A 71,347-nucleotide genomic window follows, 5' to 3' on the forward strand; every position below is an offset into this window, starting at 1 on the left:
AAGACTTCTGTTGTCAATATACAACTGAGGGCCTTGATCGCTTGAAGACGATTTGTTGAATCTTGAAGAGAACCAGTTGAAAATGGGAATTGCTTGAGCGCCGAATAGAAAATGACAAAATCTTTGAGCCCTATTGATTTGAACCCGCAATCAAGAGACTTCTCGCTTCAATATACGATGATGATCTTTGATCAATTGAAGAGCGTCGTTTAAAAACGGACGTGAATCATTTGAGAACTGCTTTGGCACGAGTAATCGATTGGAAAACGACAAAACCTTTGAGACCAACACTCACTGGATCAATGCCATCGTCTCTTGTTATTTTGTCGTCGTTTCTTGTTTCTCAATATCCGATGATAGCAGAATCTGACGTCCTGTTTTCAAGGCCTAATGCAATCAGCCGCAAAGCGATTGCGTGATGAACAAAAATAGGGGGGAAAAGAAATACAAAAATCCTAATTTAGTTAAAGGAGTTGTGGCCAAAGGTGCTCTTTCAATTAGACGAGAGGGCGTTCACGGATAGCGCCTCCTGCTGTCAACGCGCAGGACGCTTGTGTTACTTTCGCCCTTTCTTGGGTAACGAGGATTCTTGTTTTTCCGAGAACAGTCGGCCTCGTGCGACCCGACAGGTTTCCACGGAAATACGAATAAGTCTCCGGAGCTCATTAAGTCCGACCGCTTGAAACCTGAGCACGCGGACGTGCGCGCACGCACGCACACCTGCATATAAAACACACACACACACACAAATGAAAAGCTCGTAACTATTCATCTTCATATTATTATTATTATTATAGAATAATTTCCAAAACTTTAAATGCCGCACCTATTCATACTGTATCAATGTATTACTATTATTAATATGGTCATGATTATAATGATCGTTGTAGAAAAAGTTAAGAGGGAAATGCTTAGTTGGACTGAAACGCTGAAATTTTTTTGCAAAAATGAAAATACAGTATCTATTCATACATCAATGTAATATTATTATAGTTATTGTTATTTATTCAACTATTTTCCATACTCCTTCTCGTCACTAGGGTCGCGGGGCGAGAGGCGGGGTACGCGCTGAACCGGTCGCCAGCCAATCACAGGGCACGCATAGACCTCGACACTCACGGGGAGAACATGCAAAGTCCACACAGGTCAGGCCGGATTTGAACCGGGTTCTCAGAACTGTGATGCAGATGTGCTAACCGGTCGTCCGCTGTTCCGCCCAAACTGCAATATTTTGCTCAATGAAATACAGCAGCTATTCATATATCAATGTACATATCTTCTTTTCCTTTCGGTTTGTCCCTTCAGGGGTCGCCACAGCGCGTCGTCCTTTTCCATGTAAGCCTCTCTCCTGCATCCTCCTCTCGAACACCAACTGCCCTCATGTCTTCCCTCACGACATCCATCAACCTTCTCTTTGGTCTTCCTCTCGCTCTCTTGCCTGGCAGCTCCATCCTCATCATCCTTCTCCCAATATACTCACTATTTCTCCTCTGGACGTGACCAAACCATCGAAGTCTGCTCTCGCTAACTTTGTCTCCAAAACATCGAACCTCGGTTGTCCCTCTGATGAGCTCTTTTCTAATTTTATCCAACCCGGTCACTCCGAGAGCGAACCTCAACATCTTCATTTCCGCCACCTCCAGCTCTGCTTCCTGTTGTCTCTTCATTGCCACTGTCTCTAATCCGTGCATCATGGCTGGCCTCACCACTGTTTTATAAACTTTGCCCTTCATCCTAGCAGACACTCTTCTGTCACATAACACACTTGACACCCTTCCTCCACCCGTTCCAACCTGCTTGGACCTGTTTCTTCACTTCCTGACCACACTCACCATTGCTCTGGACGGTTGACCCCAAATATTTAAAGTCCTCCACCCTTGCTATCTCTTCTCCCTGTAGCCTCACTCTTCCCCCACCACCCCTCTTATTCATGCACATATAATTCTGTCTTACTTCGGCTAATCTTCATTCCTCTGCTTTCCAGTGCATGCCTCCATCTTTCTCACTGTTCCTCCACCTGCTCCCTGCTTTCACTGCTGATCACAATGTCATCTGCAAACTTCATGGTCCATGGGGATTCCAGTCTAACCTCATCTGTAAGCCTATCCATCACCACTGCAAAAAGGAAGGGGCTCAGGGCTGATCCCTGATGCAGTCCCACCTCCACCTTAATTTCGTCACACCTACAGCACACCTCACGGCTGTTCTGCTGCCCTCATACATGTCCTGTATTATTCGAACATACTTCTCTGCCACTCCAGACTTCCGCATGCAGTACCACAGTTCCTCTCTGGGTACTCTGTCATGGGCTTTCTCTTGATCTACAAAGACACAGCTCCTTCTGATCTTCTGTTCTTTTCCATCAACATCCTCAAGGCAAATAATGCATCTTGGCATGAAAGCATACTGTTGCTCGCAAATACTCATTTCTGTCCTGAGTCTAGCCTCCACTACGCTTTCCCACAACTTCATTGTGTGGCTCGTCAACTTTATTCCTCTATAGTTCCCACAGCTCCGCACATCACCCTTGTTCTTAAAAATGGGCACCAGCACATTTCCGCCATTCCTCAGGCATCTGCTCACGCGCTAGAATTCTAGCAAGCTGGTCAAAAACTCCACAGCCACCTCTCCTAGATGCTTCCATACCTCCACAGGAATATCATCAGGACCAAGCGCCTTTCCATTTTTCATCCTCTTTAATGCCTTTCTAACTTCCCCCTTACTAATCATTGCCACTTCCTGGTCCACCACACTTGCCTCTTCTACTCTCCCTTCTCTCTCATTTTCCTCATTCATTAACTCCTCGAAGTATTCTTTCCATCTATCGAGCACACTACTTGCACCAGTCAACATATTTCCATCTCTATCCTTAATCACCCTAACCTGCTGCACATCCATCTCCATCCCCCTGTCTGGCCAGGCTGTTTAGATCCTTTTCTCCTTCTTTAGTGTCCAACCTGCCACACATGTCATCATATGCCTCTTGTTTGGCCTTTGCCACCTCTACCTTTGCCCTGTGTCACATCTCAATGTATTCCTTTCTCCTCTCCTCGGTCCTCTCAGTGTCCCACTTCTTCTTAGCTAACCTTTTTCCTTGTATGATTTCCTGTACTGTGTGGTTCCACCACCAAGTCTCCTTCTCTCCTTTCCTGCCAGAATATACACCAAGTACTCTCCTGCCTGCCTCTCTGATCACCTTGGCTGTAGTGGTCCAGTCTTCTGGAAGCTCCTCCTGTCCACCGAGAGCCTGTCTCACCTCCTCCCAAAAAGCTGCAGAACACTCGTCCTGTCTCAGCTTCCACCACAGGGTTCTCTGCTCTGCCTTTGTCTTCTAATTTTCCTCTCCACCACCAGAGTCATCTTACACACCCCCATCCTATGCTGTCTAGCCACACTCTCCCCTACCACTACCTTACAGTCGGTAACCTCTTTCAGATTACATCGTCTGCACAAGGTGTAATCCACCTGCGTGCTTCTACCGCCGCTCTTGTAGGTCACCCTATGTTCCTGCCTCTTCTGGAAAAAAGTGTTCACTACAGCCATTTGCATCCTTGTTGCAAGGTCTACCACCATCTGTCCCTCCAAGTTCCTTTCCTGGATGCCGTACTTATTCATCACCCCTATTTCCTTCACCAACATGTCCATTACAATCTGCACCAATTACGACTCTCTCTCTGTCTGGGACGCTCTGTCTGGGACGCTCAGAACTACTAGCTCCTTCCAGAATTTCTCTTTCACCTCTACGTCACATCCTACCTGCGGAGCATAGCCACTAATCACATTGCACATAACACCGTCAATTTCAAGTTTCAGCCTCATCACTCGATCTGATACTCTTTTCACCTCCAAGACATTCTGCCCCTAAACTTCTAGCCTTACTGCCTTTCCACCTGGTCTCACAAAATATCAACCTTTCTCCTAATCATCATGTCAACCAACTCCGAGATTTTCCTGTCATAGTCCCAACATTCAAAGTCCCCACATTCAGCTCTAGGCTCTGTGCTTTCCTCTTCTCTTTCTGACGAAGAACCCGCTTTCCACCTCTTCTTCTTCTTCGAATTCGACCCACTGTAGCTGAATTTCCAACGACGCCCTGCAGGTTGACTGTGGTGGCGGCGGACGTTGTTAACCCGGGCCACGACCGATCCGGTATGGAATTCTTTGGATGAACGCTCATATTTGTTTGGCAAAGTTTTAAGCCGGATGCCCTTCCTGACGCAACCCTCTGCATTTATCCGGGCTTGGGACCGGCCTACAGTTTGCACCTCCCCATAGGGCTGCATTATATCAATGTGCATTATTAATTATTGTTATAAACATAATATTAATTTGTATTATAATTATTATTATTTTTGTTATGTTTTTATTATTGTAGAGAAACGTACACAATTGGACTGCACGTTTTTATATTTTGCAAATATTGTAAGTACAAAGTATTCATTTTTATGTGTTCTAAAAATATGTATACTTTTTTTATTTTTAATGATTGATTTTATATATATATATATATATATATATATATATATATATTATTATTTTTTTTTAAATTGTAATACTACCCTTTAGGTGCAAGGAAACAAAAGGCAACAAGAATTACAGTAAAAGTAAACAAGAAATCCATAAATATAAAAACAAAAACAAGAAAATGCCGATAACATATAAAATATAATTTCATTTGAAAGTCTGCCTTTGCAAAGAAAATATAGGAGCACTAGTTCCAGTTTGTACATAAATCTGCATATTTGTTCAATGAGGTCACCAGAATATGAGAAATGCTCAACAATAAACATTACGCAATACATCAGTACATCTCTGACAGTGCCACTTATTTCCTTTTGTGAGTATAGGTTCCATATAAAACGTAAGGTATTAAAAATATAATAAAAAACTTTATGATGCCTGTATAATTAAACTCAAAAAAGCTCACGGTAAAAATCGATATTTTCTCCATCAACCTTCAGTTTGTTGCCGTGCTCCCACCGTTCCTTCCCTCATGAATTGACTGGACAAGCAGAACTTTACGAACAAACAGTTAGCTTGTTTTTTGTTGTTGTCGTCCCCGTCCCCCCTCACCCCCTCTTCTTTTTTTCCCCCCAAATAAACTGTTGGAGGCCTTCTTTCATTAGACGCAGCCCTGATGCTGGCAAGGGACCCGGGTTCATGCGAGGACATCCCAGAATAGGAAAAGCAGGCTGGAAAGAGCCTGCAGCAAAGCACAAAGTGTGGCAGGGATCCAGCTCAAACCATTAGTAAGTATGACTGGATTGTCATTGACTGCTACACGTGTTGAAGGTGGGACACAGACACACACACACCCACACACACACACACACTATATACTGAGGCGGTCAAGTCACTGACATGGTACATATATTCTCACAGTGTGTGTGTGTGATCTAGTGCCATGATTACGGCTGAGTCGAGTCTGCGACTTGTGCCTATTCATGGGCCGTCTGCTCGCCAGGCAGAGTTTGAGTGGGTTTGTAGTTGCTCGGCAACCGCCGCGTACTCCCCTCTCGGCCTAATCCGTCTGGACCGCTGCGGATGCATCCCCCCCCGCCTCACCCCGCTGACGGACACCGTGCTACAGTGCAGGTCATACAATTAAGACAAATAAATGCAGTGAGTAGTAAGATTTACAGTTTATAGTAGAGAGAGGTTGTAATGTCTTTTTCAGGGCCGATACAGATTCGTAGTGGTCAACATAACCAATATTTGGAGTCGGTATTCATTTGAAGAAAAAGGGAAAATATCAAAATACAGACTCGAACACTTAATTTGAAATGTCTTTAAACATATGGTTATTAAACAGCTTCTCAGATTTGTAAAATCTTTTTTTTAATCTCACACAATAGGCGTCTTTTTAATTTTATTTATTTATTTATTTATTTATTTTTTGTAGAAGTGCAGGGAGCCACCAGGTTCAGCAGCAGGTTTCATAAACTTAAAAGAAAACTTAAAACAAATAAATAGCTCCCTAAAGTTTTCTATAGTAGATTTTATCCCAATAATTCAGTATAACTTGAAATGTTAATTTTTCACTTATCTTTGTTTTATGTTCAAACAAAACATGAAGAGTTCCCAGTATCAGCAGCATTTCTTATAAAGTGAAATACAAATTTAAATAAATAAATAGTGCCCCTGAAGTTTATCCAGTTTTTCAGTCAGATTAATAATAATAATTAAAAAAATGACGATAATCGGCATGCTCCTAGTTCATAGACACAGTTGTTGACACGCGCATTAAAGATTGAACTGCTGTGCCCTCTGTGCCTTACCGAAACAGGAGGACCAACCAAAGAACCTAAACAGTTTCGCAGTGTGGATAATTACTGTACGGTATGTTTTATTGAGTTCCCTCCACAGTATTAAAGATGATCTTAAATGATATTAAGATGGCGTCTTGAACAATAATTAGTGTTTCAGTAGAAGTATATTCGGTGACAGAAGCGGGCATTCAAAATGCATCATGTTGTAAACAAATAAATAACGTGGAAATTGTTGGTGTGTGTTTAGGGTGCCTTTTCTTTATCGGTGGCGGTCATTAAGGCCTTAAAAGAGTCTGCTGTGCGGCTGATAAAGTTGGGTGGCCAAAACAAAATGGATAAAGTGCGTCAACTGAAGTCCGATACTTGACATTAATGCCGACGTGATAATCTCAGTCACAATTTAGATTAGTGGCAAGGTTGTGCAATCTAATGAGATCCAAAGCAAGAGCTGCATCAACAATCCTGGCGATATCACAGATGATAATACTCGGTTTTGACAGATGACGTGGCAGAAATCAACATTTCTAAACCAGAGGTTTCTTTTTTTTTTTAAACGGGCAAATGGGCCAGATCATTCATAGATGAGGTTGGGAAAAAACCTTAAAATATTTAAAGTAGTTTACATTTTTTTTAAAAAAAGCTCATTTTGTCTAATTTCAAACCAATTATTTTCCTAAAATAAATAAAAATATAAATGTATGTCGTCAAAATTGGGCAGAAACTTTGTAAATCCAAATATGTTCAATTTAATATGTTTTTTCACAGATCAATGCTATTGGACTGTCCCCACACCATCTGTTTTGTACGCATTAGTAACCAATTTAAAGTGTTTAAAATAGCTCAACTTTCGCTGGTGTTGTAAAGCTCCGCCTCTTCCCTTTTTGTGGGAGCCGTGCGGCATTATGTCGCCTCAAGATTGAAAGTCTGGATGTTTTTCAGACAATAATGAGTGAAAATAGTTAGTTTAAATACATTTAAATAAACCTGCTGTGTTAAAAAAGGATAGCCGAATTCTTCGATGTAAAAGAAACTGGTTAGCCACGAAGGCAAGTGTGTGTGCACCAACTTGAATGATGCAGTGTTTGGTAACTCTTCTAAAGTCATGATTTTGGAGACAATTTGTACAATGTTATTTTACAAATATCTTTATTTTGTGTAATGTCCAATAAATGAATGAACCAATTTTTAAATTAGTTAAAAAAAAAAATCTATTTATATATATATATATATATAGATAGATATATATATATAGAGATAGATATCCAATGAAAAAATTTAACAACTGATTTTAGGGGGGGAAAAAAGACCAAATTAATGGTACAAATATTACAGGACCCTTGATAATGTCAACGTACAGTGGGCCAGATTAAACAAGACACGGTTCGTGTTTGGCACAAGCCTATTCTAAAACCTAAACGCTATGAACTGATGGAGAAATGTAACTTCTTGGAAACTTTAAAAAGTGATTTTTTTGGGGGTGGAGGAGGACAGCTGAGAAATGTTTTTTGCATTATTTAGCATCCACTTTTTTCCCCCTCCTCCTGTTCCTTGTTCTCTCCTGAGCTGCCGTCGCCTCAAATGCACCGTTCACGGAACACACACACAGCACGCACATGCATGCCCATTCATAACGTGCAGGATGATGCGGTTCCACTCCAGTCCTAAAGGTGGCAGTAATGTGCTTTACAAAGTTGGTTGCGATCTTTTTTTAATTTTTTTTTTTTAGTTTATTAAATGTGTTTTTACACGAAACTTGCTATAATGCCCTGGTAGCACAGTGGTACATTGAATACACGTTCAATTCTCAGCTCCCCAAAATGCAGCTGTTGCCGATCTAAAGCTCATTTTAAAAAACAAAAAAACCAAAAAAAAGGTGGGTTGTGTCATAAACAGGGCTTTACTGTAACTAACAAACTAACGCCGTATTCAAGAAAACTACAACACAGGGAAATATTACATTTAAAAGCTTGCAAGGTCGGGCCTTGGTGCATTCTTTTCCAACATAAACAAAAAACATGGCTGGTGACCGAAATAAGCGCGACATCTGTGATTAGACATTATCGCAGTTATGCTGATAGCTAGCGGCTTTGTTGATTGGCTTGTTAACCTTTTTGTTTTACCAATTAAGCTCATGAAGAGAGGTAAATAGCTTTCAATCTCTGACCTCAAGTGGCATTCCATTAGACTCTTCCTAGAAGGAAATTTCACAACTTTATTAAATCCGCCACCAGAAATGTCCCAATTTTTTTTTTAAAGGAGCATGCGATGTTAGATCTTGGCATCTCAGGGGTACATTCGTTTAAAACTCCAAGCTTAAGTAGAATTCGTTTGCACTTTTCTAATGGCTGATGAGAGATTTCCTAGTTTGAATGCAACATTATTTATATTCACGATGAGCGCCGCCTTTGTTGTGTGATGTCAGATTTGGCATTTGGTGTATGTACGTTTCAAACTCCAACCTGAAGTGGTATTTTATTGCACTTTTCCTTGTGGGAGTTTGGAGCTTTGCTGAACGCAATATAGGAAATTTCCTATTTTTATTGAATGCAGCATGGCCAAAATTCACAATGGGCATCGCCATTGTTTTGTGGTGTCAGATTGAGCATCTCCGGTCCATCTGTGTCTTTCCATTGCACCTTTCCAAGTGAGAGACTGGAAATGTCCCTGTTTTATTGAATGTATCTTAAGTTATGTTGACAAGGGGCACCATCAGACATGTTAGGTACATCACGTTCAAAATAATTTTCTTACTGGCGGCTTGGAAATTTCCCAGTTTTATGAAAGCAGCATTGTTAATTTCCTAGTGCTCTTCAATGCAGCACGCCTTACATTTGCAATAGGTGCTGCTTCTGTAGATTATATACTCTGTTTAACCTTTATTTATTAAGGTAAGGCAATTGAGAAAAGATTCTGACTGATTGTAAATTCCCGACCTTAATTGACTGCAACCTGGCAATTTGTTACTGAGTGTTAGTGAATGCAGCATTGATTGGAAATGTCCCAATTTTCTTGACTGCAACTTTTGAATTTATTTATTTATTTATTTTTGGAAAAAGCTCTCGCGTTGGATCACATTGATCTCTTTGTTAGGTGCTTTTCGAGCTTTCCACCTCGTTACTGGGGGTTCAAACAGAGGGTAATGTGTAAATAACCCACGGGTGAGTTATCAGGTTCATATGGGGTTAAAGTGTTGCTCAGTACTGCTTTAATGGTTGACTCATGGTATCATTGCGGACATCAACAGCCAGTGGAGAGGCTTAAAAGATGAACCGTGAGTCACAGTGAGCGCGGTCTCGGTGTGGTTCAAAGCACCTGACGGGAATACACAAGGGTTGGGGTGAACTGGTGAATTTGGGATGGAGATTGCGAGGGGGAGCGAGGTGGCAGTCCCAGATCTTATCACAGGGAAAGTTCCAGCCTCGGCTGCCAATGACGCACACTCTGACCGATGACATTTTAGAGTGGATCCATTCACAGAAGGTGTGACGGAATTACGGGGATTTAAACTCTACCGTTTACGCTCACTGAACATAACATTAGGTACACCCACGCTAGCCAATGAGAAACGAGTTCAAAGATTCTACCTTTAGAAAAATGCTAATGTTGACTTTTGAGCTTTTGAGCAAACAGTATTTTTTATTTTTGTCCAGCACACCAACCAAATTCATGAATAGAAATGCGAAAGTTTAGAAATGATAGAACTTAAAATAACTTATTCCATTGTCAAATATAAACAGTTTTTGAAGTAACATTTTGAAATTAGGAAGGCAGTTCGAGGGTCAGCGTATGACTCCAAAACCTTAAAAATCATAAACAAAATCAGATGATGATATATTTGTGAAAATATTAATTTTTAATTTCCTATTTATTAATTTTGTATTGTATTTTGTATCCCTATTATTTTGTTTTTAAAATATCTGTTACCTTTATTTTATATATATATTTTTAAAAAAAGTATTTTATTTAAATTCAAAAATTAACATTTTAAAAATATTCTTTAATTTGTTTCATTTTATTTTTTTACCTTGTTTACATATTTTTAAAATTTTAATTTGTAAAATATGTCCTATCTTTATTTTTTTTTTCAAAATGTATTTCCTATTCATTGATTAAAAAAAAAAAAAAAAAAAGCTTTCTTATCAATGTGTATTGGTCGGCATGCAACAACATTGGGCATCGGTGTCAATCAAAAGTTTGTCATTATAATCTTTTTAAGGGCACAATTTTTAGTATTGGATCTCATTACAGTAAGTAGCACTGGTGTACACTATATCATAAGATTAGCCTTGAAGTAGCGATTGAGAAGCTTTTGTTTGTTACTATGTTTGTGAACTACTGTTCACTTGAATGTCCTCCTAACACACTTTAGCGGAACAATAAAAGATGGACAAAGTGCGCCCACGGCAGCTTTTCTCGCCGCTGTTAAAGTTGATCAACTACTTTCAAGTGAATTATTAGTTCAAAGGAATCTACGAAGCCCGTCCTGTGGAAATAACGAGGCAATCCCGTCACCCCAGCCGCTCCCGCGTCGTATCGTGACGGGATTAGTGGTGCGATGCGTTCAAGTGCTTTGTCAGCCCGGGGGGTCAAGGCTAACACGCAGAACTTTGAAGGCTTTGCGATGTGTTGATGCAACACAACATATCAGATAATCATCAACAGAATACGCATTGGGGTTGTTATTTTAGAAATTTCCAAGTTTCCCTTAATGCTGCATAACTGACAGTCCCGCCGCCATTGTTGTTTAATGATGGGATCTTGCATTTAAAACTGATCCCAAGTTGCATTTCTTTTTCTAGTTGGAGATTGGAAATTTCCCAGTTTTCTTAAATGTAGCATGGGGTGTTTCCCAGTTTTCTTGACAGCCGTATACATTTTGTTGCCATTGATTGTTGTGTGATGTCAGATTTTGGCAACTCAACGACATCGCTTTCTAACCCCAATCTCGAGGAGCATTCCATTGCACTTTTCCGAGTGGGAGAAAAGGACATTTCCCAGCGTTCTTGTATTAAACATTGGCAATTTCCCAGCGTTGTTGAATGTGGCACTAGTTACACTCACAATGGGTGCTGCCTTTGTTGTGAGACTTTGTGTGATTTTCACAGTAAGAACTTCAATCTTTCAGATTTAAAATTTAAAGCTGTTATCTTCGGAAAGTTAGTTGGCTCGAGTTTTCTAATGTAGTTTCCCCCTGCTATATTACAGTTCACCGTTGCCGGCCCGCTGGCTATGTTGCATTTTTGTTGTTGTTTTTAACAGTACCGTGGACCCTCAAATACTTACCTATTCACTGATTTGCTTTGTAGTATTTTTTTCAAAATGATTTAGTTTTTTCTTTACTTTTTTCTTTTCCTTTTTTTGGGGGGTGAAGGGGGACCCACACACCTATTGGCGTGTGGGTCTAAAATGTATGTATCTCTCCAAAGTGTTTGAACCGTATTGCGTTCCGTAAAATGTACATGTTAGTCTTAAAACTTGAACAGCAATAGCTGTTCTCTGAGATAATGTGGGTAAAATGTCACGGTTTTCACTTCTTGGAATCTTGACTAATGCCTTTAAATCCGTCAACACGAAAGGAACGTTCATCTTCGACTTGTCATTAGCGGTGGCGGTAGCGGCGCGGTCGTGCAAAAAAAAAGTGTTTGCGTTCAAACCAGCGGAAGTAATGTGTGTTTTTATTGGCCTGGGGAGCAATTATGAGCATGCGGAGACGCGTTCTGCTGGTGCTCTGTCGACGCATGCTCGGATCGTCTGAGGACACACACACACACACACACACACACACACACATACACGCACGTTCACAGCTTCAGTTGGTTTCATACATCTGGTCCAGCTAAAGCGGAGCTTTCTCATTCGGTCATGCGTGATGTGATCCACAACTTGTTGTTGTACTGCTTTGCTCACTTCGTGTTCCCTTAAATGGCCCCCGTGACGTCATCTCCTCAAACAGAAAGTGTTGCCGGTTGTTTGTGTGCTACCAGGGGTCAAACGTCAAGCGGATAGCCTCTCAGGATCGATAGGCTTCCAGCTTGTTGACTTGGTGTCAAATCCTATGCAACGAAAACAAACAAACAAAAACAATTGTTGGCCATGTCTCATTTTAACATTCTCAACTGGCGTAAAAAGCGTCTGGCAAGTAGAGGGCGCTAGGGCACCGGGCCACCTCTCATCAAGAAGACATTCATTCATTCATTCATCTTCCGTTCCGCTTATCCTCACTAGGGTCGCGGGCGTGCTGGAGCCTATTGCAGCAATCTTCCGGCGAGCGGCGGGGTACACCCCGAACTGGTCGCCACCCAATCGCAGGGCACATATAAACAAACAACCATTCGCGCGCACATTCACACCTGCGGGCAATTTAGAGTCTTCAATCTACCTACCACGCGTGTTTCTGGGATGTGCGAGGAAACCGGAGTGCCCGGAAAAAAACCCACACAGGCACTTGGAGAACATGCAAACTCCACACAGGTGGGCCCGGGATTTCTAGGTCACGCCCCTTCTTCCAAGGTGGCATTAGGTACACAGGCAGACACTGAGGTACGTATAGCTAGTAACTTTCACACAAATAGGACTCCGCCAGTGACCTGAACTCGAACAAATTGCTTTGTTTTTGGTTTGCTAAATGCGGAAGTCAAATGTATTACATTTTAACGTGATTATAACGCAGTACGCTTCCTTATAAAAACACAAAATGTTGAGAAATATATGCAGCCGTTGTCGTTATGTTGCTTTTGAGATCGCTGCGTGCGTGTGTGCGCCCTTTGCTCCCCACGCATCACCAAATCCGGCGAGCACATTTTGTTTGTTTGTTGACGTTACACAAGCGCTATCAACCGGTAAGTCGAGTCATCCGTAGGAGAAGACCCACGTCGCACCAGTGGCTGATGGGAAGTCACGTCACGATGAGGCGAGGCCAAACTTTTGCAGAAAATAGAAAATATATAGTTTCGACTGTTGAAGCTGTTTAGTTATTGCACATTTACTATGATGTAATTACTATGTAACACAAAACTATTTTTATGGAATAATGTACATTTTTGCCTCTTAAGTTGACCTCTTTTTAAATGTATTAGCAATCATTCAGGTATTTTTGTATTTTATGTATTTATTAAAAAATGAACGTACTTTCTCATTCATTATTTAGTTAAATGAGGTATAATTTCTATGTAAATTCAATATATTGTAGTAAGAGATTAAACGTATCATATTAATGGTAGTACTTCTATTACTCATTACTGGAGAATGTAATTCGATGAAATAAAAAAAGATTTATCTATTAAAATATTAAATTATTGATAAATTAAATTGATTCAGAGGAATGTTTACTGTAAGTGTTATTGTTATTAACAACAACAATAATACTACAACTACAAATATTGCCACTAAAAATCATTAGATAATGCAATTCTATTTTTATTACAGCAAATAAGACTTGCTGAATTGTATAGTATCCAAGCAGGGCTTGCAAGAATATACACTATTATTATTGTAAATGATGATAATACTACAATAACTGCCACTAACAATGATAATTGGGCACGATGCAGTTTTGTGGCCACACTGACACAATAAGAGACAAATTTGCCGTCATTTTGTTTCCCCATCCAATCAGTCTGCTGCCTGTCGAAATGTGCGCTCAAACACACCGGAATGTTTATGAACTGTTAATTGTTCCTGCCACCAGATCAGTATGAACAAGCGTGCTTTCAAATAGCGTCGCACGTTCGCAACATTTTAACAAGGGCGACTGGCTCGGCTCAACTCGTAACACCAGCCAAACGTGTTGCTTTTGGCACACAAGCACGTACACGTAGTGCCATGAAAATGTCTTTGCGCTCTTCTCCAAATAATAATTAGCTCATTAAACAAATGTAAATATCAGACAAACTCAGTTTTTACATGGTGATTTTATTTATTAAGGGGGGAAAAAACTCAACCTAATAACTGGTTGGGCCGCCCTCAGCGGCAACAACTGAAATCAAAGGTTTTCTATAACTGCCAATGCGTCATTCATTTTGGCTCACGCTTCCTTATAGAATTGCTTTAATTCAGCAACAATGGAGCTTTTTGGAACATCATAGGCCTTTTTGAGGTCATGCCACTGCATTTCAATTGGATTCAAGTTTGGACTTTGACTAGGCCACTCCAACACCTTCATTTGTTTATTTTAAGACATTCAGAAGTTAACTTGCTGATGCGTTTTGGATTGTCGTCCTGCCGCAGAAGCCAAGCGCGCTTCAACTTGAAGTCGCAAACTGATGGCCGAACATTCTCCTTCCGGATATTCTGTTAAAGAGCAGAATTCATGGTTCCATCAATCACAGTCGTCCAGGTCCTGAATTACCAGAGCAGCCCCAGACCATCACTCTCCCACCGCTACCATGTTTGATGATCTGAATGATGTTCTTCCTTCTAAAATGCCGTGTCGCATTTATGCTCGATGTAACAAGACACACACCTTCCAAAAAGGTTAACTTTCGTCTCATCAGTCCAGGGAATATTCCCCTGAAAGTCTTGGGAATGTTAAGGTTAGGTATAGACTTATTCCCTCCACCTGTCTCTCACCTCAGAGTTTGTTAGGGTTAGGGTTAGTGTTGGGTGTTATGATAGGGTTAAGTTTCTGGTTACATTTATGTCCTCCACCTGTGTTTCGTGTGCGAGTGTACGTGTAGTTGTTTTCCAGCTGTGTGCAGCAGGTGTTTTCAAAGTGTGACTCATGCGATGAACGCGCTGGCCATTGCAACACTTCTCCTGCTCGCCTTGCCGCTGTTTATGAGACGCCATGTCCTCGTTTTTGGAAGGAGAAGACGTTCCAGCTTGTTGCGCCACTTGACCCAGTGTTTGTTTGCCACATGATTTCAGCCTCCCCCCTCTACCCCCCATTTGGCCCACCGCAATCCGTCGTCCCGCGTCAGACGAGCGTTAGCCTCCCCCGGAGCCCTAAATGTTCTTCCAAGTAGCCGACTGGAAGCGGGAATCGTCGACAGATGCCCGTTGGAGCTTTGTCAGCTTTTCACTGTTCTTCTTGTACTCGCCTTCCCTTGAGACGTTTCCACGAATGCTGCGTTTGGGCTCGGAGATCGTGTATCGCTCCAGGAACTGACTGCGCAATGCTCGGATCCTGTCGTTAAAGCACAAGATGGCCTTGGAGGCTTCCGCTATAGCATTCGCTTTGGTCATCAACCATGAAGACTCGCTCCGCAGCCCGGCGGACACCTGCACAATCCAAACCACACCCGCAATTAAATCATTTGAACAAAAATAAGAAGGCCTGCTTTTACTTATTTTATCCCTCTTGTGTAGCTTGAAAAAACTAAATAGATTTTGAATTAATTACGTTTGATGCACTGGCCTGTGCTTTTTTGTGATTTGGGGTGTTATTAGACTTACATTTTATTCAGTAAAAAATAAAAGAAGCATATATATATATATATATATATATATATATATGAAACATAAATAATAAATTAAATAGATGCCATAATAATGCCATAATAAAAAACGGAATAATGAAAAGTCCAATTTATTTTAAGGATATCTTAAATTGATATCTTAAATTAAAAAGATCTTCAATTGATTTCCTGATGTAAATCCCCTTTTTGATAACAAGTGCTCTACAAAAATATGTTTTTATTATTATTATTATGATGATCATCATTAGTAGTAGTGGTCATTTGTTTTTTGTTGTGTATAATGAATAAATTGAATATTGATGATCAGGTTAAGTCGTAGCTTATAGAAACAAATTATCTATATTGTTTTTGCAATGTTATATAACAGAAAGTAATAAATACACAAATATTTTTGGGTTTGTATCCATTTTACAAATACATCATATATCATTTCTTCATTTTTATAGATTTGCCTGTTTGTATGATGATGATGATACAAATATTTTTTTCATTTTGTTTTGAGTATTTTGTAGTAGCATCAGTATTGGTATTTGATGATTAATGATGTCCTCCAGGTTTTCCTTTCTGTCCCCGATCGTTTTTCCTCTGGCTTTCTTTGTCTTCGACATTTCCTGTCCTCTAGTGCACTCTCTCCTTTTCTTGTGCTGTCCTCGGCTCACCTTCCCCGCCTCTTGGCGCACCGAACGCTCACGTAACTCACCGACGCGCCGCGTTGGGTTCGGCACGAGCGCTGAAGCTATGCGAAACATCTCGTCTTTTTCTCGCGGAATCCGCCTCATGAATTATTCGCGAACGCTTGATTCTTGTCTGTATTTACATCCACACTAACCGAGTTGGACTCCCACGACATCTTCGATTGCGCGACGCCATCATGCCTTGGCGTCCGCACGCATGCGGAAGGTTTTTTTGTTTTGTTTTTGGACAATCTCCGAGCCAACGCTTGAGGACGCGACTTCTGACCTGACCCGACCCTAAGAAACTGGGTGGAAAAAAAATAGATCCTCCCAAAGAAAAGCCGATAACATTTAACCATTTGTGACTGATTCAAGCTTTTCTTTTGAGGAAAGTGCAGCATCAACAGTTTGTCGTCTTTTTAGGAAAGTGAAGTCATCAATAGTTTGTCATGATTAGAAAAGTTCAACATCAATTGTTTAAGGAAAGTGCACCACCAATTGTTCTTCTTCTTGTTCGGATAGAACATCAATTGATTGTCTTCTTTTTAGGAAAGTGCAACATTAATAGTATGTCTTATTTTTAGGAAAAGGCAACCTCAATAAAATTTAAGTGCAAATGTCACTAGTTTTCCATCTTTTTAGGAAAGTGCAACATCAACAGTTTGTCTTCTTTTATAGAAAATGCAATTATGAATAGTTTAACTGGAACATCAATAGTTTGTCATGATTAAGGACGGTCAACTTTAAAAAAAAAAAAAACTTTTAAGCAAAGTGCAACATCAACAATTTGTCTTATGAAAGTGTAACATCAATCGTTTGCCTTCTTTTTTAGTAAAATGCAACATCCATAGTTTTTCTTCTTTTTAGGAAAGTATCGATAGTTTGTTTTCTTTTAAAGAAGGTCCAAAAGAAATAGTTTGTCTTCTCTTTAGAAAAGTGCAACATATTGACTTAGTCATTTATTTAAGAAAGTGCAACATCTAAATTTTCTCTTCTTTCTTAGGGGAGTGCAATATCAACGGTTTGTCTTCTTTTTAAGAAAATTGCAAAATCAATAGTTATTCTACTTTTTAGGAAAGTGCCACATCAATGGTTTGTCTTCTTTTTAGGTTTGACTTACTGACAAAAGCATATTTCTAGCCATAACACCCGCTAGCCAGATGCTGAGCAGCACTGTGTTTGTTTACGGAGTTGACGTGTGGCTAGCGCACAAGGCAGTTGCACTTTCTGTCAATGACCTAACATGTTACATGTGAGGAGCCAAATCTGAATATGAATACACAAACGCAACATTTGAAAGGGGGAGTTTGCAATTCCCCCCCCCCCCCCCCCCAAAACAAACACTTCTTGTCATATTTGTTCAAACAGTCATTTTGACTTGACAGATAAATAGTGATAAATACTGTTTAATTTCAAATGTTTTTTGTGCGTTTTATCTTACAAAATCTTGTCGACTGTGAAAACAATTCACAGAAGATGAAGAAGGCCTTTGGGCCATCTGTGTACTCGGAATGCTAATGCTGGAAACAAAGATAATTAAGCAATGTGTTTATATATATATATATATATATATATATATAAAAGTTTGCCTAGTTGAGTAATTGAAATTAATACATTATAAGGCTCTGGTTTGAACACTTTTAGTTAAAACAAATGTCTAACAAAAGGTCGCTATTGGAACCCAGCTGAGGCAAATAATAGTTTTCTTTAGGTTTGTCAAATATAAAAATGTAATCACTTATAATAAATAAAGGAAAATTCAAAAAACTAAAACTTTTGTATTTTATGATTAAAAAATATTTTTTTTAAAGTGCAATTAAATTAATAACAAATACACTATTAATTAAATGAAAAATGAAAAATATGCTTAAAGTAAATACATAAACAAAAAATACATTAAATTCAATGTATAAAATTTTAAAAAATGTAAATGAATTGTAGTTAATCAAATTAAATCAAACCAAATGTAAATTCAAATATTTGTTGATTAGTTAAAAGTTCTAATCTTTGTCCTTATGTTCTTAGTGAAGATACAGCATATATTTGAATCACATTTTGTTTGATTTAATTGTAGTTAATACTGTATTAACATAGTCACCCAACTTCCCTTATTCTTCTGCCTTCTCGTGATCCATCTGACATCCATTTCAACTTAAGACAGCCAAATATTGCTCCCTACTTCCCTGCCCTGTAAAAGATATTAGTAAATGAGATACTGTAGCGAGATGGCTGGCTGGCAAGATAACTTCCTGATACAAGGGTTCCCTCTGCTGGTGAGGAGTGGTAAGTGTCAGTGTATCCACACTCCAGTAATTACATAGTGTGTCTTCAAAAAGTCAAATTCTCTGCTTGATTTTTTTTTTCTTTTTTGAGAGGGAGGGAGGGGGGTGGGGGCAGTAACGTGTAATGGCAGCTGTTTGTAACAGTGAGGTGAAAATGTACGTGTTAGTATGTGTGTTAAGTCTATTGACTGAAGCCTCTCCCGTGTATTTACAATTGAAGTAACAGCAAAGGCAAATACACTCGACTGATAAGACGTGATCGCAGCGAGTACACGTGACTCACCGGAGTTCATGACAAAGATGTTGTGAGGTACTTACGCATCGTAGTGCGCCGTGCCAACAGCAGGGGCAGGACGAAGGATGACGCGGAGATGACGGCGGCTTGCCCATATTTGGAACTGGTTGCTAGGTAACCAGAAAGGAAGTAGCCTGGTGCCTTTCCCCACCAGTTTAGTCGTCAAGTAGGCCACAGCTTGACAAAATGTATTTGTCGCAGTTTGCTTATAGTACGGAGGAGGATGAGATGTGAAGCATGTGTCGCTATGCTGGTTGACTTTAGATGATTTTTAATGGGTGGTCATGAAATGGATATCGATGGATGCTAGATATGTGACCGATGCGCTAGCGTTGGCTACTTTGTGTTTGCTACCAAACGCTACGTGGACGAGTTCCTTCTTTCTTTCCTAGTGAGGCTTTTTATTGTTGTTGTTTCCCCACTCATGGAAAATATTCAGAGAGGCTGACAAAAATGTATCTGTGCCCCACCCTACTGGCCGAGGGGACGGAGGCTCATTGAGGCAGCGTCATGCAAAGTAGCCCAAACAAAAGGAATTTGGTCAAAGTCATTCAGTGTTGCTATTTGGTTTGCGGCCGTGCCAGCTCTCCAGATGGATGCTGACAATTAGGCTTAATAAGGGCCCAGCGTTTGTTCTCATGACCCCACAAAGGTAACAGCGGGGAGATACTTGGTCCCGGACCCAAGCGACAGTTGGGCCGCTTTCTCCACAAAAGACTTTAAGTAGGGCAGCTTTTTAATTTGGAGCGCTTACGACTGTTTGCTGATATCCAAAGAATACCAGGGCTGGTTGTGCGATGCCAGCCTGCTGCGTTCGGCCTTTTGTACGAGCTGGAAAACACGCTCGGGTGACCTGTTTACTCTTTGCTACGATAACTAGTGAGCGGGGCGGGCGGGGGAGCTTCTGCACCAGAGACCTGGCGTGAACTTTACTGTAAGAGAACCGTGTTAGTGTGCGACTGAAACCCAAAGGTGACAAATGTACTCCCACTTTTTACGTCACTAAATGTGCAAAAACTCCGTTAAAATAAGTCCTGAGCCTTCGGTGGCTGTAATAAATCTCACCAGGTCGTCACACCGCGACAACGAGGCGCTCTAAAGCGGCCATGCCAGTGCGAAGCCCCAGTCCACACACTGGCTATTGCCAGCTCGCCGCGATGTGCATGCATTCACGGCCGACGACGAGGCGCTCTAAAGCGGCCACGTCAGTTGACTATCCGAAGGGAAGATGCTTTTTTGGGTTTGAGGAATAGCTAGCTAGCTAACTGCACATTGCGATCGTGTCGGATAACTGCTGATGTGGACGAAGGTGGTTAGTAGGGGGAGGGGCAACTCATGACATACTCCTAAGTGCGTCACAGAGGACCATTTTAGCCACGCACACACCCCCAAAAAAAAATCACTATATTTCCACAATTGAGTACCTCAGTTCTTAGTCTTAGCACGTTTTCTGCCATCATTTTCAAACATATATAATGTATTTAGGAACACATCTGAATTCACAGGGTCTTTAATTATTAAAAAATGACACTGAAATGTACTCAAGTACAAAATTAAAATGTTTTTATTTTAAAGTCAGTGGTCCTTAGACTTCAACAACACACCCAAGATTTAGAAAAAGCAGATTTCAAAAATTGCTGAAGCACCATGAATGTTTCATGGGTAAACCATTGGAGATCCCCACCAAGCATCAGTAAGTTTGTAGCACTGAAGACACCGACCAGAGCAAAGGTCTGAGCGGCGAAGCGAGCGCCATTATCCAACTGTCAAAGTGCTCCATGGAGGAATGTCGGCCATTATTCTGGCCAACATCCACCGCATTCTCCATATGTCAAATTCAATGCTTCACACGGCATGAGAACAGCATTGTTTGTTTGTTGTGGGATAAAAAGTTGCCCCCCTTTCCCACATTCAATTATAAAGTAGGCTGGTGTTGTTGGACAAACACGGCTGTGACGCAGGGATTGGGAATGATGCGCCACATAATGCAAAAAAATAGCGGCCGTGCGTAATTGAGCGTCGTGGCCTGGACGAAAACAGCGAGACGATCTGATAGGTTATGCAATTAATTGGGTCCCGATTATTATTTTGATGTCAAAGGGAGGTCAGCGTCAAACGGCGGTTTGAAGCCGTGCCGGCGGGAAGACAAAACAAGGCTTCTTTTGTAAGGAAGCCCGGTGCCCTCCTGAGCCCGGGAGTTCATGCGGGTATACTGACGCCCGCTTGAATCGGTCTCTCGCGAGGCACGCTGGTGAAGGTGCTCGGCCTCCAACAAAGCTGGCTCCACGGTCACGTGTACCGATGATTAAGATGCTAGTGTGGCGTACTGACCGTCGCCAACACTTTGAGCATTTATTCGCTAGCGTTGAGATCCAGCTTCAGCACTCGATTGTATCGTTATGCTTAGACCTCCAAAATGGCCATCTTCCTGTTCCATTTGGAGCAGTGGTCCTTGAGACTTTTTCCTGCCACCTTCGATGGCCCCGGGGTAAAAAAGCTTCGGAATTCAACTTCACCCATCATTTGGGCAAATTCATTCAGACGGGTTTGTCAAAGAACAAGCTCCAAATGTCTGCAACTTTGTGTGCCTGACTTAAATGGGCCGTTCCCAGGAAATAGCCACCCACCATAGCCACTTGTATATTCAACCGCAATGATCTCACTGATGATTGTTCAGACCACAGACCGCATACGGTTTGCTCCGTTCTTTAATCTGGTCCAACAAGAATTTACATTTTCAAGAGTCCTATAATATTTGTTGCATTCATTTTGGATGTTTTACCAAAGATTATTTGATTAAAATGTATGTATTCACCCCCCCCCCCTCCCCCCCACACTTTTAAAAATCAAGACTTTTATTAACTGTACAGACATGTTTTAACATTCCTAAGTGTCCTAATAGTGTGTAATAAAACTACATTAAAATAACACTAATCCACCTTTGAAGATGCCTGACAGATGCATAATGGAAAGGGAACAGGAAGGTTTTTGCATCGGGACACTCCACACTAGTAGCTTTTTTAATGGGTATTGTTGTTGTTCTTCTAACATTCTTTTATCGTGCTAGTCATTATCCGCTATGCTACATGCTAAGTACAGCATGCTAGCATTGCATTAGTAACATTAACTTGTGCATATCATAGATACTAAATTAGTCATACTGAGCGAACGAGCTGTCAGCGAAGTAGAGAAAAGCAACCAGCGCAGTCGTCTTGGTCAGTCTTCAGATGTTCGTCTCATCACTCAGTCAACCCCGAGGTGAAAGAGCGTTATCGACATCCACATTCCTGTCATATACTTTTTCACTTGAAACGTATGGTTGCCCTTTCGTGCTCTCTGCATGTGAAGTACATAAAAGCGCTCGCTCGCTCGGTATTCCTTATGCGGGTGTTCGTGTGTAGGCTGTCGAAGGCTTTCCCGAAGTCCGTAAAATCCACGTACTGCCGCCTTTGCTCATGAATGTCCTTCAGTGTAAAGATCTGGTCTCAGCATCTGCTTTCCTTTCTGAATCCTGCTTGATGTTGACCTACTATATCTCAAAGGCATCTGGCGACGACTTTAGCTTGTATATTATTGGGTATGAACTAGTGCTCGCGCTCGGCCTCGACATCCCGATTCGTTATTCGAATCGGAATCGAATCGTTAGTTCTTGTACTATTCCAAAATGAAGACTCCAATTTGATCATTTAAAAATCCCTTCAACCGGAAAAACTGTACGCTGGCGCGTTTTGGCTGCCGCTTCTCCCTCGGGAGAAGTATTTCCTTTTAGTTTAAAATGGCTTACATTAACCAGGATCCCTCACCATACCGCGGCCAAAGGTAGAACCCGGCTTGGTTTTGTGCATTTTGGTGCCGTAAACCCTTGCTGCCTGGGATCAGCTGCCTCCTGGCTGGCTAGCGGGCTAGCTCTCATCATCTGCCACGCCGTGTTGGATCCGGCTCAACTTTCTCCCATTCATTCAGCCGCGGTCGCCTCCTTTCCGGCTTCGGTTGTGGCGTTGCCGTGAACATCCGCGCAGCTCGTCGAGCTCGGCTCTCGGACGCTTTCTTATGCACAGGCTTGAAACACAAGCTTCAAATCGTGACGTGTTTTTGTATTTTTTTAAAGTCAATGCGTGTCAGCAGTTGCAGCTCTTTTCCGAATAGAGTAAGTAGCATGATATTCTAAGATTTGTTCTGATTCGAGTCAGAAAATTCTGATTAGAGGATCTTATTTTAGGTCCCTTGCGAGAGAAACATGATCATTTTCTTTGTGTTTAAAAAAGAAGTTAGATTAGATTACTTGGTCTGGAAGATGTTATCTTTAAAGCCTCATTTTATGAATCGCCTCGCCGCCTGCTGAATTGCACTCTTTGTAACATGACATCGTTCACTATCGGTAAACTCCCCATCGCTCTCTCTCATCTTCCTCCCTTCCCCCCTGCCGATCGCGCCCATGTGCGGCTTCCGCCGGGGCCCGGGGCGGCCCGAGCTGCTGCAAATTTTTACCCAGCAGCACACGTCACCGCCGTGAGAGCGCAGACGTCCCAAAATAGCCCAGACTGCAATTGGCGCGAAAAGGGGCACCATGGTTTTTTTTGGGGGGGGGTTTCTTCCAAGCCCACAGCTGGTGTTGTCTGCTTAAGCTTTAATGTGAAGACGTGATGTCAGTGTGCTGCTGTGAATGGTAATGATCTCACAAAGCCACTGACCCTGGAAAAGTGCCACCGGTGTCGTTTTTGCTTCATCATTTCCATGAATGTGACCGAATCGTCCCGTTTGTTTTTCACCCAATCTGACTTTACTGGGGTGGAGGCTTGATTTGTGCATTTGGGGAATAATATTAAACAATGTAACCGGTATATCGCAATAAGAGAACACCTTTAATACTGCGCATGGAACTTTTTTTTGCTTCAACTGGAACGCTTCTCAGCGTTAAAGACGTTATCTCCACATTGCCATTCAAACTGTGCATGGAAGTCGTTTACTACATGCGGTCCGTTTCGAGGCCCACTTCTGTCACCGACTATGCTTCAACTGCCACGACGTTCTTGCTCGTCTGCCGTTTCGATACGCAATCATTTGTACAGTTCTCGATTGAATAAACACGTCCTGTCTGCAGTTGAGTGCATAAAGTGCCTTCCACTATTTGAGGAAATACAGTCGAATCCACTGGAAATGTTTTCTGGCTTGATTGTGTTTCATTGTTGCCCCCCCGGGCCAAATGACACGCAGGCTTTAATCAAAAGCAGCTAACAAAAGGCAACATTCAGGATTTTTTTTTCCCACCACTTCGCGGTACCGAGTCTGATTCCTAGAATTTTAGCGAGGTTCCAAATTGGGGAAGAAATTGGTTTGTAAAGGCCATAAAGTTGATGTAATTGCTGCGTGAGGTAACCAGAACCTGCTAAACACGTTTTTAGAGGCGCCACAAAGCCTCTTATCGTTAAATTAAAAAAAAAAAACATAAAACGCGTGTTGGAAACAAATGCTCAAAGTATTTAAAGGGTTTTTGTTTACGGTTATCAGACCTTGTCCGCTGCTCGAACGTTTCACATGTGAATATTTTCTGGTGGGTCTTTATTGCAGGCTGGCAAGGATAAACACGAGGCAGTTACGCATGCAAACACAAAACCTAATAACGAACACGCCATGGATGACACCTCGTCAAAAACGCGTTTGCAGTGAAAAGGGTTCAGGTTCCAAGTGACCTGCTGATGCTGAGGCCAGTTAAACATTCCTGAGACATGGTTGACCTCAGGTAGGCTTTTATTCACTTGACCTTTGAAAATGTCATCCCTGCTTGTGGCACAGAGACAGCAAGAGAGGAATTCTTCCACAAGGGGGCGCCACTTCTCCACACAAACGCCAGCGAATGACATTGCAATTGTAATTGGTTGTGTAACGTGGATTTTCCTTTTGTGTTCCTCGCTGCTGTCATTTACATTTGTAAGTACATATTTGACAGACATGTCCTGCCATTACACAACACAAAACCATTTCACGTAGCAATTTTGGGGCGCCATGCTGAACATATTACACATGCCAGAATCTGCAACTGTATACAATTTGGCAGTCTCTCCATAGGACGATATTTGTATTCCCTACATAATTTACTCCCTTTTTTTTTTTTTTTTTAGGTTTACAATGTCCCCATAATTTTCCACAAGTGTGAAATTTCACAAGCCACTTCCCGCTTGCCTATTTTTTTTTTTAACAACATAACACAGTTTAATGAATCACCTTTATTACTCAAGGCACCCATTGTCAAATTATGAATAAATGCAGCAATCATATTAGGAAAATCATCCCACACTGATAGGCCTGTGAGACTTTTAAAGCACAGTTTATCAAAAAAAGTCATAATAAAATATGCATGGTAATATGCGGTGTTGCAGCTTTTTTTTTTTTTTTTTTTTTTTTGCAGTTCTTACCAGCCTTCGGCTACAATTAGCTGGCCGGGAGCGCCCTCTACAGGCCACAGGTGGCTATTGCTTAACTTTAGCCTAACAATGAAGTAAGTGTACCCGAGCGTCCGTGACATAGTCACATATTTAACACAACAGTATATAAGTAAACAAACAACAAAACGTGGACCCTCAGAATTTGAAAAAAATTTGATTGTCTTCAGATTTTAATTGTTTTTCATATGGTACAAAACGTGCCGGCACGGTGCAAGACCGGTTAGCACACCCGCCTCACAGTTCTGAGGTCCGGGGTTCAATCCCCGGCCCCGCCTGTGTGGAGTTTGCATGTTCTCCCCGTGCCTGCGTGGGTTTTCTCCGGGCACGCCGGTTTCCTCCCACATCCCAACAACATGCGTGGTAGGTTGATTGAAGACTCTTAAATTGCCCGTAGGTATGAATGTGAGTGCGAATGGTTGTTTGTTTCTATGTGCTCTGCGATTGGCTGGCGACCGGTTCAGGGTGTACCCCGCCTCCTGCCCGATGATGGCTGGGATAGGCTCCAGCAGCCCGCGACCCTAGTGAGGAGAAGCGGTAAAGAAAATGGATGGATGGATGGATGGTACAAAACATGTCCAATATATGTTTTGGGGGTTTTACTACTTCTACCCGTTACCCATGCATTATTATTATTAATATTATTATTTTGCACCTGCATGACAATGAGCTTCTAAAACATTACCTATATACCCAAATCAGTTGAATTCTAATGGGATTTTTTTTTTCTTTTTTAATTGACGTGTTCAACTTCTTAAACCAGTGGTTCTTAAAATGGGGTCTGCTAAATTATTTGTAATAAATTATGTTCAATCATTTCTAAAAAAAAAAAAAAAAAAAATATATATAAAATGTCAACACACCCCTGTTTGAATGCCAGGACTTTGCGATATAAAAATAAATTAGAGCAAGATGAAGCATTTCAAAACCTTTTGCCAACTAAGACAAAGGGGTTGCACAAGTGCGCACACCCCTTCTATATCTGGTGATGTGCCTGTGTCCCGAATCAACCAATTACATTTAAATTCATGGTAAATGGGAGTCTCACACACCTGCCGCCATTGAAAGCACTTTTGATTAACCCCAAATAAAGTTCAGACATTCTAGTATGCTCTTTCTGTATATATAAAAAAACTTTCTAGAAGTTTTGTGCCAACACTAACTGTTATTTTGAACTGTTCATAATTCCCTCCACCTTATCTATGGCTGCAGGTCCAGTGGAAGATAAACAGACCCAAAGCATGATGCTGCCACCACCTTGCAGGTAAGATGTTCTGGTGATAAGTGGTAAAGTTCAGGTTGAAATCAGGAAATGATTTATCGTTTTCTCATTTTTTCCCAATATCTCAAAAGCCTGGCCTTTCAACACGGGTGTGTCGACGTTTTATATCAACAGGTTGCGTTGTGCCAATAAAAGAAAAACAATCAACTCATTAATCTTAACTTGGAGCCAATTCAAATCTCTGATATGATATAATGTATCACCAGCTGATTTTTTTTTATTTGAAAAGGCATTGCATGAATGCGCTCAAAGATAGCTGGGATGGGCTCCAGCAGCCCGCGACCCTAGTGAGGATAAGCGGTATCGAAAATGGATGGATGGATTACAGAAATAAAGTCCTATTTTTGAAGAACAAAAGAGGTTTTAAATACTTCAAAATCATAATATAACCATCTAGTTCTTGTAAGATTACAACTTTTTACACTGCCAAAATACCATTTTTTTCCCAATACATTTTTATTCTCATAACCTTGTAAGTTTTTCTCTCCAAAAATATGGATTTCTGACCAACTTTTCCTCTCCAAAACTGGCAACTTTTTAAATTCTTGTGTCATTTACACGTACACAACATATTGGCATTGCGATTATGAGGGGGTTGTTGGAAAAAGTTCTCACCTGTGAGGGGTCTCTGGACCCAAACGTTTAAGAACCCCTGCCTTAAACAGTCAACAGGATGTGTGCTCTTATTCCAAGCCCACCGGAGGGGGTGCGGTGCCGTCTGGCGCGGCCTGCAGGAGGCCGGTAAAAAGCTCGTAAGTGACAAACACCACCATGTTGACGGGGAAGGCGCGTAGGCAGTTGATGCCCATGGTCCGGATGAAGAGGCCCACACCCTCGCTGCGCACCGTTTCCTCAATGCAGTGGACGAGCCCCCTGTAGCGCCGCATCCCCCGGATGCCATCCACCTGCAGCCGTGCCTTGATCACGTCCATAGGCGTGCTCATGGACCACGCCATCATTCCCGCAAAGCCACCGGCCAACATCACTGCGCTCCAGGCTGCAAGAGAAAATGTCAACTACGCCCGTCACTATCCAATCTCTTTCGAAGTAATTATCCTATAGATATTTCAACAACAACAAAAATTCCCCCCCCAATCTTTTAATGTACTTTTTTTATTTTTACAACTAACATGCATTGTATTCTTATTTATGAGGGCTGGACTTCTATCCTTAAACTGCGTATGTCGGTACTGTGTTTGGTATAAACTCTCCACAGAATCTGAGACAAAATCAGCCTTTGCTAAACAGTTAGCATTCACGATTAGCATTAGTGCACTAGTGATTACCATTTTAGGTAAAAAAAATAAAATTAAAACCACTAAGATTCGCTCACTCGTACAATCACGTTAATTGTATATTACACATCTAATAGTGACCTAAAAAGCACTTGACACACTGTCGTTTTTAGCAATGTTTTCACTGGCCCAACAGTGCGTCCGTCTGCAACAAATGTCCGTACGGTAAACGTGGACAGTGGCTTAATGGTTCCGGATGGCGCAAATATGCTTTTATTCATATTTTTTATTGCCCCGCGGCAACAATTTCTGTGGTCGACTTAGCCCCCCCCCCTCCTCCCATCAACATCTACTTTAACATGATGGTGGTCAAGCGAGGGCAGGGTGATATGGCCAATGTTTTACACAAGAATTTGATTTGGATCTTAATTGATTCCCCACCAACCCTTCACTTATAGACAAAGCAAATGCCAATAGCATTATCAAAAGAAATTTCCAGCTAGTTCCCATTTCCTCCACCATTATTATCATGGTTCAACTTCCACAGAAATATTTGTTTTTTCAGAAGATAATGATACAATACAAAATACACAATGGAGCATACAATGTACAATATACACACACGTGGCAAGCACAATATAGTTTAAATTCAAAAGATTAAGGTCACTTAAAAATGACTCTCTTCCAAAAGCATTTTTTTTAACTCATGTCTTTCTTCGGAACTTTTGCAACATATAAATGTCATTGTCAATGTACAGAGCCTTCCACCAACTTCCTTTCGTCTCAAAACAACATGAAAAGATTCCCCTTAGTCCGTTTCTTCGTGGAAATTAAAGTCGCTTTTTTTTATAACTATAGCTGTTGGAAAAGTCGCGAAATAAGTCTGCTCCACTGATAATCCGTTTGTACGTTAGTGCTCCCCTGTCCGCAGCCGTGTTGTCAGTGTAAGCTTTGACACACTTTGCGCTACGGAATCCGCTGGCAAATAAACCCGAATTATCTGATCACATTGATCAAGCGTCGTGCTTCACCTGGCTTCTCTTTTCCGCTCTCCGTCAGCCGTTCGCAAACGGTGTTGTAGGTCAGAAAGTAGATGGCGAACCCGGGGCCGTCCCTGAGCGCCAGCGGCATGGCCCCCCGGTAGAGCCCCCGCAGTCCCTCCTCTTTGAGGATGCTCAGCAGACAGTGGAGCGGGCCGCGGTACTTGGGCTTGGTCCCTCGCCGCACGGACTCCGTCTGGCACTGGAGGCGCACTTTGACCATGTCACCGGGCGCGACCAGCAACATCTTGCCGGGGAGGTCACAGGTCAGGTCGTGATATTATTATTATCCATCTATCCATTTTCTGTAGTACACTCGCAAGGTGATATTATTATTATTTACATTCTTTTCGCGAGAACATCACAAACCAAAACCGTTACGCTGAAAACAATTTACAGTGTCCCCTTAAAAGGAACAATTCTTTATTTAAACAAATTTGCCTTTTTGTGCTTTTGTTCTATGGAAACTACCCAAAGCGAGTCTTGTGTGGTGTTGCATATGAAACCATTTTTTTTTTTTTTTTTTTTTTGCGCCATTCAAATTTTAGCCTTACTGTGTAGTCTTATTGCTTACCTGCATTATTCCGCCCACCAACCCCGACAGGAAGATCTCCGGCTTGGTGCCGGGGCCGTGGGCGGCCCCTCGCGCCTGCTTCAGACACTGCAGACAGTTCCTGTAGGTGCCGAACGCCACCGAGGACGTGACGGAGATGGTCGCCATCGGCAGCGACATGCCTTTGAAGAAGCCGTGCGCCTGGTGACGTCACAGAAATCCTTAATACAGTGAAGCGCCACTTTATTGCCGTTCATCATTTGTGCCGCTGCTATAAATGCTGATTTTCAAGCGATTGTTTTTTGTTGTTGTTTGCATTCAGTTTCGTAGCACTAAGGTCCTACTGGAATCACAGTAAATAACAGCAAGAGGAGGGATTTTTTTTTTTATTGCTGTATTACTGCCACAAACATAACAAATAGTCAAATGAACGCCGAACTGAGCTCTTGCCTTGTGCCGATGTACCTAATGAAGTGCGCGTTTCCACTCACCCCTTCTTTGGAAAACGTGGCGGCGATACACTGCCATATTCCCGTGAACTGTCTTTGGGTTTGTATCCGGACCTGGAGAAGGGATGCAGATGAGCTTTACATTTATTTTAGAATCATATTTGCAATTGCACATTTAAAAAACGTGCACCTTGACAGTGTCCAGAGGGTATCCCACAATCAGGCCACAGGCCCCTGCACAAAGAAAGAAAAGAGCATCAAGGGCACGCACGCAGTTGTAATGTCATTCTCGTAACATTACAACTTTCTTGTATCCTCACTTGATTCTTGTAACCCCGCAAGCTTTTTCTTGCAACATTTATTTGCCTTCCTAACGTTCCCGTAACCTCACTGCCTTCTGACATGGCAACTTGGTCAAAATCAGAATCACTTCACTTCTTTAGTTATGTAACTTTGCAAATGTATTCTTAAAACGGTGATTTCATTTTTTTTCCCCTCCCGACATCACTTCATTAGTCACACAACATTACGACTTTTCTTTCTTGTAAGTACAATCAGGGGCAGTTGCCCGGGGGTCCGAGATTTCGAGTACGCCTCAAAAGTCCAGTAAAAAAATGACTTTAAAAAAATGTTTCATTGGATTTAAATTAATTATTCGCATTTTAGTCTTAATTCACACACATAAAAGCATTAACATTCTTCATCTATCGTGATTCACAAATTAAACCTTTTAACATTTAAAAAACAATATTCAAAATCTCTCTGTTCACTGAACAATGTGGGGGCATTAAAAAACAACAACTTTTATTTAAGCCACTAACGTAAACTGTCAGATAGCTGTAAGAATTTCCAAAAGACAGGACAAAATGCCCTAAAGTACACGCTCACATTTTGTCAAAACTGAACTAGAGAAGTATAGTACATGAGGAAATGCACATAAAGTTTCCTGATGATGTACACTGGGTTTACCTTGGGTCCGTAAACAGCTAGCTAGCGAGCTACGCCTTCGCCTTGGGCCACCCAATGACGAGTCACGCCTCCTGTGAGTACGGAAGCCGTTTGCCTCAATTTACACCGTGATATAGTATACGATTGAAAATAGGCGAGCTTTAATCTCGTTTGTCAGTTTTGTTCTGTTTTATGACGAACGATCACGTTACAAGACAAATACGGACTATTACATGTTCTTGATAGCTACTTTTACGGTGTACTATGTCGATGTTAGGTAACTGTCGTTTGCTGTTACCTGCCAACGAGCCGGACACGAAATCGGCGACGTGCATCCTGTCAGCATGTAGACACAACCCGGGGTTAATGGGTTACCGGGCATGTCGCCATTCTCCTTTCCGGAGCCGACTCCTCGCCCTGCATCAATTTAACCTTGCGTGCGAGACTGTGACGCGACATCACGTGTGGAGTGTAGAATGACAATTTCAAACGTCAGAACCACTTCCGGGTTTACGGCAAAAAAAAAAAGAAAAACAACAACAAAAAGGGCAAGTATCGATTAAAACAGGCGCCTTCAGTACTTCAAAATCTCTTTCCAAGACATTTCACAGAAGTAAATTGTTTATCCTGGGTCTATTTAACCTCACATCTATTTTAACGTCACATTTTTCTTGCGCTAGCCAATGGCAGGCGAGAAGACGCAAGCAGGGCTGTGTCATTCCGACCACTAGTCAAAAAAATCTCCAAACCCCGCCCAGTACGTCACTTTCTTATATGCGCTGATGTCGAAAACGGCACTGAATTTTAAAAAAGCTACCTTAGTCGTTTACAATCTCATTTCACTTTACTGTGATGAAAAAGAAACTGCCTCGTGTAATACATACTGAGCTGTTTCATGTCAATTTTCGAAACAAAAATATCAAAGTTGCATCTTCCGTGACGTCACTTTCCCGGCGGTAGCCAATCGCAGGACAGAAACATGTATAAACGCAGGTGTTGGCTTCGTTCCCGGCCTTTGATAGGTCAGAAAGCAACCCAACCCCGACATAATTCAAACCACTTCTCCCCGCGTTAGCCAATAGTAAAGCCAGACACATTTACACAGACAGGTGTCGGCCTCGTTCCCGGCGTCTGATTGGCCAGAAAGGCGAACCCCGCCCCTCTCGCGAGTTGACTTCCTGTGACGCTCGCTGCTCCAAGGCAACCTCTTTGAAGCACGTGACGGGACACGCACAAGCTGTCAAACGCGCTCCCGGGAGGACGAATAGGTCACACACGCCTGTTGCATTAGCATAAATAAACACGAAATTATCATCTAGCATTACAGAGAAGTCATTAGGCAGGGAAGCTACCGAGAGAATAAACGTCGCTTGAATTAGTTGATTATTCACATCCACGCTGTTATTACTCGCGTGGGCGTCCAGGAAGTCAATTGACTGACTGTGGGGGGGAAAAAAAAAAAAAAAAAAAAAGAGGCGAGTTTCGAGTGTTTTCCGGCAGAGCGGGCATCACTACCAAGCGGGCGACAAGGTGAGCAGCGGTGATGGACTTCGTGGCTGGCTGCATCGGCGGTAAGTGCGGATCGTCTCCACGCACGCTCACACACTTCTCAGCAAAAAGTGATGCAACTCTGCGTTCGCATTACCGCAACTGAGTGCGGGTGGGCGCACTTTGTGCAGCATTTTTTGAATCAAATCATCATAACTGAGCTCACTGGAACACTGAAGGGCCTTGAAATGGAAAAACAATAATCAGCCTTAATTGACTGATGCAGTCACATCCGAATTTTGACTGTCAGACTGTTATTAAGTTGACATTTCGGTGATTTTGGGTACTTTGGCGAATCGGGGTGTTCAACTCATTTTAATATACCAACTTGTCAAGCTATATAAATCATTTGAAATGCACATAAAGTAAGTGCAGTTTGCCACAAGTTGTGTTGTTGCGCATGTGTTGTGTTCTTGTTGTGCATGGGTTCCTAATGTTGTGGCTGGAAAAAAATCATATTAAAATAGTTGAACTCCAGTGTAGAAAAAAAAAACCCAGAAAGTATTCCAAGGGGGAAAAAAAACAACATGGTGGCCCGCAAGGTGAATGATTGTCACGTGTTCAAGGATATGCCCTCCTCGAGTGTCCTTCCTCTTGAGGTGAGAGTGGAACGATAACTTGAGCTCGTCAGCTAGCGAGCGGCGGGTGTTGATAGCTGAGACACGACACGACGCAGATGATAGGATGGGGTCGACGCACACCCCTACGCTGACCAATGGCAGGCTTTGTCTCCAGTACGGTGCTGGACCACGTGCCCGTCCGTCAACCTTTGCCCGCTCCGCTTTGCTGCTGCGGCCTTGTGACAAAAAAAACAATGTCGGCGGTGAAGTTCACATTGTTTAAGTTTTAACTCGGTGCTGCCTGATCTTAGCTGATCTTACTCTTACACGGTCGAATGAAAACCGATCACGGTCGAATGAAAACCGATCCCGTAAAAATTCTGTGACATAGCGATGAACCCCGATCTTGCGAGAGTTCGCCATACATCAACACACTCGGCAACATTCCCCCCTGCGACGTCCTCCGTCTCCTTGTTTGTCTTTTTCTGTCCCCTCTTGTGTCCGTGACTCACTCGTACTTGATTGAGGTCAACGACCGGCGTCATTTGTGTCGAACGCACACATAGCTTGTGTTCCTTTCCTGGCGCTACGGGTCATGTGACCCGGCAGACGCTTATGTCGGATTAGCTTTCAGACGTTTGTTTACAACCGAGGGCCGGGAACCTGCGCCCCTGACCCTTTTGAATCACGAGATGTCTTTAAAGCCTTTATCTCATTGGAGTCACAAAGTTTGAAGTTACATCGTCGCATCTATAAGTACACTTGTTATTTCAGTGCTTAACCGCAGTAGATTGCCGCTCATTGTTCGCACCCTGCTATAATGTATTTTCAAGCGATTGTTTTTGAATGGCTACATACAGCATACTTACTGTACTGCACTCGCATGTGGGAAATGATTTTCACCCGCTGCAGGTTAGTCTGCGACGTATACCCCGCGATAAACGGCGTTCGCTTCGTTGGGATGCTTACCAGCGGTGGACTTTATTTGACCGACAGTTTTTGTGGCTTACCTTTTTTGAGGAATTTTGGTTGTCCAGTGTTGATGATCGGATATAATGTATAACAAATAACAAGATCACATTGTTTTGAACACATTTTTTAACCTGAAGCGTATTACAAATAAAACGTTTTGAGTTCTGAGTGCCTTCACGTCGACTTTTTCGAGACACGAGCCGCCACGTGATGAATTTTTTTACTTTATTTTTTTTGTCTTGAGATACAAGCAAACACTGAAGATACGAATGCGCTTCAGACTCCCCACCGCTAGATGGCGCCAGCACTCTCCGCGACTTCTGGCCACCATCAGTTCACATTGGCTTCCTTGCAGCGGAAGGACAAAATCAGTTGGTGGCAGTAATGCGCCATTAAGCTGGTTTGCCAACTGTTAATAAAAACACAAGAAGAAGAAAAAGGACGGAGAATACTTTTTCTTCTTCTGGGGGGGATACAGCGTTCTCGTCTCTTGCGATGGTGTCCTTCCTTAAGTTAAAACGCTCCTGTTTTTGTCCGACGCTCCGTTACTTTCACGTGACGTTCGTCTTTTCACCACCGCACGCCCTTGAGTCTCCTTGAGAGGCGCCTCGGGAACGGAATGTAACGCCATGTTTATCTAGCGTGAAGATTCTATTCCAGACTCAGGTGAGTCGGGCCTTAACTAACCAGAAAGACGGCAGTAAAAGTATTCACTTCTGTTGCATGCGAGCCACATTCCTTATTTGGTCAACAAGATAACGCGTTTCACCTTGTGACAACTGCCAATGTTTTCAATGCCTTGCGGTTTGTCTTCAGGTGCTGCTGGAGTTTTAGTTGGTCACCCATTCGACACAGTGAAGGTAGGAAAATCTGTGTGCACATTTATTTACACACTAAAATTATTGGCACCCGTCTGTAAACCCACAATGGTCAAAAAGTAAGAGTAAATAAACATTTACAAAAAAATAAAGATCAGATATTGCTTTTGAATTGTGGTTCAACCTAACGATTACAAAAACAAAGCAATGAATAAGGCCTGTCAAAAATGATGGAACCCTTCATTTAATATTTTGTTGCGCAACCTTTTGAGGCAATCACTGCAATCAAAAGATTTGTGTGTAACGCTCAATATCTGAATTTCACTGAGTAATTTTCAGTGAATGTAATTATTTTGTTTTTGTCAGTTTCAAGATCTTTGAGTGACTATTTAGGGTTTTTCGTTCATTAAGCGCTCCTGCCCTCCATAATGTGCCATGCGACCTCATTGCTTGAGGACGTGACGGTCATCGGTGCGCCTAAAAGTGTTGGTGTGCTTTTCCTCCAGGTTAGACTGCAGGTCCAGAATGTGAATAAGCCGCTTTACCGCGGCACCTTTCACTGTTTCCAATCCATCATACGCCAGGAGTCGGTACGTATACAACCAGAAATAAGGATGGGCAACGTAAATGATATAGGGGGCCCCAATTTTTCGTCAGCATCGGACCGCGCGCATCCAGTGTACAGTAATATGGGTGCATATGGCCAAAAAAAACAAAAAAGAGTGCTTCAACATAACGGACAATCGGCTGCTAGTCCGTTAAATCGAGATTCTGCTGTATGTATAAATGATACGATAAATACTTGGTCGCTAGTTTGTGGCGTTCATCTATTGTGGCTGTGTGTTTTTTTTTAAAGAATATAAAAATTTTCTCGAGACTAGTCATATTTTTGAAAAGCCTGGGTTTCTGGAGAAAAACTCCGTAATTTTTCGAGAGTTGTCATTTTTTGCAGACATTTTTTTCTCTCTAGAACAAAGTTTTTTTTAAAAAATGTTTTTATTTTATTTTTATTTTTTCTCCCCCGCAAAAATGAGTATTGAATCTTCCTGGAAAAAAGTCCTATTTAAATGTGTAACCCGTGTTACTCTTTGCAGATGTTTGGTTTGTACAAAGGAATCGGCTCCCCCATGTTGGGCCTCACCTTCATCAACGCCATCGTGTTCGGCGTGCAGGGCAACGCCATGCGCATGCTGGGCCGCGACACCCCCACCAACCAGTTCTTGGCGGGCGCGGCGGCGGGCGCCATCCAGTGCGTCATCTGCTGCCCGATGGAGCTGGCCAAGACGCGCATGCAGATGCAGGGCACGGGCGAGAAGTCGTCCTCCCGGAAGATGTACAAAAACTCGGTGGACTGCCTGGTGCGCATCTACCGCCGCGAGGGCGTGTGGGGCATCAACAGGGGCATGGTGACCACCTTCATCCGCGAGACGCCCGGCTTCGGCTTCTACTTCCTGGCGTACGACGTGCTGACGCGCCAGCTGGGCTGCGAGCCCGAAGACCGCTACATGATCCCCAAGCTGCTGTTCGCCGGCGGCATGGCGGGCATCGCCTCGTGGCTGTCCACCTACCCGGTGGATGTGATCAAGTCGCGGCTGCAGGCGGACGGCGCGGGCGGCGTCCGCCAGTACAGCGGCATCGCCGACTGCGTGCGGCAGAGCGTGCGCAAGGAGGGCTACGTGGTGTTCACGCGGGGGCTGACCTCCACGCTGCTGCGCGCTTTCCCCGTCAACGCCGCCACCTTCGCCACCGTCACGTTGGTGCTCATGTACGCGCGCGGGCCCGAGGGGGGCGCCGTCGACTGCGAGGCGGCGCCCCAAACCCAGACCTCCGGCCTGTGAGTGCGCCGGCCCCTTTACCGGTGCGGCACTTAACCACCCGGCGACGGAAAGTCCGAAGCGCTGGCTGCTTTTTGAACTTCCTTGTGGAAGGAATCCTTTTTACTTGGCATTTGTGCAAACTGGATATGAGCTGGCTGCATCCAAGATTTTGACTGCAACGGCTTGTATCCACATGAGAAGAAATGTACTCTTTTACTCCACTCGTTTTGTGTGTATTTATACAGTATATACACTATATATACATGCGTATGTACTGCATACAGCAGTGATTTCCAACCTTTATGGCGCAACGGCACATATTTTGCAATTGGAAAATCCCACGACAAACAAAAATGTCACAAAAAGTCGATACACAGTCATTACAGTATGTACTTCCTGCCATCAAATAGAAGAGCATTCATTTTTTCTGTCTGTACGTATACATTATTTCTTGTAAATGAATAATTTTTTGAGCAGTTAAAATTCCCACGGCACACTGGTTGGGAATCACTGGTGTACACTATATGTTTGCGTGCGTGTATCTCTCTCTCTCTCTCATATATATATAATCACTACTCACAAAAAGCTATGGATATTAAGCTTTTGTGTAAAAAAAAAAAAAAAAAAAAAAAAAACTAATCTTTTGAATATCCAACTGTTGAATATTTCAGTATTTTTTTCAGAACTTGCTGTTCTTAACAAGGAGATGAAAGGCGTAATTCTTAACAGTTGTTTGAGCCTTGAATGGCCCAATACATTTCCTGGTTCACTTAGAATCAGGACAATGTTTCTCTGCATAAACACATTATTATTATTTTATACATACATACATATATATATATATATATATATATATATACATATATATATATATATATATATACAAAAAAAAGAGAGAGAGAGAGAAACTCTAACTTGTAATAACTATATTTGTATATTTCTGTGTACTGGACAACTGTTTTCCTTTACAAAAGATTTTTAGGGCCACACTCAAAAGACAGTATGTCATCGGGGGACGGGGAAGCTTACGATTGTGGAAAAAAAGTGGAATCTTGTGAGAGTAATAATCTTACTTTTGAAAACAAAGTTTTATATATGTATATATATATATATATATATATATATATATATATTTTAAAGGCATATTTTGTCAAGAAAGTATTGTTTTTTTTCAATTCTTGCGGTGTTTTTTGTAATCTTAGGAGAGTAAAGTATTGGAAAAAATGTCTTAAGTCCCACCAGACTATTTGTAATGGGGTTTTTTTTCGTCAGACTTCCAGTATTTTATATATTTTTTTCATTCAAAACAAAGTGATATTTATGTCAAGAAAGACAGGCTGTAATATTAAAACAAAGAAAAATTCTGTAGAAAGTAACATTTTTCAAGTTTTATTTGGTAATTCAAATGAATTTTAAAGAGAAAGTAAGTTGCATATTTTCTATTTTGTTTCCCCTCAAAAAATGCAACTTAATTTTCAAGACTACAACTAATTTTTCTCCACCAAAATACAACTTTATTACCATAATGTTGCGCTGTTTGTTTCCCTATTAAAAAAAAAAAAAAAAAAAAGAATCAACTTTATTATTGTAAATTTACATAAACGAGTGTGGTAGTATCATAGTATTTTTTCCTTCTTTTGACTGTGGCCCTAATACCGGTTGGTCTTCCTGCCTTACTGAGGCCAAAGCACCTTGTTGTCTCACAACAACAACAACAACGACGACGACAACAAAAAGCTCGATGAGTGAGTGAAATTGCGGTCGCAGCTATTCGTGTTGACGCAATCACAATCTGGAGTTTATTTTGATTGACATGAGGGAACAAAAGCGCTTTTGAAATGCACAACCGTGCAGCGTCATTTTATGACTTTGCATGAAAACGGAGCGTGAAAGGACCAAAGACTGTAACGTGGCCGCCGTGGGCACTTGAAAAGACGGATTAATAAGTATGTTATAACCGGAAAGGTTTTAACGTTTATTTGAGGGTGCTTGTGTGTGTTCAAGTGTTTGACTTAATCGGTCGATCTGATGAATGTACTGTATTTGCGCTCCAGCACTGGATGGTGCCGCGCTATTCGATACTGTCGAGGTTTTAATTGGACCTATTTATGTTTTTGGAAAATGTCGAAATGAATCATGTTTTCTCCTCTGCTGCTCTTTCAATCCCGAATGCTGGATTTGTCGCTGCGAAAAAAGTCAAGCTATGCAAGCCGCTGAAAACATCAAATAAAACAGAAAACTTTTTTTTTTGTAATTTTATTTTATTATTATTATTTTTATGTATGCTGTCCGAGAACGGTTAGAGCTTCCAGATGCACTAAGAGCTAACTTTTTTTTTTCTCCCCCACCCTCTGAATTGTTACTGTGACACTTGAAAATGTACAAAAGAGGTGTTAGGCCTGCACAGAAAAGAAATTCAAGGAAGAAAGTTCCTAGTTTTCAAAAGAGATTAAAAAAACATTTTTCAAAGATTTTGTTTTTTAAAGATTTATTTAGAATTATTTTTGTCCACTTTAGAGAAAAAAAGGCATTTTGTTTTTTTGAAATGTTTTTTTTTCAAGGAAAAATGGGTCATACAGGAATTAAAAATAAAATTCCCTGAGAAAAAGTCATTATTTTGAGAACAACGAAAAACTTTTGAAGTCATAATTTGTTTGGGAGGAAGAAACAATACCATTGTAATATTACAAACAGTCAGTGTGTACCTGCTCATGACTGTTTAATAACAGCTGGTCCACTCCTTAAAATTATGACTTTTTTTTTTTTAGTCAAAAAGAAGGAATTAAAAATACCTCGACTCTTAATGTTAACGTTTTCCCTTTCGGCGTAGCTCTATTATTAAATATTTGCTCAGACGGCTAAATGATATGATTGATACTTAGCCTATTTTTGTGGCTTTAGGGCACCAATCTGCCTTAACGTGTGACTCCTCACACAAGCCCAGTGAAAACATGGAGAGGACTTACTTTATAAAGTTAACATGGTGGAAGCGCTTTGGAGATGACTGCTATTATACAAAGAAATATGCAGTTTAAATACATATTTTTCAGTTTCAGAATGTCTCTGTTTGTACATTTTATTGCCTCAGTTGGCTGTGAGATTTTAACTTAAAACACTTAGACATGATATGATATATATACTGTATATATATATATATAATATGTATTTTGTTGTTGGAATAATCATCTGCACAATGTGGTTAATCAATATGTTTGACGATATGTTTGCGTTTTGTGTTTTAAAACTCCATGATTTTTTTTATTATTATTTTAGTATTAGTACTAACTTAATATTTTTTCCATAATAGAATAAAGTCATAGTCATGTTATATTATGAGAAATTGTCTTTTTTTTTTTTCTTCTTGGAAAAATGTTTTCTCATGAACTCATCATTTTTTTGAATGAATTCATTGTTTTTGTTTTTTTCCCCCTTTAGAAAGTAACTGTGCTCCTCATATTGACCACAGGGGGGCGACTTCATCGCCTGCCACCAAGCTGCAATATTTCTGTCAATGGGCTGCAGTGGGCGAGGGCTGCTGACGACAATAGTTGCTGTGTGAAAAAAAAAAAAGAAAAGAACTCCTTGAGATGGCAAAAGTAGAAGCAGAGATTCTTGTATACAAAAAGATTCTTGTAAAAGAAGAAGCACCGATTCAACTCCTTTAAGTAAACATTCAAACATTCACTCTGAAATACAACCAAGAACAAAAGTCAAATATTAAGTGTTGGTGTCAATTATGTACAATAGCAGTTTTAATAACTTGGCACAATGAAGATTTGTGTGTGTGTGTGTGTGTTTTTTTTTTTTTTCAAACCAAGAGCAAGCTAGCGTTGGTTCAGGCTTTTTATGCTTTGAAAACAACGTGTTCCCACAGCTTTTGCAAACATTGTAACCCAAATGCGAAATCAGCTAATAGTAACAACTGACAACAACTGAAAAAAGTAAAAAAAAAAATCACCTTACTTGTATGCATTTAAACAATTGCGTTCTATTAAGCAACGGATGGGGAATATCCTGCTTCTCCGAATCTGTTGCGTTTTTGTCGTTAATGCTCCCCGGTTGACGTTTCCCCATGTTGCCGCTGTCTGTTGTTGTTTTTTTTCCAATCTGCCGAGAATTAAAACAAAAAAAGTAACAACCTTATTTTAACAAAGTAAGAAGTAGAAAGTACAAATATTTGGTAGGGAGTACAAGTAAAATTTGTCTTCAAAATACATATGCAAGTGCATATCTATCAAAGCTTCTTAAAGAGGAAGTTTGCAGTTGTTTTTCAAGAAACCACCACGCCTGAGGAAGCACAACCTCATCAGAGACAGGTCTGTCAGACATTTGCTTTACACTCGTAGGCACACGCATAGCCATCCCACTTGCGAGAAGTCACGTGGAGTGAGGCTAAACTTCCCTTTTAAGCAAATATGCTGACTCGTGCCGTCTTAAAAGTAGCGAAGGACGCGTCTGCGGCAGTCACTTTTGACTTTTCGCTAACTTTGCTCGCTGCGGTCCGTTAGCGAGTGAGTGAGTTAGTCAGTCAGAGGATGTTGCGTGCGGCGGCAGGAAGTTCGGGAGAACGACTCCCGTCACCATTTTGACGGTGATGACACTCGAGCGCGCACTCAGGATGCTGAAGCGCTTTGCCACGCGGCTTCTGCTCGTGCTTCCTCTCGTCGTCGCGGGTGAGAAAAATCATCAGAAAAAAAAAATGTCATCTCCCGAGAATAAAATCCTATTTTTAAAATAATATTCTTGAAAAAAAAATCTTTATTCAAGAATATTATTCAAAATGACTTCATTCACACTAGACTGAGACATTTTTTTTCCTCAACAACAACAAAAAACTAACAAAAAAAATCGTTTTATCTTGTAAAAATATTTTATTCTCATAAGATTACTTTTTTTTCTTCAAAATAATAGAAAAATGATATTCTTGAAAAAAACAATACCTTTTCAATGGAAAAAATAAAGTCATGTAATTGTTTTTATTAGTTAAGTATTATGTAATTAAGTATGATGTAAGAATATTGATAATATATTTTCACTTCACAATCATGCGAGAAGAAAGTCATTTATAAGTTGACAATATCACATTTTATTGGAAATAAAAGGTTGTCTCTCATCAAAAAAGTTGGAATCTAATTAGAATATTGTCTATTGTTAAAAAAAAGTTGTAACAAGTATAAGAATATTCATATTTTTTTCTCAATTGTTGAGAAAAAAAGGTTTTGTTGTATTTTTCTCTATTGAAAGTCATAGAATAATAGATTTTTAGTTCACGCATTTTAAGACAAGTTGAAATCTCACTCAGACGAAAATCATCGTTTCAAGATAAAAATGTATATTCTGTCAAGAAAAAGTTGCAATTTTACGAGAAAGAATTCATTTTTTGGTGAGAAAAAAGTTTTTTAAAGGTCAAAAGTACGATTTTTCAAGAACAATATTTTTCGAGAAAAAAATGTTAATCTTCAAAGAATGAATCGTTTTTTTCTAATATGAAACATCACATTTTGCCGAGAAAAAAGTCACTAACCAGAATGAAGATTTTTTTTAAATGTATTTTTTAAGTCGTTGGGATCTATTTTGTTTTTTGCAAAATTATAAAGTTGTAACTTTAAAAAAAAAAAAAAAAAAAAGAGCACAAGATTTGGAGGAAAAAAAGTCTGATATTTAGAGAAAAATGTAAAAAGTTTTATTTTACTTTTTTTTTTTAGAGAGGTTTTTTTCAAAAAGTTATTTATTCTGTCAAAAAGTCTTACAATTAAGTGCCATTGAGCCCATTGCACACAATCCTTCTCTTGCAGGCATCAACGGTGACAGCGACACGCTCGGTTTGGAGCTGAGGTTTCCGTGCGCCAATTCGGTGTGCTATCACATTTGGAGATTTACCGAGAGCATTGACGTTGCAATAACGAGTAACGCGGAGATGGTCGCGGGTGTCGACGACCAGGACGCAAAATGCACGGAGAAGCTCCGTCAGGTGGAAGAAAACGGACTTCATTACTGCAAACTAACAGATGATGCCTTCACACCTCAAAACGGTAAGGAACGCAAAACTGCCTGGACACTGGAGGCGGAACAAATAACCGCTATAATATTATAATTTTAGGAGAATAAAGTCAGAATTACATGTGACTAAATTAAACATTAAAAAAATATATATTTGTACAAGAATTGAGATTATGTCATGCGTGTGGTGTTGCAAAATGACTAACAAGTCTTTTTTTTTTTTTTTTTGTCAATTATGTCATTTAAAAAAATAAAATAAAATTGTATATTTAAAAAAAACAACCAAAAAAAGTACATTTTGAGCAATACAATTCAAGACTTTTGGGGGAGGAAGGTATTTTTTAAGAATTAAAAATGTTTAAAATTTCTTTGTGGAAAAACGTATTTTTTAAGAAAAAGATGGTCATCTGGGCAGAAAAACTAATTTATAAAATTCATTAAAATAAGGTTGATAAGCTATGAGAATGAAAGTTGTAATCGCACGATATTAGACAATGTTACAAGAAACCAAATTATGTACTCGAACAAACTTGTAATATTACAAGAATAAAGTTGTAAAATGGCAAGGTGAAGATGAAGAACAGTTGCGAGAAAGTCACAATTTTACTATGGAAAACATGACAAGAATAAGTTTATAAAATTGTGAGAATAAAGCCACACGTTTAAAAAAATAAAGTCAGAGAATGTAAAGAAATAATGTCATGTTTCAAGAAAGTCTTAATTGTACAAGAAAAAAATGGAGAAAAGAAAGTCTGAATTTAAAAAAATAAAGAGATAGAATTCCAAAAAAGTTGTACTTTAAAAAGAATAAAGTCATAATTACACATGACTTTGTTGTAATATTTCAACAAACAGTTGCAATATGACAAAAACTCATAGGGCTCTATTTTTCGTGACTAGCAAAAATCCAGCACTGCGCTTGGTGTAACTTGGCGAGGAGGCGGGCTAGAATGAAATTAGCGGGTTTTGCTAATTTCGTGGAGCGGCATGACTGCAACGGCAACGGCATTTAAAATGGGACTTCTATTCTACACAGAGGCGCAGAGTCTCGCGGGATGTCACTTCGATGCGGAAGAGGACTCGGCGATCCGTGCGTGACTGGACCATTGAACGTTAGCGGGTACCCTTATTAAATACCGAAAGAGATGGTGAAAAAGCGCTGGCGACTCGAATGCTATGTCCGCGGACCTCATTGGTCTTCCCCTCCAACGATTGTTCTCAGTCTGGTCAGAATAAAGTCGTAGAATTTTTCAGAAAGAAAAAGGATCTAGTTTTATTGAAATCAAGTCAGAATTTACAAGAAATATTGTAATTGTACCACCACCGCATAATCTTAAAGGTTTGTGAGACTAAAATTACGAGAAAAAAAGTCACAATTTAAATACAATATGAGCTGTACCTAAAAAGTTTCATGAAATTATTCAATATTTAAACAATATAATAACAATGAAAACAGAAAACTCACAGTTTAACAAGCATGAAGTTGAAATAAAACAAGAAAAAAAACACATTTTAATTAAAGTCGGAATTACAGGAGACTAGACATAATACAAGAAAGAGTTGTGGTATGGTAAAAAAGTCCTTGTAATAAGCTTTTAATTTACATGAATAAAGTGCTAAAGTTGTAATTTTACAAAAACAACCCCAGATATTTACAAGAAAAACGTTTGACAAAAAAAAAAGACAATTTCACAAAACTAAAGTGGTATTATTACGAGCAAAAGTAGTTATGTGATATGGCCAAAAAAACCAAAAAGTGCTTCAACATAACGGACAATCGGCTGCTAGTCCGTTAAATCGAGATTCTGCTGTATGTATAAATGACTACGATAAATACTTGGTCGCTAGTTTGTGGCGTTCATCTATTGTGGCTGTGGTCTGGAACGTAACCGCTGCGCTAAACGAGGGCTTGCTGTACTCGTATTTATTGATTGATTTTTTTCGGAAAAAATTTGTGCTGGATTTTCTGCAAAATCACAAGTAAAATTACAAGAAAAAAGTGGCAGTTTAAAGAAAACCAAGTGGCAATATGCCTCGCAATAAAGTGAGCGAAACGGAATGGTCTTCTTTTGTGCTTTTTTTCAGATCTTCCAGAGCTGAAAGTGGCGCCGGGCGACGCCGTGTCTTTCCAGTGCATCCTACTGTCGTCCTTGACGCTGGGCCGTTGCTCCAAACCGCGCCGGCTGGAAGTCCTCTTGACGTGGGTGGACCGGGCCGGCCTGGAGGTCCGGGACAACTCCAGTCATCGCGTCCGGCGAAAATCCCCGTGTGACGTCACCTTGACCGTCACCTTGCAAGCTCCCGGGCGCGAGGCCTTCAGGTGCCGGGCTCGCGTGGGAGCAATCACGTGGACTTCAGTGGAGATGCGAGTCCAAGTACCAGGTGTGGACCAACTACCAAATGACCTATAATTATGTTCAAACTCAAAATAATAATGCTCTTTTGACTGTTTAGCTTTCAAAGGGAAGGGAAGAGGAGGCTTCAAATTAGAAGAAGTAGAACCTCATGGTATGGGATTAAGTCCACTCATTTTTTAAAATGACTGCTACAAAAGTACAACTCAGAAGTCACGTTCAAATTGTGTTTCCAGGCGACAGACGCTTCCAGGTCGGCGTGGTGGCGGCGGTGTTGGCGTGCGCCGCACTGACCGCCTTGGCCGCCGTGTTTGTTGTGGTCTGGCGACGAAAGGCATCGAGTAAGTAGTAAATATTCTTTTGAGGACACAAATTAGAACTAACTCTTAAGTATGATGCAATACAACTACAACCACATTAATGTGTGGACAGTAAGGACACATGACACGGATATATTCCTCTAGTTTTGTATGACGTTATTCAAATGCGCATTTCAGACCGGCCCGAGGCCTCCTGTCCCATAGCCAATATCAACCATGTAAGTTTCGACACTTTCGAGACGGGAGCTCACCAACACGGTTCGAGATGGGAGCTCACCGGCACCGTTTCCATCCCACAGGTTCCGGATGATGTCGTTTACGCGGACGTCGTCCTCCCCGTTGCTGCGGAAACAGGATCTTTCTCTCAGGGCGAAGACACAGAATACGCCTGCATTCGATACCAGTAGTCACTCATATTTATTATTGAAGTTTTAATTGAACATTTTATGCATGTGTTGAAATGTGTATATGTCAACTGAGCTTAAGTATGTGTATCTTATGTATCTACATAGTCTACCTCACTTCCCTCTTTTTTTGTGACAAGAAGAGAGTAACATTTCCTGTTTATCTCCCTGGAGTGAACATTCTGTTCTTGTTTTTTTTATTTGTTTAGTTCCCCCCCCCCCCCCCCCCCCACACAAGATTTTAAATAGATTTCTTTGTTTTCTTATCAGGTAAAACTTTGATTTTCTTTTGTACAAAAAAGATTTTTTTTTTTTAATGAACTCATGACTTTTTTTCCTGATACATTTATGACTGTATTCTCTTAAAAATATAGACTTTTGTCCTCCTAAAATGAAGGCTTTTTGCTTGGAAGAATTTTTCTTGTCATTTCTTTTTAAATAAAAAAAATATATAATTTATTCTTATTTTAGAATCAAACGTTTGAGTTATTCCTTGCAAAATTATGACTTTTTCTGGAAAGAAATTGTCCTTTACTCTCGTAAAATTATAAATATTTTCCTTGTAATGTTTTTTTCTTTAAAAAAAAATACCCTTTTTTTTCTTGAAAAAAGACCACCTTATTCCTGTATAAATCCCGTAATTCATTTTATGACCTTGTCATAACTATAATGATTTTAATATAAAAATATTTCCAGTGAAATTTGTAGTTTTTAAACAATCAAATTATAAACAAGTGGTAAATATATATATATATATATACACATAAATATACATAACACAGTATATATATATATATATATATATATATATATATACATAACACAGTATATATATATATATATATATATACACATGCATAATCGGATCTCACTGAGAAATTTGTGGTTCTAATAATGACCTGACTTGTTTAAAACAAAAAAACGAATGTATACTTGAAAGTTCCGCCAATGTCAAAAACTAGATTATATACACATGATACTTTTTTTTTGGAGACATTTATTTTAACTGCTTTTAATAGTCTTTTGTAGTGCATTGTACAGTACAGTGTCTGTATTGGAGGTTGTTGCATCCATCCACCCATGCATTTTCTGAACCGCTTCTCCTCACTAGGGTCGCGGACGTGCTGGAGCCCATCCCAGCTATCATTTGGGCAGGAGCCGGGGTACACCCTGAATGCCAGCCAATCGCAGGGCACATACAAACAAACAACCAATTGCAAACACATTCACGCCTACGGGCAATTTAGAGTCTTCAAATAATCTACCATGCATGTTTTTGGGATGTGGGAGGAAACTGGAGTGCCAACGCAGGCACGGGGACAACATGCAAACTCCACACAAACCGGGCCGGGCATTGAACCCCGGTCATCAGAACTGTGGTCTAGAGGTTGTTGCATAAAATATTTTTTTTTAATATGTACAGTCTGGAAAATATCATTCTTGTCTAAATGTTTTATTATTAACTTTAGCTTGAGTCTTCTTTTACACGCACACACACACACACGCGCGCTCACACCTGTTCAGCCATACACGCATACACTGCAAGACACACTTCAACACAGACTCAGCAGGCGAGAGACTGCCGGAGCCGGTCCCAGCGTTGCCCTATTTGCATTTTAAATGCTTTTAGTCAGGCCACTCCTGTGTTGCTCGCAGCACATCCCCACGCCTAAGAGCAGTGTGTGCGTGTCTGTGTGTGTGTGTGTGTGTTTTTATTTAACCAGGTAAGGCAATTGAAAACTGTTTCTCATTTGCATCTCGAACCGACCGCAGACCGCAGGACAAAGCGAAAAGGCACGAATTGCTGGCGTCGGGCTGAATTGTCCAAATTCGAAGGTTTCCGCAAGTAGCGCTTTGGCGTTGAATAGTTTCTTAACACTCCCAGTTCAGGTTTACTGTCAAAATGAACATAAAACAGAAATGACACGCGTATTTATGACAACCACATAGCTTTGCAGTAGCAAAGTTCGTTTCGCTTCATGCTAGCAAACAATGCAAAATGCCATAGACTGGCGAACGCATGGCATCAGTGTCTTTTGAGCAACATATATTTTAACCCATACAGTGGCGCAACACATGTAGACAGATAATACAACAATACTCACAGGCATATATTCTTTACCCTCCGCGAAGAAAGATTAATACTACTACTCCGTATGTCTGCAAAATACTGCCTCCAGGTGGCCAAGGCGCCCACACCAGAAGGAGAAGCGCAATGTCCATGGAACTGAAGCAAAATCCGAGGCAAAAACCGTGATAGCGAAAAGATATTAAAAGTTTTTCACCACTATTTGAACAATGGATGAGGGCATTTAACTATTCATGCGCTACGACCATCAACAATACTACTCAATGATAATTACTCGACATCACAAGTAATGCAGCAGGCATACGCGCAGTTTTGTTGACAATTCCGTGCCTTTGACGCGCAAGCGGATCGAGCCGGTCTGAATCAGTCCGAGCTGTTGTTATCGCTTGCGGGCAAGCGTCACACCCTCTCGCGCTGAGGGCCACGGCAACTGCGAGAAATGCTTTCTAGTCTGCACTCAAAAACATGTACAAACATATTGATAAATCGCAGATTTGTGCGTCAAACGTGTGCGCACGCACAGTTAGTAAATGACATTTGTCTCTCCGTTTGAAGGGTTCAATTTGAGTGAAGGTTACGGGTTGCTTCAAGATACTGTAGTTCAAGTACACTCACCCGTTATGTATTTTTGAATACTTGAATACTTTTTATACTTTTGGACTTCTCTAATTTTGATCTCAATTATTTTCTTGGACTTGTCTGGTTTTGTGAGGAAATGACATCAAAGATCTCTTTCAAAATCCATTGGCATTTTAATCTCTTACAGTAGCTTTTAACCATTTATTTCGGTACAATTTTTACTTGTCCAATATATTTTATCTGAATCATTGTATGAGTCCATTTTCCTTCATTTCAGCGCAGTATTATTGACGGAACTGTGTAAAATGTTACAGTGGCTTACAATAATATGAAATACACGTTTTAGGAATAAAACCTCTGCCTCGTTTTTGATGTGTATTTGAATGTTGGTTGTTACGGTGGCACTTGGAAAGTAACCTGGAACCAGTATAAAATTTCAATAAATAATTTTGATCAATTCCCCAAAAAATTGAGATTTCTGCTTTTGCGTTTGAACTCTTCACATAGTTTTGGTAAATTTGGGTACTGGGGAAGGAGCAAAAATTCAATTTTACGAATTTGACGGCTTTTATACATAACCTTCCTTGGCAGAGGTCATGAAAAAGTGCCTGAAGGAACACAGTGACTCTTTCAAACCTCCGAATGATGCACTTCTTGTGTGTCCTTGTCTTGCGCAACAATTTCACCATTGTCATTTCAAAACCTTTAGCGAGCGGCGCGTAGAAAATGCACCGCCGCTTTCAACACAATTCTGCAGCCTTTCAGCCGTGGCAAATCTTACACGCGTTATTTGCACAACTTAAGCATCCTGCACCTTTGCATTGTGCGCGTGTGTGTGAGCTTACACAATCAGCTGATAAGGTCAAAGCCGTGAAGCTCATCCGAAGCAGGCGCCAGCGTGTCTGATGGGTCAGCGGGGGCCAAATGTTGCTGTCCCCTGCTGTGTGTGTGTGTGTGTGTGTGTGAGAGTGAGTTGGGGGGTTGCGTGTGGAACAAAAGACCCTTGATGACTGAAATCCTGCAAAAGACAGAAGAGAGAGAGAGAGAGAGAGAGAGAGAGGTGTTAAAAAAGTGGAGGACGAGCTCCACGCCCAGTCTGAACACTTTACGCTCCAATCCACAAACGGAACTCACACTCGATCGACTGTGTGCACGCAGCAGAAAGCAGATCACTGCCAAAGGCCTGAACAAAGCTGATTTGGATAAGCACCGAATAACTTCGGTTTTTGTTTGAGTTTTGTTGGTCAGTGATAGAAACTACTGTCTGCACTTTGCATGTGCCACATTGTTACATACAGACACTCACACTGCGGTGAGGTGGGGGAAATCTTTTGCAGGATCCAGCCAACATCCCACCCGAGGAAGCGGACCCTGCAGAGCGACATAAGAGAACGTGGAGCGAGCCCAGATACGGCGGCCCGTTTCAGGTCGTACGAAGCTCTCGGTACGGCCTGAAGGTGAGAAGACGAATTGGCCATCGGTGGCACAAATCCCAGTGACAAATTACACCAAAATGGGACATTTTCAAAGCATTTAAAAGGCAAATAGGGCTTTCCAACTGTCACACGCACCTACAAACACTTGGGGGCGGGGTCCTTCGGTGCCCCCCGATAGGGTCACCTCAACAGGGGGACTTGATCGAAACTACTGGCTGCACGCTTACGCAACACTTTGCATGCACGCTTTTGTTTGCCACATTCCATAACGGATACACACGCAGCTCTGCTCGCAAACATACAGATGCACTGTACGTACACACGCGCGGACAGTCGCTTTCACACCTCAGCGCTGAACCTTGACCAACCTGATTTTTTTTCCTTTTTTGTTCAAATGAATTGTTTTCATCCTGCCTTATAGTCAATCAATCACCTGCACCAGAATAAAAGAACCGGGAGGTCATTCAAAAACCTCAAACATCAGTTAGCAGGATTACACAAAAACTACTTAGTCAACCATGATGCTATATATATATATATATATATATATATATATATATATATATATATTTCCCCCCCCCCCTCATATCTCAGTTCAATTTTGTCAATCAAATTCAGGCATATTGAGGAGTTGTGTTATAGTTGAAATATACAAGGTGTGTAATTAAAACAAGCACATAACTGCATGAAAGTCTGCTCGCCGAATGCTACGGCCTCGTGGGAGACGTCATAGACGGGCTAACGAATCGCATCGACGTGGCAGTGTTCTCAGCAATGGACATTTGAACGCAAACGCGGCAGCAGCACATGTGGACAGACAATATACCATCACTCACAGGCAGATAGTATTCCTTGCCCTCTGCGAAAAATGATTCATGTTGTTGCAGCAGACGGACTGACACCTACGGGAGTTGTGAAACTCTTCTCGCGGCGGCCCAGTTGCGCACACCAGAAGGAGCCGCAACCAATTAATCAGGATTCTTTACATTCTATTTAGATTGATTGATTGATTGATTGATGGATTTTTGGGCGGCTGCAACGGATGAATGGCATTTTGATTAATTGCACTGGGGAAAGATGATTTGAGACACAGAATGAATGACATTTGTATCTCTGTACTGCACTCTGCCGCAGTACAATATCATAACATGCTGTACGTACATTCAAAGATTTCACATCGTATCATATATTATAACGCCGCCATTAAAAATAATAATCTGGACCATAAAAAAAGTAAAATAGGAATCACATTAATACTGGATGAATCACAGTCAGTTCGGCTTGATAGATTATATTTTTATGGAAAAGTAATCAAATCGATATATTTATTTTAAGTAATAAAATTCCAACAACAAAGCAGCGTTAGAGACAAAACACTGAATGGCGTTTGTATGAGTAACAAAAGTGCCCTTTAATTAATTCCGACCGAGCGCAGTTGACAAATAACCTTGAACTGTTGACAAAATAACACGTTCAAGTCCCCCACTGGGGATCCTTTTGTTCACACTTCACATTGAAGTTGACCCTGACTGCAACACCGTGGAGGAGTCAGTGGGAGGAAGAGGAGGAAGAGGAAGGAGGAGCCGTTTCTTTCCCGATGGACAATTTCCTGAGGAGGTTTCTTTCTCGGCTGCGCCTCATTGTCACCTTTCACGCACGCGATGGAGTGAGAGAGAGAGAGAGAGAGAGAGAGAGAGAGAGAGTGAGTGAATGAGGACGCGCACTTTTTTGGGAGTCCTCCAGGAGAGCCGAGACACTCCTACCAAGAGTGCTCCTCTTCTTTTTTTCATTTTATTTGTTATTATTATTATTTTGTAATTGAAGCATTTCGATTCCGCCGCCACGTGAACTCATCACCGCAGGTATGTTTGCACGTCGTTGCCTTCGAAGCCTTGCGTTCGGAATTATTGACGCATTGAACATTTCACTGCGAACTTCGCTAATGCGCGGACTACTTGTCAGTTTTAGTGATTGATTGGAGCTATTTTGAATGTGTGAAAAGGAAATATGGCTCCTGGTTGGATTAAAAGTAATTTTTCTAGTTCTTAAATAATATATATCCTTCCTTTAAAATCGTGTACATTTACGGAAAATGTCCCAAGTTTCTGGGCGAGTTTATAAACTAGCAGTGATTTAGCTCTTTGTAGGGAACCCATTTTGAATTTCGACTAATTCAAATGATGAATGTATTAATTGATGAATGTATTAATTGAGTCTCACTGTGTGTTATGTTTAATTCGTGAGATGATTCCACTGCCTCATTTGAGGTGTGCAGGGTCCATTTTGAACACACACTTAACCAACCAAATATGGTTCCCGGCTTGATTTAAAGAAAAATTCCTTCATTTCTTCTTCTTCTTCAAAAAAAAAAAAAAAACAAGCAAAAAAATAATAATAATCTATCCCTTTTGTGTTATAGAGGCGTATTAACACGTTGATACAGTCACATTAAAATGAGCTGTTTGTAGGGAACCAGTGGGAAAAAGACCTTTTCACCTCTGGCTCTCTTGTTTTTAAAAGAATTGTCGCTATACACTTTGTTGCATTGTATGAGAAGTCACATGATTTTGCTTGATGAAAATCTGCGATACAGGGCATATCATTTCTTTTTAGCTTTTCCTCCCACACGCTTTGATCACACTTAAATGTATTAAAATACACTCAAAGTTATTAAAACACACTTTTTAAATCCATTGTAGATTTATGTGAACATTAAAAAAAAATACAGCACATTGTAGTCCGAGTACATGCATGTGCCTTTAAGAGACCCAATTTGCGAGTCTTTCAAGGTAAGATTTTTATTTTTGATTTGACTTGTGAGCAAAAATTCGAGATGTAAGCGCAACACAACATCGAGCAGCCCCTTGTAAGATTGTGAAAAGTTCTTGGAAAAAAATAGCAAGTGCTCGCCTAATGCTGTTCATTGCCACTCGCGGTCGAAGTTTACTGTTAAACAAACAAACAAACAAAAACAGAGCGTTACTCATACTGTGTATTTATAACCATGCGACTTTCCCTCGCGAAAGTCCGCAACTTTAATACTACCGCACAATCCAAAACACCACAGACGGGCTAACAAAGCTGGCATTGATCTTATAATCCTTTTAACCAACAGACATTTGAATACAAACGGTGCAGCAACACACGTAGACAGACAATATAACAATCCTTACAGGCATATATTCTTTGTCGTCTAATATGACTGCAGATTATTGAGCAGTTGTGACCATCTTCTTTGTTTATATCTGGAAGTATATGTTATACTTCCCCCCTGGTGGCCAAGGCGTGCACACCAGAAGGGCCTGCATAAGGCAGAAACATTTGTCATTTACATTCTATTTAAATGTATATTGCAGTGTGAAATTTTTATGATGAAAAATGTTTTAACTCTTTCTTTGGGCTGGAACGGATTAATGACATTTCCATTCATTTAAATGAGAAATGTTATCATTTGGGAGTGTTTTGAGTTACAAGCGTGGTCACTATTAAACTTGTAAGTTAAGGCACCACTGAACACCGTAAGGACAGGATGGCGCCGAAAAACATTTTCCGGCTTCTGCGATCTCCGACAGTCATGATCCAGAGGAAGGAGGTGGTGCTGTCCACCCTGAGAGAGCTCCAGGAGGCCACGGAGAGCTCGGGCCTGGACGCGCTGGTCCTGAAAGCCCTGGAGGTGGACCGGCTCCTGGCTCCCTTCCCGCTGCCGCGCCTGCCCTGCCGGAGCTTCCCCGAGTGGGCCGGCGTGGACGACGTCGCCCGGGGCCTGTACCCGCGGGACGCCCCTGCCGACCTCGTGCCGCTGCGCTGCAAAGGAAAGGGCAACTTGCTGTTCGCCGCCGCGAGCATGCTGCTGGTGGGCAACAGTGGGCTGAGCTTGGAGTTACAGGTGAGGGTCCATTAGTAGCTTTCCATCGAGTTTGACGCATAATGTAAGGGGAAAAATTCTTGGAAAATGTCATTATTTGATCTAATTACCATTAATTAACCAATGATTGGATCAAAAAGTATACGTAAAATTGTTAATTTTACTAATTAATGTAAATCATAACATTCACACACTCTAAATTAAAAAAATGAGATAATGGAATAAATATATTTGAACAAAACAGTAACTGTTATTTTAATAATAAATAAGAATGAATGCTGATATTTTATTGTATGAGTGATAATTTTATCATAATTTATTAAACAATTATATAATGGTCTATCTTACCAACAATCATTTATTCTATTTATTCTTTATTTATGATACCGTACGTCAATTAACAAATTATTGAATGAAAAACATGAATATTTTAAAATTTCAATTTGAGGAAAACACTGTGAAAATAAAGTAGCTAATGAAATTGTTTATTTTAATGCTCTCATTTGTATTTATTAAAATGCAAAACATGTTCAACATTATTATTATTATAAGTTTATTTTACCAATATATTTCTTTATTTAATATTGTTACAATGAATCTATTCAGCAATTGTTGAATGAGATAAATGATTAAAATAAACAGAAATGAATACATTTTACTTCACCACTTTTAGTAATAACAGCAAAGTGAATGCAACAAATATTACAGGACTCTTAAAATGTAACTTCTCATTGGGCTGGATTAAACAACGGAGCGGGTCGCCTGTGGGCCGCGGGCCATACTTTGCCCACCCCTGAGCGAGATGCATCGCAATCTGTCTTGAGCTGTGATTTTTTTACACCACCAGGTAAGGACGGTTGTGGAAATGGTCCTGTGGAAGAGGTACTACCTGTCCGGGATGATCGACTCCAAGATGATGCTCCAGGCGGTCCGCTTCAGCCTCTGCGCCGAGGAGTCCGAGGCCACGATCAACCTGTCGGCGAGCGTCCTGGAGGCCATCTTCGACGCCGACGTCAAGGCCTCGTGCTTCCCCGACTCGTATGCCAACATGTGGCACGTGTACGCGCTGGCGTCTGTGCTCCAGGTGAACATATACTCCGTCTACCCCATGTTCAACCACAAGATCCGATCCTACTTTAACCGAGTCATCCGGCCCAGGACTTGGCCCAAAGAGCGCGAGCCTCAAACCTTCCACATCATGTGGTCCGGCGAGTTGCAAGCCGAGACTTTGTTCCGACCCGATCACTTCGTGGCGCTGGTCCACGTGAGCGACTTTGCTTCGAAGAGCGAGGAGCCCATCAACCAAGACTCCCAATTCTCCTATCCCAGTCTGAAGGACAAGTACAACATCACAAAGAGGACCTTCTACCGCTGGAAGAGGCAGTCTCAGGAGCACTGTAAGAAGTCCACAGCCCGCTACGAGGCCAAGTACTTCCTGCAGGCGTGCTACCTGGAAGGGAAGCTCATCCCGCTGCACCAATTCAAAGAGTTCTTCCCAGAAATCTCCAGGTCTTCCTACTACAACTGGAAGCAGGAGCTCCTGAAGTCGGGCGGAACCTTCTCCACGTCGTCGTCCACGGGAGAGATAAGTCCCGGCGAGAGCACGGAGCAGGAAGCCTGGTCCTCGCCTGAACTCAGACAGGACGAGTCAGACCAACAAGACAGCGTGGCCGGCATGTTCCAGCTCAGCTTGGGGCCTCTGGATCTGGAGCGGGCCCAGAGTGTCGCCCACATGCAGCAAGCCAAACGCTGCTTGCAGAACTGCATAGCCACCAACGCCTCATTTCCCTTCAGGCTCTTCAAGCGCAACTTCCCAGGCATCTCCAGGTCTACCTACTACAACTGGAGGAGGGAGGCCCTGCTGTTCAACGGAGGCTACAAAGCCAGCAGCTCGGACAGCTCGGACGCCGACAAGAGCCAAAGTCCTAAAAGCATCTCTATGGTGTTGCAGAACATCGGGGAAGCAGCTCCATGGACCAAGATCTGCAGGCGTAAGCACAGACGTTTCCAGCTGGCATACATGAGTAAGAAACAACTCCGAGAGGTCGCCAAGCTGCTGGTCCAGAAGTCCAAATTGTCCTTGAGCAAGTTCAAGCTCAGGTTTCCGACTTTGTCCCTCTGCTTCTTCTGGCTGTGGCGTAGCGGCAACAAAAAGAGGATGGTGACCGAGGTCAACGCCCCTGAAGTCGAGGAAAGGCCGATGGCCATCGTCAACATCGTAGACAACCGCAAGGCGCTCCCGCCCGCAGAGATCCCCGCGTACGTTGCCGGCCCCGCCGCGGCACATCCCAAGCACAGCCTGGCGGGCTCATTGCCGGACAGGCAGACGCTGGCCGTGGACGTCGTGGCTCTGGCCAACTTTAAAGCCAAGGCCAAGCTGTTTCTGCAGCAGCGCTTCGAGGAGAAGTCCTTCCCCACGTTCAAGGAGTTTCGTTCCTACTTTCCCTTCACCCCGCGCTCCACCTATTATATGTGGAAGCGGGCTCTGCACCACGGGGTGTCGCTGGTTCACGGCTGAAGCCTGGCACATCCCCGCAGTTGGAAAATTTGCACAGGTGTGAGACTGTGAGTGAGTCGCGGGCGTGTTGAAGCCCCGCAGGCAAAAGGCAGTTCAAAGCTTGGACTCCCTGCTAAGCATCGTACCGGGCACCCTTTTCTTTTATTGTTGCATATCATGTGGACTGTTTGTATGAGCTAGGGTTCTTATTACAGTTTTTTACTTCACCCATTTTTATGCCTTTTTTTGCTGAGTAATCAACACTATAGAGACTTGCACCAAAGACCAACACACTGTGAATGTACCATTTTGACCAAAAATGCACCTTTGTGGTTATTCCAAAGACGCCTGAATGTAAGTGAATATATTTTTTTGACAATTGCTCATTTCAAGACTACCTATTCCCATTTGCCTTTCATAAGCTGCTTTTTTTTTTTTTGTACGTCCAGTGTTACATTTGTGCTCACCTCATGTAAAAATAAAAAATGCCGCAGACTTTTTGTATTTATTTCCCGTCAGTGGCTGAAGGCAAACGTTGCTGTAAGCTTGTAAAATAAATAACTGCACCAACATCAAGAATTTTGCTTCGGTTTAGAGCGGACCACTTTTTTTTTTTTCCTGCAAAACTGGACCTGAAGGTCTCCATGGCTTTAGAGCAGGACCACTCTGCATGCATGTGACGTGCAAATGCTCATCTTTTAACAATAGCCGGTCAGGGGTTTTGTGTGTTTTTCCCCTCTTCTGTGCAGCTTATTGTGCTCATGCTAATGGAGGCAATGGTCAAGGGTGGGCGGTGTGGGGGTCTTAATTGTATGCGAGGGGGATCAAGGTGGTAGAGATAAGACTCGAGAGGTTGTTTTTTGTGAGGGGGGTTCAAGAAATGTAGAGAACGGGCGGGGATTGTCTCAGACGCTTTGATCAAGTGATACCACCACTCACTCGTAAAGTGTAAAAGTAAATAGGTGGAAGTCAAAATTTACATCCCCTCAATCTGATTACATTTATTTCAGAGTCAAAACGGTAAGATATCACCAACATAATAATCACTTTGTTAAATGAATATGAAACTAGAGCATTATTGTCTCTGTGAAGGCTTTTACGGTTCTTGTATCGGATCTCCTTAAGGCCAATGGGCCAGTGGTCTGAGACCTTAAAGATTGTCAATTCTAATAACATTCACAGTTCCAATTTTGTTGTATAGACAGCAAAATATCTTAAAAATGAAAAGACAAAGTGCCTGTTTATATCCCTGAAATTTAGGCCAATATGCATAACATTCTTTAGGAATAAGAACTATTTTATGTCATAAGTGAGTCTAAATGTTCTCTCTTTTAGGGGCTTTACTACACTGACAATTACTTTTAGTTTTGGTTGATGAGAATGTCCTGGTAAGATTCAATAAATAAATAATACATTTATGATATGACTGGAATGCTTAACAAAGGGGTGAACATTTCTGGTGAATTTGCACAAATTTGACACGGGAAGTTCGGCTGAAGACTATGGGAAATATTAAAAGTGAGCTGCTTTTCACCTTAATGAGAAAATATGTTTACAAAATAAAAATGTTTATTTGGTGCTGTAATCAACTATTTCGTTAAACACGAATACTGAAAATATTACATTTCCTACCCTGCCAATGATGTTATCATGCAATGTATTTTAGGAGTGAACGTCCAGTGCCAAAATGCACCAAATTAGGTGGTTCGAATCAAGTTTATGCTTTGTTTTTTACGTTTTGAACATCAATAATTTTTTTTAACCAATTGCTACGCATTCCCCCCCCAAAATAGTATATTTTGATCTGCATGTTATTTCTCTTGTACAAACAGAATATTGATGTGTTTTGTCTGAAGCAAGTTTTATTTGAGGAAGCGACCTTGGCGAGCACATTTTTAAGTGTTGTGAGCATGGTGTGGAATTAATGAGGGTTGGAAGGTCTTTAGTGTATGTGTGTTTATTTGTGTATAAAAGAGCCTTGATAGGGCTCCTAATTAAAGTCTTGATTGGATAAAGTGGTGCTAACGTGTGATAACAAAAGAGCAGCTTTTGGCTTGTCTTTCTAAGTAGTTAATCATCTTTTAATCAGTGCAGGCTTGAGATCCTCGCATTTAATAAGGGGCAACACATGTAACTACACTTTTTGTCCACTAGATAGCAGTAGTGTGCTTTTCACAAGACTGCATGATTTAGGCTGGAAAAGGCTGCAAAATTATTTTGGGGCAAAGCTTATTTAAATAAGACTTATAAAGTATGGTATTTTTGTTTTTTTTAATACAGTAAAATGTACAATACCGCCTCGGGGAAACATTTTTTAGTCGCTTGTAATGACAAAACAGCTAATTGCTCCATTTTGGTTGCCGCAAGTGGCACGCTGGGCGGCAACTGAGCAGGGCGAGGCAGTTCGAGTTAATAACCGACTGTCTTCATCCGCCATGACGGTGCTTCAAAAGGGGAACTTTTGAATGAAGGACACTAATAATTGCGAGATTGGCATTGAGAAAAACGAGCTTAAGTGTTAGTGTCTCTTCTCAAGCTAACCATGCTAGCTCGCTATTTTTCACTGAAATATGTGTTGCTTTTTCCACTAAACCAGCTACGCTGTTGGATTTTAATGTTCGTCTTCAATCAACCAACGCTAAACGGTGACCGAATGTTGTCAGTCGTAACTAATTATTCATCGCTTGTTGCTTTATAGTTTAGTCGGCTAACGTAGCGCATTATGACGACGTCGTGTCAAAGCTCTGATGAGCTCCAAATGTCGTGCTGTGGTGCCACCTTGTGGCAATTATAGGCAATTGTAAACTTTTGGGGCTCAGTTTCTATTTACTGTACATGTATCCATATTTTTCTTGAGGGTACAGAGGAGTACTGAGGCAGTATAACTGTGTAAATGTCTTGTCCATCAACAAACACAGTGCAGCTTAGCCTCTGGCTCGGGGAGCTTACAGCTAGTGCTATGCTACTGACAGCACGTCAAATTGCTAATTTGTATGAAAACAGCATCATGCCAACATGGGCATCAGTGCAGCATGGGGAAAAAAAAACTAGTGTGGTGCTAATGCAACCGCCAACTTCTTGTTGCTTATGCAGTTTTTTAAAAATTATTATTATTATTTTTTTAAATAGCATTTTGGTCTGTATGCAAAACAAACCACAATTCTTGTGACCACAGCTCGCCCAGTTTCCAGACTGCCGCAAGCGGCTTGCGACAGAACATAGTTGGCGCTGGGTTTCCCAAAAAATTAAAAAAAACACGTAGCGGCTATTTCTTTGGGGATTACACGAAGGCTTTATGTCAACGCAAAAATGGCAACAAAAGTGTGCTTGTGTTGCAAAAACGAGTGAGTTGTCAACAAAGCCATTTTTCTGCTCTGTGGTACGGAGGGCAGAGCATTGAGTTAAAGTGTATTGATAATGGAAATAAACTAACCCCGCATTGTGCATAATATGTACAAATTGTGTCTCAGAGGACTGAATCATAGCACTGTCACTTGCAATCAAGTGTGTAATGTTTCACAAAAAGCCAAAGGGAGTTCTAAACTAGTGGGTCTGATTGCATTTGTTCATCTGCCTTCTGTAAAAGGTCCTGTCTGGGGATTTGGACTGTCGCATTGTTGATTTCTCAGAACAAGTGGAACTGAAAGAAAAAAGGCAACACATGTGCACGTGTGGATTTAATGGATGTAACATACAGCCGCATGAGCTGTAGTAAATGCGCATGAAATCACTCGTTTGTGTTTTCCGCTCACATTTACAGCTGTGTCTAAATTGAATGCAGAACTATACACCCAAAGGTATTAGGTACGCGCGCACAACCTGAAGCGGATTTACAAAAGCGGAACCTCTCCATGGAGGCCGTACACAGCACATACGCACAGTGTTTCCAAACATAATGGTGAGTCAAGGCACATATTTTACATTGGGGGGAAAAAAAACAAACAAACAAAAAAAACATTGCACACCAAAAAAACTAAGACGTCACAAAAAGGGTTACACGTTGAATCCACCATCTAGTTACATTTGTTCAGCCTGCCAATACGTCGCTGCCATAGATAGTTTAACAGACACAATACAGTGGTGTCTTGAGAAAGCCAACTTACGCATTTTTGCAGGTACGAGCTGTCGTTTTGCAGATTTCTTTTGCTTTGACTTTTGACATGAGCAAACATTTTGGATATGAGAGCTGTATTGTTGCAGTGAACGCAACTCTTTTCACAACAAGCAGCCGTTTGGCAGCAATTCTTCACAAAAAAGAGGCTTCAAGCTCTTGAACGCCACTCCCAGTTAAGGGTTACTGTCAATCTAAACATCAAACAAAGAGAATTGCACATTGTGTATTTAAAAAGAAATAGCTTTGCCTTTTGCTAGCTCAATGCTATTGCACAATGCAAAATGCCATAGATGGGCTAACAATTAGCATCGATAGTCGTTATATGTATACAGACAAAGTAATACTCAAAAGGATATATTCTTTACCCGCTGCAAAAAAAACAAAAAACAAAAAAAACAACTTGTGTAAATTAGTTACTTAAAGGAGATGTGAAACTCTTATTTGTCTGCATGACTGTATTATACTGCCGCCCGGTGGCCAAATCTGCACACACCAGGAGGAGCGGCAATGAATTCGTTATGATGCACAAACTGTTTCTAATTATTTACATTTGATTTCATTATTACTATATGCTTTTATAAACTAAAATATAGAGTGCTATTTTCATCACAGTCTGATTTGGTGCTGCTACAAAAAAGGACAAACTCCGACTGCAACGGACAATCAAAACTGCTGAAACGGAGAAATGTACGATTGTGTCGGGATTCTCCCGCAACGACGATTCTGATTGGCCGGGGCGTCGTCCAGCGCCGCTTCGGCTAGCGCAGAACACACACGCTCGGCTGATAATGACTAAAGGCTTCGATACTCTCCTGACAGATAAGGCTCGTTTCCGATCGGACGTGCTACCCGACTAGCGGGATTGGGACGCTCATCTGTTGCGCGGCCTCTGCACTTTTGTCTCCGGAGCTAATAAATCAAACCGGAGTGAAGTTGCGGCGCACCTGGGGGAAAGTTCCATTTAATTTACACCTAATGAAAACAAAGCGTCGTGTTGTCCTCTGTCCTCCTGGATGCAACAATAGGAACACCTACGACATCTCATGCCATCCAATACATAATCAACTGATTCAAACTTTCCGATTCCATCCATCCATCCATTTTCTGAGCCGCTTCTCCTCACTCGGGTCGCGGGCATGCTGGAGCCTATCCCAGCTGTCATCGGGCAGGAGGCGGGGTACACCCTGAACTGGTTGCCAGCCAATCGCAGGGCACATAGAAACTAACAACCATTCGCACTCACAGTCATGCCTACGGGCAATTTAGAGTCTCCAATTCATGCACGTTTTTGGGATGTGGGAGGAAACCGGAGTGCCCGGAGAAAACCCACGCAGGCACGGGGAGAACATGCAAACTCCACACAGGCGGGGCCGGGGATTGAACCCGGGTCCTCAGAACTGTGAGGCTGACGCTCTAACCAGTCTCCACCGTGCCGCCACGTTCTGATTCTTCAATGATAATTCAAAAGTGTCATTGTTTTCATGTGAACTTGTCTTCCACATTCAACCTTCTTTTTTTTTCTTCCATTTTTTAACTTTCAACTGGTGTTTTGGAAGAGGTGGTTAGCACATCAACCTCATTGTTTTGAGGTTGGGGGGTTTGTCTTCGGCTCTGGCCTTGTATGTTTGCCTGTTTTCTCGTGCAGTCCCCAAAAAGTTTAACTCCAACTATAACTGGCTTCAACTGATAGTACTTATTGTGCTCATTTCTTTAGAAATTCAGTCAAAAAACAATTGAAATACAACAACATATTGCAAAACTTGGAACAAGATGTCCATATAGAATTCCCCAAACACAAATTATTGTTTCCCCCCGATTGTTTTCCTGGAGGTTCGCCATCAAACACAAACGTTTCCGCTCATTTGGTTTGTTTTCCCCATTCCATACTATTCTAATCTAGCCTGGTCTTTGTTTACTCGAAGAACGTGTGATCTGTTTGTGCCGCGTATGCCTCAAGGCATCGCTGCATTTCAAATGACATCGCAGAAGGAGGGGGGGAAAGGTATCAGGAGACGTTCCAGTAATAAACTTTGCATATAAAATTAGTCATTTCTCAAAGTTTAGAGCGATCATAGACTCGAGTGTATGAAAAATAAATGAAATAATACAAAGTAAATATCAAAAACTCACTCTTTATACGCCCTGCCTTGCTATACAAGCATTGGCTTATACATACAGTAGCACAAACGACTACAATCTAAAGCAAAATCTAAATCTGAAGAATAGCATTGTACCATACAATACCACAAATAGCAAAAAAAAAAAAAAAAAAACAGTCAAACTATGCTGTACCGTACTATAACAGTCCCTATCATAGCATAGCACCGACTAGTACAAACTGACTTAGCGTAGCCTAGCTTAGTACCATACCAAACAATTCTGCACTACACCGCACCACACTGCGTTAGGCCTTACCTTAACAGTCCCTATCATAGCATAGCACAAACGGACTTAGCATTGCCTAGCTTGGTACCATACCAAACGATACCAGACCAAACAATACCGCACTACACCACACCACACTGTGTTGTGCCTTACCATAACAGTCCCTATCGTAGGATGGCACAAACTAGCACAACCTGACTTAGCCTAGCAAAGAACTGACATACCATACCTAATCAGAACATACTGTTCTATTCCATACCAAACGACCACAGCATATCATACTGTCACTGACTAAACAATGACAGTAGCACAGCATAACAACAATATAACTGAACCATTCCATATTGGAGCAGTATTTAATGTAACATAATACAAATGCTAATATCAGGTATTAGTATGGCATAGCATGTCTCAGCAATATAGCATAGCTTAGCATATCACAGTGATCAATGCTTTACATTGCATGCTTAAATGTACATAATATCCTTACATATTTCTCATGCAGTCCAACAGATTTAGTTATTTTATTTTATTTTTTTAATGGTGGAAAATGTTTCACTGGATCATTCAAGCCAAAATTCACATCCAATCGAAATATAATGGATGAATTGATGAATACCCTCAACAGCTGCGTGCACACACTCTGGAAAGTGTTAGGCACCCCCGAGGCCCCAACTCGTCTCGCTAATTGCACATTTCATATTCAAGCAATGCTAAATGCAGACGCACGCTCCAGCTAAAGAGAAGCGTTCTGTAAGACACAGTTCATAAAAGATCAAGAAAGCCACTTGAATATTTCATGTTCATCTTCTTCAGCCGGCGGAAAGTGACTCAGCACGATCAGGTCGTGTTTATTTCCTCGCAAACTAACACACGTCAGTTTTATTTTGTGGGGGAAATCTATGAGAGTGAGATTAATATCTTTACGATTTCCAGACAATTTTGACGTGTGTAGCTCCCTTGTAGGTCGGTACATCGATCCCAGATTTGACAGAGTGCTCGGATGCACTGGCGGGGAATCAATGGTGTCGCCAATTTGCATTCAAAAAGTAGCTACTTGTTAGAAAACAATTCAAGAGCAGGATTTAGTCCTATGTTACCCCCCACTCGGTGGCACCGCAAATGCACTCTATCAAAAAAGTAGCAGACAAAGACGCAGCGAGAGACCCCCCGAGGCGTCAATACTTGTTCCCTAAACCTGAACCACGACAGCGCATCAGGCTGCTCTAATTGGCAATCAATGTGTGCGCCTCGAAAAGCTGCTTTTCCATCTTTTGCTTTTGTGTGATCGTGTTTGCGAGCGAGGCACAACGACAAATGAGGATGTTATCCAGCGTCTGATGCAAACAAAATAATTAATGTCACAATGTCACGAACAAGTGGCGCTCTTAAATGGAGCCGCGCCGTCTAGCCCAAAACTGGGCGGTTTGGATCCGCCCTGCATGACATGTGGCCTTTCATCTGATGCAAATGCAGAATTAAGTACAGGGTTCGTCGAATAAGGCGCCGCAACGAGTTTGTTTCCATTTCGAATGAGATCAAAAAAACGTGTCATTTCTCAAAGTTCATCATAAGAGCACAAACTAGCACAACCTGACTTTGCTTTGCGTAGCACCGTACCGTACCGTACACAATTTCATACGATACCAAACATTACCACATTATACAATACCAAAATGTGCTGTGCCATATTATAATATCCTTATGATAGCAAAGCAAAAACTTGCACAACCTGACTTAACATTGCCTAGCATAGTACCATACGGTACGATACCATACCAAATACTACCTCACTATTGGGGGGATAGGAAACAAACCCTGCCTCAAACAGCGGAAAACCATAACTAAATGACGTCCCCCCTCAGAATGTTTAGAACTGACGATATTAACAGTTTAAACCGGAAATATACCTACAAACTATGATCCCGAACCGCTTTAACAACATTTCAAACTCATCATAAAATATTATCCTGGGCTTACAGATGCTTGAGCTTTTTAAAAGCCACTCAGCAGAGCAAAAACATACACACTGGGCAATGATGCTCCATAACCTCCGCGAGCAACCCTGGCTACACATAGCTCCTGCCGAACATAAAAAGGTCTGAAACAGTTTAGATGTATCACTTCACTTCCTTGACATTAATTACGACTTTCCTATTAGCCAGCTTTGGACCAATACATTGAGTTTTTCAGCAAACAGCCGAGAAATGTATCTGATGACAAAAATAATTGCGTCGCACTTAACACATTCACTGCCATCGACGGCTTTAGAAGTCCAATATCCATGTTCACTGGGAAGGCTGGCAGTGAATGAGTTAAGAGACGGAGCCGCGCTTTTTATCCCACAAATGGCCGGTTTAGATTTGCCCAGCGTGACATTCAGCGTTTAATCTGATGCAAACGCGAAATAAAATGCAGGGGTTGCCACGGCAAGTTTAACTGCCTCAGTTTCTAATGAGACACTTTCACGAGGGGTCACGCTGTGAATCGAGAAATAAACCGCTACGATCTGACCGACACTCGTCGAAAAACCAGAGAGCGAATGAAGTCGAAAAAGCCTCGAGATGAGCCCTCGACGTGGATGTCGGCGGGTTTAACGGAGCCGTGTCGGGGGTCCCGAGTGCGCGGCTTTGGAGCATCACGCCGCCTCCTCCTCAAAGCCAATATGATGCTAATAGCGCTGAGTTAACCCCGCAGGCGGCCACCTGTATCATCTCTTCTAATACCTTCGCCACCCACGGGTTGTTTACTGAGGCCATTTTTGGATGAGTTATTCCTCCGCATATCCAAGTAAAATTGAGGAAAATATGCACTCTGCAGTCACTCCACATGGTGTGGAAACGCCGGAGAGTCCTTTGAGCTAAATTTACATTCACAGGCCACATTAAACCTTTTAGTGTCATTCTCTTTGTCCACTCGCGGTGAAATAAAAATGTTAAAGTCATTTCAATGGTAGGGATGATGACTGACCCTCTTAGCTAACACATAAAATAATCCAAACAGTCAGATTTCGAGGCACGGTTTGACTTCATTTTTGTTCCTAAAATGGTATGCACCCTATAATGTTAATTACTAGGCCAAGGTAACTTGTTCATATATTTCACTGGACCCAAAAACTTTGCATCGTTGAAGGATTAGAATAGTAATAGTTGCTTTTAATAGCATCAATAATAATAATAATAATAATAAAACATTATTACAAAAAAAGGATACCTAAAGTATGGTTAAAATATGACTAAATGTGTAATATTACAAGACTAAATGTTGTAACTTTCCAACAATAAAGGCATAGTTATTGGAGAACATAAGCTGTAAAATTAAAAGAATGAAATCAAATTGTATATTTTGTAAATTTCCAGAAAAAACGAGTAATACTATGAGAATAAAGCCAAAATGTTAATGTCATCAAGTTGTATTTTGAGAATAAATTATGACAGCAATAAAGTCATACCTGTTCAAGAATACAAAATAAAACATTATGAGACAGAAGTCATTTCCTTTTCTTTTTAACAGTTGGAATGTTTTATTATTTTAGAAAAGTCATAACATTATTAGAATGAAGTCATAATGTTTGTAAAATTTTTTTTTGTGTTTTTAGAGAATGGAAATCAGAATATTTCGCGCGAAGGAAGTGTAAAATTACAAAACTGAAGTCATTTAATACTTCAAATTCAGAAATTTACGAGAATAAAATCCTACTTTTTAAAAAAAAAAAAAAACGCTCAATTGTAACACTATGAGAATAAAGTTGTAATGCAAACAGAAAAGTCTTTTTTTCTGGAACAAAAGTCAGAATATGACAAAAATAATGTCTTTGTTGTTATTGTTTTTTTGTTGTGAATGAAGTTAATTTATTTTTCTTTAGTTTTCTTTAGATGACGGTCAGAGTATGACAAGAGGAACTGATTTTATTTAATCTTATTTATATTTAGAAAAGCTGTATTTTTCCTTTTACTCATAGTATTACGAGAACAAAATCTTTTTTTTCGTATTCTTTGAGCAGCAATCTTGTCATAAATTATCTAATTATTTTTATTGTTTTAGAACAATATTATGAGAATAAAGTCCTGCTTCTTTACTTGGTTTTCAAGACGCAACCATTACAGAGAATGAAGTCCGAATTTTGAGTCTCAAAATTCCGATCATCAGGTGGTCCCAATAATTGTTTCTCTTCACTCATGAATGCATTTTGCGCTCAGAATCATCTCAACGCTGTCGTTTATTTCCAAATGGACACATTCCTGCCGCTGCTGTCTAACACTGGACAGAACCGCAAAGTGGAAAACGACTGAAGGTCGCGCGATAATCATCCCAACATCTGCGCATTCCTCGACAGCTCACGTCCAAAACGCACGGCCGGCGCCTTTTGGCAGTTACCTAGGTAACGCATCTTCTATCAGCAGACTTGGAAAAGGATTTCTCCCTGGAAAGAGTCAAGTCGTGCCTCGTGGTCATCTTCCTGGAAAAGTCAGCCGCCTGATTCGAGGAGACTAAAAGTGCCTTTTATTGTCATTTACAGTATATTCAACGCTCGTTTAGTGGCGATAACCCGGAAGAGTAACGTTGCATGTCGCATGTCGGTTGTTACCTTTTTCAAACAAATAGCTTGCAAGTGTCGGATCAGGCTTTAATGCGATCAAAACAAGTGTACGAGACACGACGCCAGGAATTGATCAAACAATTGCGGAATAGCTCGCTTCTCCGAATCTGTTGCATTGTTCATGCTCCCTGGTTCACGTGTTCCATAAAGGTCCCCAGGATCTCAACCAAACAATCAGTCAATCAAAATATCTACCGTGTTGAACGTGCACTCAAAGGTTTAAAGAAGGTGACCTTAAGTTCACCTGTAAAGGTCATAGTACGTTTTCACCCAGAAATTCCATCCAAAAGCCAAATATTTGTAACTTTTAGTTAGTGTAGAATCTAAATATTTCAGTATATTTCTATTCTGACATTTATTTTCCATTTTTTTTTTTACAATTGTACTCAATCATATATAGTCTATATATGCAAAGCTATAGTTTTGAAAATAGAAAGCGAGTTTGACATAATTAAAGGTCTGAGCTTGTCCCTGGTGAACGAATGCTAATTGCTGGTGCAGACTGCAAGTAGCAAACACAAACAGCAGATGGCTCACGCCGGGAGATGATTTATAACGCTGTCGCTTACAAGGGCCGACATCGCATCTGCATGCACAACATTGTTCGCTTCAAAACATCCGACGCCCCGCTTTTGTAACGAATCAGATCCCATCAGCTGATACAGAAGCTAACGTTTTCCCTGTAATCAAAGTCTCGGCCCACCACGTCCTAAGCGCTCATCTGTCCGTATACATTGAACGCCACTGGGACAATTACAGCGAGACACTGACAAGAAAATACAATTATAACGTCATTAAATGCTAATTAAAAATAAAAAAAAACGTCGTAATCCCGGCGGGGCCGCCGACTCCTCCCTTGCCATTTGCCAGCTCAGTGGTCTACGTCAGGGTTCCCCAACCTTCTTTGCACCGCGGACCGGTTAGGAGTCGGCATTTTTCTCACGGACCGGCTGTGGTGGCGTGTGTGTATGTGTGTGATTGTGTGTGTGTGTGTGTGTATATATCGCCCGAAGTCAGCTGGTATAGGCTCCAGCGCCCCGTGACCCTAACCAGGATAAGCGGTGTTGAAAATGGATGGATGGATATATGGAATTTTATGCAAATATATATATATATATATATATATATATATATATATATATATATATATTTGCATAAAATTCCACTTTATTTATAAAAAAATTTCATGTAATATTCAGATTTCGTTTTCATAAACTATGACTTAATTCTCTTGATATTTTGATGCTATTATTACAATATCGCAAAGTTTTTCTGGTAAAACTCATACATTTCTCACGCACTATACCACAAACCTTGCAAAATTCCGACTTAATTGTCCTAATATTTTGATGTTATTCTTGAAATAGTACAACTTATTTTAAAGAATAATTTTTTTTTTTCCACGTAAAAGCAGCCTTTTTGAAAAAAAAAAAAAAAGTATAACTGAATGTTCCTATTTTTTGGACGATATTGTCCTAATAACACATTTTGTCCTTAAACGGCATGTTTTTCTCATGCAATATTCTGACTTTTTTTTCCATAAAACTTTCAATTAATTCTCCAAATATTTTAATGTTATTCTCTTAAAATGACACGTTTTTTAGGCAATAATAACAGCTTTTGCTCTTTAAATTACATGTTTTTTTTCCCCCCACGTAAAATTCTGACAACTCACCTAAATATTTTGACGTGATTGTAGTAAAATAAAATAAAAAATTCACATAACAAGTAATTATTCAAACTTTTTCTTGTCAAACTCTGACCAAATTCTCTTAATTTTGTATTTTGAGCAAATTTCCTGACTATGAATTCAAAGACTTAGCACCGCTCCATCGGAACGTCCCCCGGGCGTTATTAGAGGAAATGCTGAGATTGTATCGAAGCAATTATTTGAGCATAGGGAGAATTGTTGAGGGAGCTAAATGACATTTGGGCTATTTTGCATTGAAATGAGATCCCGCAGAGCATCTTCAATCATTCAAACAAAACAGATTAAGCATGTACAATACAGCCTCCTAAATCAAGAAATTCTCAAAAGAATTTATCTCTGCTGCTTCTTCGACCTCTTCCTGTGAGGAGAAATTGAGAGAGAAGCAAATCCCATCACTTCCCTCCATTCCCCTGATTAATTAGTTCCGAGTTATCCGTGAAAGTAATACGCCGATAAGGACCCAAACATACACTCGAGCTAATTACTGACGTGTTGCCTGCGAACTCATCAGCAGCACAAAAGCGTGTTAAGGTTGCTTATGATTATACCATTGCTTGTTTTGGCCGAACGCACCCTGATGGTGATGTTAGCGCGGAGGATGAAGATACGATAGCTGAAGTTTAGTTGGACCTCAAGGAAATGGATGTGTGAGCTAGAAAACCATGTTTATCAACCAATCAGCAAGTTGCAGTGTGTCTAGTTTCACCCTTTTTGGTACTGCATCACCACGGTGGGAAACCCAACAGAAGAAAAAGGGGCCAAAAAAGTGGTAAGTCGTGGCTATAAATAACATTTAGAAGACCACTTGGCATGGAGAGAGCATCCAGCTTTAAGAAGTGCTTGAAAGATGATTTCAATTGCAGTGAGCTCTCCACATTGTAACATTATCATTTCCCCCCCCCAAATTGTTACGTCAAAACTAAAAAAAATATTTAGTTTGTCATTTTAAAAGAGCTCTAAAAACAAGGAAAAAGAAGGAAAAATTGTTATGCTGCAAAACAAGCACAGGCGGATGCACTTGATTTTCAAAATAAAACTTCTTTCAGACTCTGATGATCAATCAAATATTATTTGTTCAATCACTGTTTGGGGCCTGGTACCGATAGGCGCTCGGACCAGTACCGTCCCGCGGCCCGGTGACTGGGAACCACTGCTATGTATGACACAAGCAAGTCCGTCTTGTGTGTATAGTGTTGTAGCACCGCCATCTCCCTGCTGCAGAATGCTCGATACATTGATTGTGTTGACGCCACATGCTTGGCGGGCACCCTCTGACCCCGGCGGCGAGAGTTTTTTTTCCGGCAGCCAAAACAGCTTCAGGCCTCCCCGCTTTGCAGCACGGGTTCCCAGCAGAGCACTCGACTCAACTCAAGCTCATCTCCAACTGCGCACTTTCATCCATTTTAGCTGGAAAGCAGCACCAGCAAATCCTTCCACTTGATCACTATTGTTCATTCTGATAAATCGAAATAGTCGAGCATGACTGAGCACTCAGCAATCGGCCTCTTTTTGTTTCCACCAGGGACAGGTGTAGTAAGTTGCTTTTTTGCTGGTTAAAATATTGTTTTAAATTCAACATTTAGCACACTTAGTGGTTAGCACGCCTGCCTCACAATTTATTAACAACTCAAGGCAGTAAAAAGCCTCCCGCTCTGCTCGGCAACAATCAGACAAGTTGGGGCAAAACATACAGCATGGCAGTATAATAATTACACTATTTAGCCCTATGGTGGCTTATTTAGCAGTCACACTCAAACTAACTTTATTTAGTGAGACTGTTAATAAGACACCATGAGGCCCAAGAAAGTCTGGTGAAACTGTATATTTATACTGCATGCTTTTATTTCAGAGGTCTGACTTTTGACCGGATGTGTTATGCAGATGTTGCTTGAGTGATGACTTTGAGTTGTGAATAAAAGTGCGCATTTTGGACTATGCCTTGTCGTCTGTTGAATCCTTTATACACAATTTATGAAACGCTTCGGATGAATGCGCATCAAGAAATGAATGGTTTTCAAGAAAAACCAAGCAGATGAACGAAAACCTTGACAAATTTTAGATGAGAGAAATCATCAAATCATACGAAAACCACAACATACAAAAACAGAGGTTCCACTGTATAGATCAAGTTTTTTTCATATGGTTTGTCTATGTCGCTGAATTTCACCCATTGACGTCGTGTCTGGAACGCAGTGCGTTCAACGTTGCAGTTGTCGTGTGTCAATCGATGCTAAAATCACAACTACTCGAACAACTGTTGTGATATCCCCGCAGTGCACTTTATGTCGGCGTCACGTTAAACCGGTATTCTCGTCCACTACCAGCTTATTTTCGTACTCGCACCCGCGCAGATGTGTGAAGACAATCTCGCCTTGTTGGCTGGATATTTCGCTGC

General features: G+C 41.1%; 4 protein-coding genes and 1 long non-coding RNA gene across 10 annotated transcripts; 4 read left to right on the forward strand and 1 right to left on the reverse strand.

Moving 5' to 3' along the window:
• The first annotated feature begins 1,054 nt into the window (after positions 1-1,054).
• LOC133417310 (uncharacterized) lies at positions 1,055-29,772 on the forward strand. Its single transcript, XR_009770339.1, has 4 exons — positions 1,055-1,145; positions 5,127-5,249; positions 26,589-26,640; positions 29,538-29,772. It is a non-coding gene; the product is annotated as an uncharacterized LOC133417310 (long non-coding RNA).
• Positions 15,198-31,350, reverse strand: slc25a47a (solute carrier family 25 member 47a). 5 transcript variants are annotated; one of them, XR_009770337.1, is made up of 7 exons: positions 31,182-31,350; positions 30,126-30,169; positions 29,978-30,049; positions 29,508-29,687; positions 28,925-29,180; positions 27,274-27,655; positions 15,198-15,488 (listed from the first exon to the last, which is right to left on the reverse strand). XR_009770337.1 is itself a non-coding variant. In XM_061704984.1 (7 exons), the coding sequence occupies exons 1-7, from the start codon at positions 31,216-31,218 to the stop codon at positions 27,342-27,344; spliced, it is 786 nt and encodes a 261-aa protein (XP_061560968.1). In that variant the 5' UTR covers positions 31,219-31,350; the 3' UTR covers positions 25,034-27,341. The 5 variants fall into 5 exon arrangements, 2 of the variants coding, with proteins under 2 accessions (XP_061560968.1, XP_061560967.1); XR_009770336.1 differs by lacking the exon at positions 15,198-15,488 and adding an exon at positions 25,034-25,897; XM_061704984.1 differs by lacking the exon at positions 15,198-15,488 and having other exon boundaries at positions 25,034-27,386; positions 27,504-27,655.
• A 737-nt stretch (positions 31,351-32,087) lies between these two features.
• Positions 32,088-38,852, forward strand: LOC133417308 (mitochondrial basic amino acids transporter-like). Its single transcript, XM_061704985.1, has 4 exons — positions 32,088-32,454; positions 34,780-34,823; positions 35,288-35,371; positions 35,876-38,852. The coding sequence occupies exons 1-4, from the start codon at positions 32,427-32,429 to the stop codon at positions 36,617-36,619; spliced, it is 900 nt and encodes a 299-aa protein (XP_061560969.1). The 5' UTR covers positions 32,088-32,426; the 3' UTR covers positions 36,620-38,852.
• Positions 38,853-41,006: 2,154 nt separating this feature from the next.
• On the forward strand, positions 41,007-47,094 carry LOC133417350 (uncharacterized). Of its 2 annotated transcripts, XM_061705073.1 has the most exons (8): positions 41,007-41,271; positions 42,394-42,630; positions 44,684-44,980; positions 45,053-45,106; positions 45,189-45,293; positions 45,450-45,490; positions 45,572-45,675; positions 46,788-47,094. In XM_061705073.1, the coding sequence occupies exons 1-8, from the start codon at positions 41,193-41,195 to the stop codon at positions 46,921-46,923; spliced, it is 1,053 nt and encodes a 350-aa protein (XP_061561057.1). In that variant the 5' UTR covers positions 41,007-41,192; the 3' UTR covers positions 46,924-47,094. The 2 variants fall into 2 exon arrangements, with proteins under 2 accessions (XP_061561057.1, XP_061561058.1); XM_061705074.1 differs by lacking the exon at positions 46,788-47,094 and having other exon boundaries at positions 41,012-41,271; positions 45,572-45,901.
• Positions 47,095-51,559: 4,465 nt separating this feature from the next.
• Positions 51,560-56,163, forward strand: vrtn (vertebrae development associated). The gene is made up of 3 exons (XM_061704892.1): positions 51,560-51,642; positions 53,353-53,666; positions 54,493-56,163. Exons 2-3 carry the CDS (start codon positions 53,355-53,357, stop codon positions 56,161-56,163), a joined length of 1,983 nt encoding a protein of 660 aa, XP_061560876.1. The 5' UTR covers positions 51,560-51,642; positions 53,353-53,354.
• Positions 56,164-71,347: the final 15,184 nt, after the last annotated feature.

Source organism: Phycodurus eques, chromosome 18 (genome assembly GCF_024500275.1).
Source record: "Phycodurus eques isolate BA_2022a chromosome 18, UOR_Pequ_1.1, whole genome shotgun sequence".
NCBI lineage: Eukaryota > Metazoa > Chordata > Actinopteri > Syngnathiformes > Syngnathidae > Phycodurus > Phycodurus eques.

Excerpts from the sequence above, each read along its gene's own strand:
- slc25a47a (XM_061704983.1), bottom strand. The coding sequence starts at position 31,218 with ATGCACGTCGCCGATTTCGTGTCCGGCTCGTTGGCAG. Across the intron at positions 29,688-29,977 it reads CCACGTTTTCCAAAGAAGGG|GCGCACGGCTTCTTCAAAGG; the intron begins GTGAGTGGAAAC and ends TGACGTCACCAG. Across the intron at positions 27,656-28,924 it reads GAGCGGAAAAGAGAAGCCAG|CCTGGAGCGCAGTGATGTTG; the intron begins GTGAAGCACGAC and ends TTTCTCTTGCAG.
- LOC133417308 (XM_061704985.1), top strand. The coding sequence starts at position 32,427 with ATGGACTTCGTGGCTGGCTGCATCGGCG. Across the intron at positions 32,455-34,779 it reads CGTGGCTGGCTGCATCGGCG|GTGCTGCTGGAGTTTTAGTT; the intron begins GTAAGTGCGGAT and ends GTTTGTCTTCAG. Across the intron at positions 34,824-35,287 it reads ACCCATTCGACACAGTGAAG|GTTAGACTGCAGGTCCAGAA; the intron begins GTAGGAAAATCT and ends CTTTTCCTCCAG.
- LOC133417350 (XM_061705073.1), top strand. The coding sequence starts at position 41,193 with ATGACACTCGAGCGCGCACTCAGGATGCTGAAGCGCTTTGCCACGCGG. Across the intron at positions 44,981-45,052 it reads GATGCGAGTCCAAGTACCAG|CTTTCAAAGGGAAGGGAAGA; the intron begins GTGTGGACCAAC and ends TTGACTGTTTAG. Across the intron at positions 45,676-46,787 it reads TACGCCTGCATTCGATACCA|GGTCGCGGACGTGCTGGAGC; the intron begins GTAGTCACTCAT and ends TCTCCTCACTAG.
- vrtn (XM_061704892.1), top strand. The coding sequence starts at position 53,355 with ATGATCCAGAGGAAGGAGGTGGTGCTGTCCACCCTGAGAGAGCTCCAG. Across the intron at positions 53,667-54,492 it reads GGCTGAGCTTGGAGTTACAG|GTAAGGACGGTTGTGGAAAT; the intron begins GTGAGGGTCCAT and ends TTACACCACCAG.